This window comes from Anomaloglossus baeobatrachus, chromosome 6 (genome assembly GCF_048569485.1).
Source record: "Anomaloglossus baeobatrachus isolate aAnoBae1 chromosome 6, aAnoBae1.hap1, whole genome shotgun sequence".
Classification (NCBI taxonomy): Eukaryota; Metazoa; Chordata; class Amphibia; order Anura; family Aromobatidae; genus Anomaloglossus; species Anomaloglossus baeobatrachus.
Window position 1 is genome coordinate 18,683,693 of NC_134358.1, and position 72,089 is coordinate 18,755,781.

The following is a 72,089-nucleotide window of genomic DNA, read 5'->3' on the forward strand; positions in this document are numbered from 1 at the left end:
TCCAGGTTATACCAGCTGTACATGTATAATTATATACAGGAGATGCCCAGGTTATACCAGCTATACATATATAATTATATACAGGAGATGCCCGGGTTATACCGGCTGTACATATATAATTATATACAGGAGATGCCCAGGTTATACCGGCTGTACATATATAATTATATACAGGAGATGCCCAGGTTATACCGGCTGCACATATATAATTATATACAGGTGATACCCAGGTTATACCAGCTGTACATATATCATTATATACAGGAGATGCCCGGGTTATACCGGCTGTACATATATAATTATATACAGGAGATACCCAGATTATACCAGCTGTACATATATAATTATATACAGGAGATGCCCAGGTTATACCAGCTGTACATATATAATTATATACAGGAGATGCCCAGGTTATACCGGCTGTACATATATAATTATATACAGGAGATGACCAGGTTATACCGGCTGTACATATATAATTATATACAGGAGATGACCAGGTTATACCAGCTGTACATATATAATTATATACAGGATATGCCAGGTTATACCAGCTGTACATATATAATTATATACAGGAGATGCCCAGGTTATACCAGCTGTACATATATAATTGTATACAGGAGATGACCAGGTTATACCGGCTGTACATATATAATTATATACAGGAGATGCCCAGGTTATACCGGCTGTACATATATAATTATATACAGGAGATGCCCAGGTTATACCGGCTGTACATATATAATTATATACAGGAGATGACCAGGTTATACCAGCTGTACATATATAATTATATACAGGATATGCCAGGTTATACCAGCTGTACATATATAATTATATACAGGAGATGCCCAGGTTATACCAGCTGTACATATATAATTGTATACAGGAGATGACCAGGTTATACCATCTGTACATATATAATTATATACAGGAGATGCCCGGGTTATACCGGCTGTACATATATCATTATATACAGAAGATGCCCAGGTTATACCAGCTGTACATATATAATTATATACAGGAGATTCCCAGGTTATACCGGCTGTACATATATAATTATATACAGGAGATGCCAGGTTATACAAGCTGTACATATATAATTATATACAGGAGATGCCCAGGTTATACCGGCTGTACATATATAATTATATACAGGAGATACCCAGGTTATACCAGCTGTACATATATCATTATATACAGGAGATACCCAGGTTATACCAGTTGTACATATATAATTATATACAGGAGATGCCAGGTTATACCAGCTGTACATATATAATTATATACAGGAGATGCCAGGTTATACCAGCTGTACATATATCATTATATACATGAGATGTCCAGGTTATACCGGCTGTACATATATAATTATATACAGGAGATGACCAGGTTATACCAGCTGTACATATATAATTATATACAGGACTTACCCAGGTTATACCAGCTGTACATATATAATTATATACAGGAGATGCCAGGTTATACAAGCTGTACATATATAATTATATACAGGAGATGCCCAGGTTATACCGGCTGTACATATATAATTATATACAGGAGATACCCAGGTTATACCAGCTGTACATATATCATTATATACAGGAGATGCCCAGGTTATACCGGCTGTACATATATAATTATATACAGGAGATGCCCAGGTTATACCGGCGGTACATATATAATTATATACAGGAGATGCCCAGGTTATACCAGCTGTATATATATAATTATATACAGGAGATACCCAGGTTATACCAGCTGTACATATATAATTATATACAGGAGATGCCCAGGTTATACCGGCTGTACATATATAATTATATACAGGAGATGCCCAGGTTATACCGGCTGTAAATATATAATTATATACAGGAGATGCCCAGGTTATACCAGCTGTATATATAAAATTATATACAGGAGATACCCAGGTTATACCAGCTGAATATATATAATTATATACAGGAGATACCCAGGTTATACCAGCTATACATATATAGTTATATACAGAAGATGTCCAGGTTATACCAGCTGTACATATATAATTATATACAGGAGATGCCAGGTTATACCAGCTGTACACATATAATTATATACAGGAGATGCCAGGTTATACCAGCTGTACATATATAATTATATACATGAGATGTCCAGGTTATACCGGCTGTACATATATAATTATATACAGGAGATGCCCAGGTTATACCAGCTGTACATATATCATTATATACAGGAGATGACCAGGTTATACCAGCTGTACATATATAATTATATACAGGAGATGCCAGGTTATACCAGCTGTACATATATAATTATATACAGGAGATGCCCAGGTTATACGGGCTGTACATATATAATTATATACATGAGATGACCAGGTTATACCGGCTGTACATATATAATTATATACAGGAGATGCCCAGGTTATACCAGCTGTACATATATAATTATATACAGGAGATGCCCAGGTTATACCGGCTGTACATATATAATTATATACAGGAGATGCCCAGGTTATACCAGCTGTACATATATAATTATATACAGGAGATGCCCAGGTTATACCAGCTGTACATATATAATTATATACAGGAGATGCCAGGTTATACCGGCTGTACATGTATAATTATATACAGGAGATGCCCATGTTATACCAGCTGTACATATATAATTATATACAGGAGATGCCCAAGTTATACCAGCTGTACATATATAATTATATACAGGAGATGTCCAAGTTATACCGGCTGTACATATATAATTATATACAGGAGATGCCCAGGTTACACCGGCAGTACATATATAATCATATACAGGAGATGCCCAGGTTAGACCGGCTGTACATATATAATTATATACAGGAGATGCCCAGGTTATAGCAGCTGTACATATATAATTATATACAGGAGATGCCAGGTTATACCAGCTGTACATATATTATTATATACAGGAGATGCCCAGGTTATACCAGCTGTACATATATAATTATATACAGGAGATGCCCAGGTTAGACCGGCTGTACATATATAATTATATACAGGAGATGCCCAGGTTATACCAGCTGTACATATATAATTATATACAGGAGATGCCAGGTTATACCAGCTGTACATATATTATTATATACAGGAGATGCCCAGGTTATACCAGCTTTACATATATAATTATATACAGGAGATGCCAGGTTATACCAGCTGTACATATATAATTATATACAGGAGATGTCCAGGTTATACTGGCTGTACATATATAATTATATACAGGAGATGCCCAGGTTACACCGGCTGTACATATATAATTATATACAGGAGATGCCCAGGTTAGACCGGCTGTACATATATAATTATATACAGGAGATGCCCAGGTTATACCAGCTGTACATATATAATTATATACAGGAGATGCCAGGTTATACCAGCTGTACATATATAATTATATACAGGAGATGCAAGGTTATACCAGCTGTACATATATAATTATATACAGGAGATGACCAGGTTATACCAGCTGTACATATATAATTTTATACAGGAGATGCCAGGTTATACCAGCTGTACATATATAATTATATACAGGGGATGCCCAGGTTATACCAGCTGTACATATATAAGTATATACAGGAGATGCCAGGTTATACCAGTGTACATATATAATTATATACAGGAGATGCCCAGGTTATACCAGCTGTACATATATAATTATATACAGGAGATGCAAGGTTATACCAGCTGTACATATATAATTATATACAGGAGATGCCCAGGTTATACCAGCTGTACATATATTATTATATACAGGAGATGCCCAGGTTATACCAGCTATACATATATAGTTATATACAGAAGATGTCCAGGTTATACCAGCTGTACATATATAATTATATACAGGAGATGCCAGGTTATACCAGCTGTACACATATAATTATATACAGGAGATGCCAGGTTATACCGGCTGTACATATATAATTATATACAGGAGATGCCCAGGTTATATCAGCTGTACATATATAATTATATACATGAGATGTCCAGGTTATACCGGCTGTACATATATAATTATATACAGGAGATGCCCAGGTTATACCAGCTGTACATATATCATTATATACAGGAGATGACCAGGTTATACCAGCTGTACATATATAATTATATACAGGAGATGCCAGGTTATACCAGCTGTACATATATAATTATATACAGGAGATGCCCAGGTTATACCAGCTGTACATATAAAATTATATACATGAGATGACCAGGTTATACCGGCTGTACATATATAATTATATACAGGAGATGCCCAGGTTATACCAGCTGTACATATATAATTATATACAGGAGATGCCCAGGTTATACCGGCTGTACATATATAATTATATACAGGAGATGCCCAGGTTATACCAGCTGTACATATATAATTATATACAGGAGATGCCCAGGTTATACCAGCTGTACATATATAATTATATACAGGAGATTCCAGGTTATACCGGCTGTACATGTATAATTATATACAGGAGATGCCCATGTTATACCAGCTGTACATATATAATTATATACAGGAGATGCCCAAGTTATACCAGCTGTACATATATAATTATATACAGGAGATGTCCAAGTTATACCGGCTGTACATATATAATTATATACAGGAGATGCCCAGGTTACACCGGCAGTACATATATAATCATATACAGGAGATGCCCAGGTTAGACCGGCTGTACATATATAATTATATACAGGAGATGCCCAGGTTATACCAGCTGTACATATATAATTATATACAGGAGATGCCAGGTTATACCAGCTGTACATATATTATTATATACAGGAGATGCCCAGGTTATACCAGCTGTACATATATAATTATATACAGGAGATGCCCAGGTTAGACCGGCTGTACATATATAATTATATACAGGAGATGCCCAGGTTATACCAGCTGTACATATATAATTATATACAGGAGATGCCAGGTTATACCAGCTGTACATATATTATTATATACAGGAGATGCCCAGGTTATACCAGCTTTACATATATAATTATATACAGGAGATGCCAGGTTATACCAGCTGTACATATATAATTATATACAGGAGATGTCCAGGTTATACTGGCTGTACATATATAATTATATACAGGAGATGCCCAGGTTACACCGGCTGTACATATATAATTATATACAGGAGATGCCCAGGTTAGACCGGCTGTACATATATAATTATATACAGGAGATGCCCAGGTTATACCAGCTGTACATATATAATTATATACAGGAGATGCCAGGTTATACCAGCTGTACATATATAATTATATACAGGAGATGCAAGGTTATACCAGCTGTACATATATAATTATATACAGGAGATGACCAGGTTATACCAGCTGTACATATATAATTTTATACAGGAGATGCCAGGTTATACCAGCTGTACATATATAATTATATACAGGGGATGCCCAGGTTATACCAGCTGTACATATATAAGTATATACAGGAGATGCCAGGTTATACCAGTGTACATATATAATTATATACAGGAGATGCCCAGGTTATACCAGCTGTACATATATAATTATATACAGGAGATGCCAGGTTATACCAGCTGTACATATATAATTATATACAGGAGATGCCCAGGTTATACCAGCTGTACATATATTATTATATACAGGAGATGCCCAGGTTATACCAGCTGTACATATATAATTCTATACAGGAGATGCCCAGGTTATACCAGCTGTACATATATAATTATATACAGGAGATGATCAGGTTATACCAGCTGTACATATATAATTATATACAGGAGATACCCAGGATATACCAGCTGTACATATATAATTATATACAGGAGATGCCCAGGTTATACCGGCTGTACATATATAATTATATACAGGAGATGCCCAGGTTATACCAGCTGTACATATATAATTATATACAGGAGATGCTCAGGTTATAGCAGCTGTACATATATAATTATATACAGGAGATGTCCAGGTTATACCAGCTGTACATAAATAATTATATACAGGAGATGCCCAGGTTATACCAGGTGTACATATATAAATATATACAGGATATGCCCAGGTTATACCAGCTGTACATATATAATTATATACAGGAGATGCTCAGGTTATACCAGCTGTACATATATAATTATATACAGGAGATACGCAGGTTATACTAGCTGTACATATATAATTATATACAGGAGATGCCCAGGTTATACCCGCTGTACATATATAATTATATACAGGAGATGCCCAGGTTATACCAGCTGTACATATATAATTATATACAGGAGATGCCCAGGTTATACCAGCTGTACATATATAATTATATACAGGAGATGCCCAGGTTACACCGGCTGTACATATATAATTATATACAAGAGATGACCAGGTTATACCAGCTGTACATATATAATTATATACAGGAGATGACCAGGTTATACCAGCTATACATATATAATTATATACAGGAGATGCCCAGGTTATATCGGCTGTACATATATAATTATATACAGGAGATACCCAGGTTATACCAGCTGTACATATATAATTATATACAGGAGATGCCCAGGTTATACCGGCTGTACATATATAATTATATACAGGAGATGCCCAGGTTATACCAGCTGTACATATATAATTATATACAGGAGATGCCCAGGTTATACCAGCTGTACATATATAATTATATACAGGAGATGCCCAGGTTATACCAGCTGTACATATATAATTATATTCAGGAGATGCCCAGGTTATACCGGCTGTACATATATAATTGTACACAGGAGATGCCCAGGTTATATCGGCTGTACATATATAATTATATACAGGAGATACCCAGGTTATACCGGCTGTACATATATAATTATATACAGGAGATGCCCAGGTTATACCAGCTGTACATATATAATTATATACAGGAGATGCCCAGGTTATAGCGGCTGTACATATATAATTATATACAGGAGATGTCCAGGTTATACCAGCTGTACATATATAATTATATACAGGAGATGCCCAGGTTATACCGGCTGTACATATATAATTATATAGAGGAGATGCCCAGGTTATACCGGCTATACATATATAATTATATACAGGAGATGTCAAGGTTATACCAGCTATACATATATAATTATATACAGGAGATGCTCAGGTTATACCAGCTGTACATATATAATTATATACAGGAGATGCTCAGGTTATAGCAGCTGTACATATATAATTATATACAGGAGATGTCCAGGTTATACCAGCTGTACATATATAATTATATACAGGAGATGCCCAGGTTATACCAGCTGTACATATATAATTATATACAGGAGATGCTCAGGTTATAGCAGCTGTACATATATAATTATATACAAGAGATGTCCAGGTTATACCAGCTGTACATATATAATTATATACAGGAGATGCCCAGGTTATACCAGCTGTACATATATAATTATATAAATGAGATGTCCAGGTTATACCAGCTTTACATATATAATTATATACAGGAGATGCCCAGGTTATACCAGCTGTACATATATAATTATATACAGGAGATGCCCAGGTTATACCAGCTGTACATATATAATTATATACAGGAGATGCCCAGGTTATACCAGCTGTACATATATAATTATATACAGGAGATGCCCAGGTTATACCGGCTGTACATATATAATTGTACACAGGAGATGCCCAGGTTATACCAGCTATACATATATAATTATATACAGGAGATGCCCAGGTTATACCAGCTGTACATATATAATTATATACAGGAGATGCCCAGGTTATATCGGCTGTACATATATAATTATATACAGGAGATACCCAGGTTATACCGGCTGTACATATATAATTATATACAGGAGATGCCCAGGTTATACCAGCTGTACATATATAATTATATACAGGAGATACCCAGGTTATACCAGCTGTACATATATAATTATATACAGGAGATGCCCAGGTTATACCAGCTGTACATATATAATTATATACAGGAGATGCCCAGGTTATATCGGCTGTACATATATAATTATATACAGGAGATACCCAGGTTATACCGTCTGTACATATATAATTATATACAGGAGATGCCCAGGTTATACCAGCTGTACATATATAATTATATACAGGAGATACCCAGGTTATACCAGCTGTACATATATAATTATATACAGGAGATGCCCAGGTTATACCAGCTGTACATATATAATTATATACAGGAGATGCCCAGGTTATACCGGCTGTACATATATAATTATATACAGGAGATGTCAAGGTTATACCAGCTATACATATATAATTATATACAGGAGATGCCCAGGTTATATCGGCTGTACATATATAATTATATACAGGAGATACCCAGGTTATACCAGCTGTACATATATAATTATATACAGGAGATGCCCAGGTTATACCGGCTGTACATATATAATTATATACAGGAGATGCCCAGGTTATACCAGCTGTACATATATAATTATATACAGGAGATGCCCAGGTTATACCAGCTGTACATATATAATTATATACAGGAGATGCCCAGGTTATACCAGCTGTACATATATAATTATATTCAGGAGATGCCCAGGTTATACCGGCTGTACATATATAATTGTACACAGGAGATGCCCAGGTTATATCGGCTGTACATATATAATTATATACAGGAGATACCCAGGTTATACCGGCTGTACATATATAATTATATACAGGAGATGCCCAGGTTATACCAGCTGTACATATATAATTATATACAGGAGATGCCCAGGTTATAGCGGCTGTACATATATAATTATATACAGGAGATGTCCAGGTTATACCAGCTGTACATATATAATTATATACAGGAGATGCCCAGGTTATACCGGCTGTACATATATAATTATATATAGGAGATGCCCAGGTTATACCGGCTATACATATATAATTATATACAGGAGATGTCAAGGTTATACCAGCTATACATATATAATTATATACAGGAGATGCCCAGGTTATACCAGCTGTACATATATAATTATATACAGGAGATGCTCAGGTTATAGCAGCTGTACATATATAATTATATACAGGAGATGTCCAGGTTATACCAGCTGTACATATATAATTATATACAGGAGATGCCCAGGTTATACCAGCTGTACATATATAATTATATACAGGAGATGCTCAGGTTATAGCAGCTGTACATATATAATTATATACAAGAGATGTCCAGGTTATACCAGCTGTACATATATAATTATATACAGGAGATGCCCAGGTTATACCAGCTGTACATATATAATTATATAAATGAGATGTCCAGGTTATACCAGCTTTACATATATAATTATATACAGGAGATGCCCAGGTTATACCAGCTGTACATATATAATTATATACAGGAGATGCCCAGGTTATACCAGCTGTACATATATAATTATATACAGGAGATGCCCAGGTTATACCAGCTGTACATATATAATTATATACAGGAGATGCCCAGGTTATACCGGCTGTACATATATAATTGTACACAGGAGATGCCCAGGTTATACCAGCTATACATATATAATTATATACAGGAGATGCCCAGGTTATACCAGCTGTACATATATAATTATATACAGGAGATGCCCAGGTTATATCGGCTGTACATATATAATTATATACAGGAGATACCCAGGTTATACCGGCTGTACATATATAATTATATACAGGAGATGCCCAGGTTATACCAGCTGTACATATATAATTATATACAGGAGATACCCAGGTTATACCAGCTGTACATATATAATTATATACAGGAGATGCCCAGGTTATACCAGCTGTACATATATAATTATATACAGGAGATGCCCAGGTTATATCGGCTGTACATATATAATTATATACAGGAGATACCCAGGTTATACCGGCTGTACATATATAATTATATACAGGAGATGCCCAGGTTATACCAGCTGTGCATATATAATTATATACAGGAGATACCCAGGTTATACCAGCTGTACATATATAATTATATACAGGAGATGCCCAGGTTATACCAGCTGTACATATATAATTATATACAGGAGATGCCCAGGTTATACCGGCTGTACATATATAATTATATACAGGAGATGTCAAGGTTATACCAGCTATACATATATAATTATATACAGGAGATGCCCAGGTTATACCAGCTGTACATATATAATTATATACAGGAGATGCTCAGGTTATAGCAGCTGTACATATATAATTATATACAGGAGATGTCCAGGTTATACCAGCTGTACATATATAATTATGTACAGGAGATGCCCAGGTTATACCAGCTGTACATATATAATTGTACACAGGAGATGCCCAGGTTATATCGGCTGTACATATATAATTATATACAGGAGATGTCCAGGTTATACCAGCTGTACATATATAATTATATACAGGAGATGCCCAGGTTATACCAGCTGTACATATATAATTATATACAGGAGATGCTCAGGTTATAGCAGCTGTACATATATAATTATATACAAGAGATGTCCAGGTTATACCAGCTGTACATATATAATTATATACAGGAGATGCCCAGGTTATACCAGCTGTACATATATAATTATATAAATGAGATGTCCAGGTTATACCAGCTTTACATATATAATTATATACAGGAGATGCCCAGGTTATACCAGCTGTACATATATAATTATATACAGGAGATGCCCAGGTTATACCAGCTGTACATATATAATTATATACAGGAGATGCCCAGGTTATACCAGCTGTACATATATAATTATATACAGGAGATGCCCAGGTTATACCGGCTGTACATATATAATTGTACACAGGAGATGCCCAGGTTATACCAGCTATACATATATAATTATATACAGGAGATGCCCAGGTTATACCAGCTGTACATATATAATTATATACAGGAGATGCCCAGGTTATATCGGCTGTACATATATAATTATATACAGGAGATACCCAGGTTATACCGGCTGTACATATATAATTATATACAGGAGATGCCCAGGTTATACCAGCTGTACATATATAATTATATACAGGAGATACCCAGGTTATACCAGCTGTACATATATAATTATATACAGGAGATGCCCAGGTTATACCAGCTGTACATATATAATTATATACAGGAGATGCCCAGGTTATATCGGCTGTACATATATAATTATATACAGGAGATACCCAGGTTATACCGGCTGTACATATATAATTATATACAGGAGATGCCCAGGTTATACCAGCTGTACATATATAATTATATACAGGAGATACCCAGGTTATACCAGCTGTACATATATAATTATATACAGGAGATGCCCAGGTTATACCAGCTGTACATATATAATTATATACAGGAGATGCCCAGGTTATACCGGCTGTACATATATAATTATATACAGGAGATGTCAAGGTTATACCAGCTATACATATATAATTATATACAGGAGATGCCCAGGTTATACCAGCTGTACATATATAATTATATACAGGAGATGCTCAGGTTATAGCAGCTGTACATATATAGTTATATACAGGAGATGTCCAGGTTATACCAGCTGTACATATATAATTATGTACAGGAGATGCCCAGGTTATACCAGCTGTACATATATAATTGTACACAGGAGATGCCCAGGTTATATCGGCTGTACATATATAATTATATACAGGAGATACCCAGGTTATACCGGCTGTACATATATAATTATATACAGGAGATGCCCAGGTTATACCAGCTGTACATATATAATTATATACAGGAGATGCCCAGGTTATAGCGGCTGTACATATATAATTATATACAGGAGATGTACAGGTTATACCAGCTGTACATATATAATTATATACAGGAGATGCCCAGGTTATACCGGCTGTACATATATAATTATATAGAGGAGATGCCCAGGTTATACCGGCTATACATATATAATTATATACAGGAGATGTCAAGGTTATACCAGCTATACATATATAATTATATACAGGAGATGCCCAGGTTATACCAGCTGTACATATATAATTATATACAGGAGATGCTCAGGTTATAGCAGCTGTACATATATAATTATATACAGGAGATGTCCAGGTTATACCAGCTGTACATATATAATTATATACAGGAGATGCCCAGGTTATACCAGCTGTACATATATAATTATATACAGGAGATGCTCAGGTTATAGCAGCTGTACATATATAATTATATACAAGAGATGTCCAGGTTATACCAGCTGTACATATATAATTATATACAGGAGATGCCCAGGTTATACCAGCTGTACATATATAATTATATAAATGAGATGTCCAGGTTATACCAGCTTTACATATATAATTATATACAGGAGATGCCCAGGTTATACCAGCTGTACATATATAATTATATACAGGAGATGCCCAGGTTATACCAGCTGTACATATATAATTATATACAGGAGATGCCCAGGTTATACCAGCTGTACATATATAATTATATACAGGAGATGCCCAGGTTATACCGGCTGTACATATATAATTGTACACAGGAGATTCCCAGGTTATACCAGCTATACATATATAATTATATACAGGAGATGCCCAGGTTATACCAGCTGTACATATATAATTATATACAGGAGATGCCCAGGTTATATCGGCTGTACATATATAATTATATACAGGAGATACCCAGGTTATACCGGCTGTACATATATAATTATATACAGGAGATGCCCAGGTTATACCAGCTGTACATATATAATTATATACAGGAGATACCCAGGTTATACCAGCTGTACATATATAATTATATACAGGAGATGCCCAGCTTATACCAGCTGTACATATATAATTATATACAGGAGATGCCCAGGTTATATCGGCTGTACATATATAATTATATACAGGAGATACCCAGGTTATACCGGCTGTACATATATAATTATATACAGGAGATGCCCAGGTTATACCAGCTGTACATATATAATTATATACAGGAGATACCCAGGTTATACCAGCTGTACATATATAATTATATACAGGAGATGCCCAGGTTATACCAGCTATACATATATAATTATATACAGGAGATGCCCAGGTTATACCAGCTGTACATATATAATTATATACAGGAGATGCCCAGGTTATACCAGCTGTACATATATAATTATATACAGGAGATGCCCAGGTTATATCGGCTGTACATATATAATTATATACAGGAGATACCCAGGTTATACCGGCTGTACATATATAATTATATACAGGAGATGTCCAGGTTATACCAGCTGTACATATATAATTATATACAGGAGATGCCCAGGTTATACCAGCTGTACATATATAATTATATAAATGAGATGTCCAGGTTATACCAGCTTTACATATATAATTATATACAGGAGATGCCCAGGTTATACCAGCTGTACATATATAATTATATACAGGAGATGCCCAGGTTATACCAGCTGTACATATATAATTATATACAGGAGATGCCCAGGTTATACCAGCTGTACATATATAATTATATACAGGAGATGCCCAGGTTATACCGGCTGTACATATATAATTGTACACAGGAGATGCCCAGGTTATACCAGCTATACATATATAATTATATACAGGAGATGCCCAGGTTATACCAGCTGTACATATATAATTATATACAGGAGATGCCCAGGTTATATCAGCTGTACATATATAATTATATACAGGAGATACCCAGGTTATACCGGCTGTACATATATAATTATATACAGGAGATGCCCAGGTTATACCAGCTGTACATATATAATTATATACAGGAGATACCCAGGTTATACCAGCTGTACATATATAATTATATACAGGAGATGCCCAGGTTATACCAGCTGTACATATATAATTATATACAGGAGATGCCCAGGTTATATCGGCTGTACATATATAATTATATACAGGAGATACCCAGGTTATACCGGCTGTACATATATAATTATATACAGGAGATGCCCAGGTTATACCAGCTGTACATATATAATTATATACAGGAGATACCCAGGTTATACCAGCTGTACATATATAATTATATACAGGAGATGCCCAGGTTATACCAGCTGTACATATATAATTATATACAGGAGATGCCCAGGTTATACCGGCTGTACATATATAATTATATACAGGAGATGTCAAGGTTATACCAGCTATACATATATAATTATATACAGGAGATGCCCAGGTTATACCAGCTGTACATATATAATTATATACAGGAGATGCTCAGGTTATAGCAGCTGTACATATATAATTATATACAGGAGATGTCCAGGTTATACCAGCTGTACATATATAATTATGTACAGGAGATGCCCAGGTTATACCAGCTGTACATATATAATTGTACACAGGAGATGCCCAGGTTATATCGGCTGTACATATATAATTATATACAGGAGATACCCAGGTTATACCGGCTGTACATATATAATTATATACAGGAGATGCCCAGGTTATACCAGCTGTACATATATAATTATATACAGGAGATGCCCAGGTTATAGCGGCTGTACATATATAATTATATACAGGAGATGTCCAGGTTATACCAGCTGTACATATATAATTATATACAGGAGATGCCCAGGTTATACCGGCTGTACATATATAATTATATAGAGGAGATGCCCAGGTTATACCGGCTATACATATATAATTATATACAGGAGATGTCAAGGTTATACCAGCTATACATATATAATTATATACAGGAGATGCCCAGGTTATACCAGCTGTACATATATAATTATATACAGGAGATGCTCAGGTTATAGCAGCTGTACATATATAATTATATACAGGAGATGTCCAGGTTATACCAGCTGTACATATATAATTATATACAGGAGATGCCCAGGTTATACCAGCTGTACATATATAATTATATACAGGAGATGCTCAGGTTATAGCAGCTGTACATATATAATTATATACAAGAGATGTCCAGGTTATACCAGCTGTACATATATAATTATATACAGGAGATGCCCAGGTTATACCAGCTGTACATATATAATTATATAAATGAGATGTCCAGGTTATACCAGCTTTACATATATAATTATATACAGGAGATGCCCAGGTTATACCAGCTGTTCATATATAATTATATACAGGAGATGCCCAGGTTATACCAGCTGTACATATATAATTATATACAGGAGATGCCCAGGTTATACCAGCTGTACATATATAATTATATACAGGAGATGCCCAGGTTATACCGGCTGTACATATATAATTGTACACAGGAGATGCCCAGGTTATACCAGCTATACATATATAATTATATACAGGAGATGCCCAGGTTATACCAGCTGTACATATATAATTATATACAGGAGATGCCCAGGTTATATCGGCTGTACATATATAATTATATACAGGAGATACCCAGGTTATACCGGCTGTACATATATAATTATATACAGGAGATGCCCAGGTTATACCAGCTGTACATATATAATTATATACAGGAGATACCCAGGTTATACCAGCTGTACATATATAATTATATACAGGAGATGCCCAGCTTATACCAGCTGTACATATATAATTATATACAGGAGATGCCCAGGTTATATCGGCTGTACATATATAATTATATACAGGAGATACCCAGGTTATACCGGCTGTACATATATAATTATATACAGGAGATGCCCAGGTTATACCAGCTGTACATATATAATTATATACAGGAGATACCCAGGTTATACCAGCTGTACATATATAATTATATACAGGAGATGCCCAGGTTATACCAGCTGTACATATATAATTATATACAGGAGATGCCCAGGTTATACCGGCTGTACATATATAATTATATACAGGAGATATCAAGGTTATACCAGCTATACATATATAATTATATACAGGAGATGCCCAGGTTATACCAGCTGTACATATATAATTATATACAGGAGATGCTCAGGTTATAGCAGCTGTACATATATAATTATATACAGGAGATGTCCAGGTTATACCAGCTGTACATATATAATTATGTACAGGAGATGCCCAGGTTATACCAGCTGTACATATATAATTATATACAGGAGATGCTCAGGTTATAGCAGCTGTACATATATAATTATATACAAGAGATGTCCAGGTTATACCAGCTGTACATATATAATTATATACAGGAGATGCCCAGGTTATACCAGCTGTACATATATAATTATATAAATGAGATGTCCAGGTTATACCAGCTTTACATATATAATTATATACAGGAGATGCCCAGGTTACACCGGCTGTACATATATAATTATATACAGGAGATGTCCAGGTTATACCAGCTGTACATATATAATTATATACAGGAGATGCCCAGGTTATACCGGCTGTACATATATAATTATATAGAGGAGATGCCCAGGTTATACCAGCTGTACATATATATTTATATACAGGAGATGCCAGGTTATATCGGCTGTACATACATAATTGTATACAGGAGATGCCCAGGTTATACCAGCTGTACATATATAATTATATACAGGAGATGCCCAGGTTATATCGGCTGTACATATATAATTATATACAGGAGATGCCCAGGTTATACCGGCTGTACATATATAATTATATACAGGAGATGCCAGGTTATAGCAGCTGTACATATATAATTATATACAGGAGATACCCAGGTTATACCGGCTGTACATATATAATTGTATACAGGAGATGCCCAGGTTATACCAGCTATACATATATAATTATATACAGGAGATGCCCAGGTTATACCAGCTGTACATATATAATTATATACAGGAGATGCCCAGGTTATATCGGCTGTACATATATAATTATATACAGGAGATACCCAGGTTATACCGGCTGTACATATATAATTATATACAGGAGATGCCCAGGTTATACCAGCTGTACATATATAATTATATACAGGAGATACCCAGGTTATACCAGCTGTACATATATAATTATATACAGGAGATGCCCAGCTTATACCAGCTGTACATATATAATTATATACAGGAGATGCCCAGGTTATATCGGCTGTACATATATAATTATATACAGGAGATACCCAGGTTATACCGGCTGTACATATATAATTATATACAGGAGATGCCCAGGTTATACCAGCTGTACATATATAATTATATACAGGAGATACCCAGGTTATACCAGCTGTACATATATAATTATATACAGGAGATGCCCAGGTTATACCAGCTGTACATATATAATTATATACAGGAGATGCCCAGGTTATACCGGCTGTACATATATAATTATATACAGGAGATATCAAGGTTATACCAGCTATACATATATAATTATATACAGGAGATGCCCAGGTTATACCAGCTGTACATATATAATTATATACAGGAGATGCTCAGGTTATAGCAGCTGTACATATATAATTATATACAGGAGATGTCCAGGTTATACCAGCTGTACATATATAATTATGTACAGGAGATGCCCAGGTTATACCAGCTGTACATATATAATTATATACAGGAGATGCTCAGGTTATAGCAGCTGTACATATATAATTATATACAAGAGATGTCCAGGTTATACCAGCTGTACATATATAATTATATACAGGAGATGCCCAGGTTATACCAGCTGTACATATATAATTATATAAATGAGATGTCCAGGTTATACCAGCTTTACATATATAATTATATACAGGAGATGCCCAGGTTACACCGGCTGTACATATATAATTATATACAGGAGATGTCCAGGTTATACCAGCTGTACATATATAATTATATACAGGAGATGCCCAGGTTATACCGGCTGTACATATATAATTATATAGAGGAGATGCCCAGGTTATACCAGCTGTACATATATATTTATATACAGGAGATGCCAGGTTATATCGGCTGTACATACATAATTGTATACAGGAGATGCCCAGGTTATACCAGCTGTACATATATAATTATATACAGGAGATGCCCAGGTTATATCGGCTGTACATATATAATTATATACAGGAGATGCCCAGGTTATACCGGCTGTACATATATAATTATATACAGGAGATGCCAGGTTATAGCAGCTGTACATATATAATTATATACAGGAGATACCCAGGTTATACCGGCTGTACATATATAATTATATACAGGAGATGTCCAGGTTATACCAGCTGTACATAAATAATTATATACAGGAGATACCCAGGTTATACCAGCTGTACATATATAATTATATACAGGAGATGCACAGGCTATACCAGCTGTACATATATAATTATATACAGGGGATGCCCAGGCTATATCAGCTGTACATATATAATTATATACAGGAGACGCCCAAGTTATACTAGCTATACATATATAATTATATACAGGAGATGCCCAGGTTATACCAGCTATACATATATAATTATATACAGGAGATGCCCAGGTTATACCGGCTGTAGATATATAATTATATACAGTAGATGCCCAGGTTATACCAGCTGTACATATATAATTATATACATGAGATACCCAGGTTATACCGGCTGTACATCTATAATTATGTACAGGAGATGCCCAGGTTATACCAGCTGTACATATATAATTATATACAGGAGATGCCCAGGTTATACCAGCTATACATATATAATTATATACAGGAGATGCCCAGGTTATATCGGCTGTACATATATAATTATATACAGGAGATACCCAGGTTATACCAGCTGTACATATATAATTATATACAGGAGATGCCCAGGTTATACCAGTTATACATATATAATTGTATACAGGAGATGCCCAGGTTATACCAGCTGTATATATAATTATATACAGGAGATGCCCAGGTTATACCAGCTGTACATATATAATTATATACAGGAGATTCCCAGGTTATATCGGCTGTACATATATAATTATATACAGGAGATACCCAGGTTATACCGGCTGTACATATATAATTATATACAGGAGATGCCCAGGTTATACCAGCTGTACATATATAATTATATAGAGGAGATGCCCAGGTTACACCGGCTGTACATATATAATTATATACAGGAGATGCCCAGGTTATACCGGCTGTACATATATAATTATATACAGGAAATGCCCAGGTTATACCAGCTGTACATATATAATTATATACAGGAGATGCCCAGGTTATAGCAGCTGTACATATATAATTATATACAGGAGATGCCCAGGTTATACCAGCTGTACATACATAATTATATACAGGAGATGCCCAGGTTATACCGGCTGTACATATATAATTATATACAGGAGATGTCCAGGTTATACCAGCTATACATATATAATTATATACAGGAGATGCCCAGGTTATATCGGCTGTACATATATAATTATATACAGGAGATGCCCAGGTTATACCGGCTGTACATATATAATTATATACAGGAGATGCAAAGGTTATACTAGCTGTACATATATAATTATATACAGGAGATGCCCAGGTTATCCCGGCTGTACATATATAATTATATACAGGAGATGTCCAGGTTATACCAGTGTACATATATAATTATTTACAGGAGATGCCCAGGTTATACCGGCTGTACATATATAATTATATACAGGAGATGCCAGGTTATACCAGCTGCCTATATATAATGATATACAGGAGATGCCCAGGTTATACCAGCTGTACATATATAATTATATACAGGAGATGCCCAGGTTATACCGGCTGTACATATATAATTATATACAGGAGATACCCAGGTTATACCAGCTGTACATATATGTTTATATACAGGAGATGCCCAGGTTATACCGTCTGTACATATATAATTATATACAGGAGATGTCCAGGTTATACCAGCTGTACATATATAATTATATACAGGAGATGCCCAGGTTATACCGGCTGTACATATATAATTATATAGAGGAGATGCCCAGGTTATACCAGCTGTACATATATATTTATATACAGGAGATGCCAGGATATATCGGCTGTACATATATAATTGTATACAGGAGATGCCCAGGTTATACCAGCTGTACATATATAATTATATACAGGAGATGCCCAGGTTATATCGGCTGTACATATATAATTATATACAGGAGATGCCCAGGTTATACCGGCTGTACATATATAATTATATACAGGAGATGCCAGGTTATAGCAGCTGTACATATATAATTATATACAGGAGATACCTAGGTTATACCGGCTGTACATATATAATTATATACAGGAGATGTCCAGGTTATACCAGCTGTACATAAATAATTATATACAGGAGATACCCAGGTTATACCAGCTGTACATATATAATTATATACAGGAGATGCCCAGGCTATACCAGCTGTACATATATAATTATATACAGGGGATGCCCAGGCTATATCAGCTGTACATATATAATTATATACAGGAGACGCCCAAGTTATACTAGCTATACATATATAATTATATACAGGAGATGCCCAGGTTATACCAGCTATACATATATAATTATATACAGGAGATGCCCAGGTTATACCGGCTGTAGATATATAATTATATACAGTAGATGCCCAGGTTATACCAGCTGTACATATATAATTATATACATGAGATACCCAGGTTATACCGGCTGTACATCTATAATTATGTACAGGAGATGCCCAGGTTATACCAGTTATACATATATAATTGTATACAGGAGATGCCCAGGTTATACCAGCTGTATATATAATTATATACAGGAGATGCCCAGGTTATACCAGCTGTACATATATAATTATATACAGGAGATTCCCAGGTTATATCGGCTGTACATATATAATTATATACAGGAGATACCCAGGTTATACCGGCTGTACATATATAATTATATACAGGAGATGCCCAGGTTATACCAGCTGTACATATATAATTATATAGAGGAGATGCCCAGGTTACACCGGCTGTACATATATAATTATATACAGGAGATGCCCAGGTTATACCGGCTGTACATATATAATTATATACAGGAAATGCCCAGGTTATTCCAGCTGTACATATATAATTATATACAGGAGATGCCCAGGTTATAGCAGCTGTACATATATAATTATATACAGGAGATGCCCAGGTTATACCAGCTGTACATACATAATTATATACAGGAGATGCCCAGGTTATACCGGCTGTACATATATAATTATATACAGGAGATGTCCAGGTTATACCAGCTATACATATATAATTATATACAGGAGATGCCCAGGTTATATCGGCTGTACATATATAATTATATACAGGAGATGCCCAGGTTATACCGGCTGTACATATATAATTATATACAGGAGATGCAAAGGTTATACTAGCTGTACATATATAATTATATACAGGAGATGCCCAGGTTATCCCGGCTGTACATATATAATTATATACAGGAGATGTCCAGGTTATACCAGTGTACATATATAATTATTTACAGGAGATGCCCAGGTTATACCGGCTGTACATATATAATTATATACAGGAGATGCCAGGTTATACCAGCTGCCTATATATAATGATATACAGGAGATGCCCAGGTTATACCAGCTGTACATATATAATTATATACAGGAGATGCCCAGGTTATACCGGCTGTACATATATAATTATATACAGGAGATACCCAGGTTATACCAGCTGTACATATATGTTTATATACAGGAGATGCCCAGGTTATACCGGCTGTACATATATAATTATATACAGGAGATGTCCAGGTTATACCAGCTGTACATATATAATTATATACAGGAGATGCCCAGGTTATACCGGCTGTACATATATAATTATATAGAGGAGATGCCCAGGTTATACCAGCTGTACATATATATTTATATACAGGAGATGCCAGGTTATATCGGCTGTACATATATAATTGTATACAGGAGATGCCCAGGTTATACCAGCTGTACATATATAATTATATACAGGAGATGCCCAGGTTATATCGGCTGTACATATATAATTATATACAGGAGATGCCCAGGTTATACCGGCTGTACATATATAATTATATACAGGAGATGCCAGGTTATAGCAGCTGTACATATATAATTATATACAGGAGATACCCAGGTTATACCGGCTGTACATATATAATTATATACAGGAGATGTCCAGGTTATACCAGCTGTACATAAATAATTATATACAGGAGATACCCAGGTTATACCAGCTGTACATATATAATTATATACAGGAGATGCCCAGGCTATACCAGCTGTACATATATAATTATATACAGGGGATGCCCAGGCTATATCAGCTGTACATATATAATTATATACAGGAGACGCCCAAGTTATACTAGCTATACATATATAATTATATACAGGAGATGCCAGGTTATACCAGCTGTACATATATAATTATATACAGGGGATGCCCAGGCTATATCAGCTGTACATATATAATTATATACAGGAAATGCCCAGGTTATACCAGCTGTACATATATAATTATATACAGGAGATGCCCAGGTTATAGCAGCTGTACATATATAATTATATACAGGAGATGCCCAGGTTATACCAGCTGTACATACATAATTATATACAGGAGATGCCCAGGTTATACCGGCTGTACATATATAATTATATACAGGAGATGTCCAGGTTATACCAGCTATACATATATAATTATATACAGGAGATGCCCAGGTTATATCGGCTGTACATATATAATTATATACAGGAGATGCCCAGGTTATACCGGCTGTACATATATAATTATATACAGGAGATGCAAAGGTTATACTAGCTGTACATATATAATTATATACAGGAGATGCTCAGGTTATCCCGGCTGTACATATATAATTATATACAGGAGATGTCCAGGTTATACCAGTGTACATATATAATTATTTACAGGAGATGCCCAGGTTATACCGGCTGTACATATATAATTATATACAGGAGATGCCAGGTTATACCAGCTGCCTATATATAATGATATACAGGAGATGCCCAGGTTATACCAGCTGTACATATATAATTATATACAGGAGATGCCCAGGTTATACCGGCTGTACATATATAATTATATACAGGAGATACCCAGGTTATACCAGCTGTACATATATGTTTATATACAGGAGATGCCCAGGTTATACCGGCTGTACATATATAATTATATGCAGGAGATGTCCAGGTTATACCGGCTGTACATATATAATTATATACAGGAGATGCCCAGGTTATACCGGCTGTACATATATAATTATATACAGGAGATGTCCAGGTTATACCATTTGTACATATATAATTATATACAGGAGATGCCCAGGTTATACCAGCTGTACATATATAATCATATACAGGAGATGCCCGTGTTATACCAGCTGTACATATATAATTATATACAGGAGATGTCCAGGTTATACCAGCTGTACATATATAATTATATACAGGAGATGCCCAGGTTATACCGGCTGTACATATATAATTATATACAGGAGATATCCAGGTTATACCGGCTGTACATATATAATTATATACAGGAGATGCCCAGGTTATACCAGCTGTACATATATAATTATATACAGGAGATATCCAGGTTATACCGGCTGTACATATATAATTATATACAGGAGATATCCAGGTTATACCGGCTGTACATATATAATTATATACAGGAGATGCCCAGGTTATACCGGCTGTACATATATAATTATATACAGGAGATGCCCAGGTTATACCGGCTGTACATATATAATTATATACAGGAGATGCCCAGGTTATACCGGCTGTACATATATAATTATATACAGGAGATGCCCAGGTTATACCAGCTATACATATATAATTATATACAGGAGATGCCCAGGTTATACCAGCTATACATATATAATTATATACAGGAGATGCCCAGGTTATACCAGCTATACATATATAATTATAATATAATTGCCTTATTCTGTCTGTCTATCTGTCTGTCTGTCTGTCATGCTCCGAAATTGTGTCCTTACGGTGACACAAAGCTGATTGGCTGCTGGGCTCGCCATGGCCCCGCCCCCCCACACGGATTGGCCTCTCGCCCCGGCTCTCTGCAGGCCCCGCCCCCCTCACGCAATGCACGCTCGCTGTGGCCCAACTGACACGGAGCCCCGATTCCCAGGTGAGTACACACACACATCAGATCACACTCACACTCACCTCACACATCACATCCACACACTCACAACATCCTGGGATATCGCTTGCTTCTACAACGGCTCCGTCAGGATCCCGGCAGCGCCAGACATAACCTTGCGATGCTGGGATCTTAACGGAGGCCGTGAAAGCTGGTAACCATTATACACATCGGGTAACTAAGGTCCCTTAGTTACCCGATGTGTATCATAGTTACCAGTGTACACCGGCTCACACTCACTCACACATCACATCGCATCCACACATCAAGGTCCTGCAGCTGCAGAACATACATAACATAACAGCACACACATAACAGCACACACACATAACAGCACACACATACACACACACAAATCAGATCACACTCACTCACATACACACATCACATCGCATCCACATACTCACAACATCCTGGGATATCGCTTGCTTCTCGGCGGCGATATTGTGCTGTGAGCTTCCAGGACCTGCCGGAGGATCACATGGCCAGAAGCATGTGATATCCCCGGATGTTGTGAGTATCAGCGCGTATGTGCGATATCGTCAGTGTCTGTGTGTGTGAGTGTATGCGATCGGGTGTGTGTGAGTGTATGCGATCGGGTGTGTGTGTGAGTGTATGCGATCGGGTGTGTGTGTGAGTGTATGCGATCGGGTGTGTGTGTGAGTGTATGCGATCGGGTGTGTGTGTGAGTGGATGCGATCGGGTGTGTGTGTGAGTGGATGCGATCGGTTGTGTGTGTGAGTGGATGCAATCGGTTGTGTGTGTGAGTGGATGCGATCGGTTGTGTGGGTGAGTGGATGCGATCGGTTGTGTGGGTGAGTGGATGCGATCGGGTGTGGGTGAGTGTCGGCAGAGGAGCACGGCGTGCTGGAGGAGGCTGGGAGCAGAGAGGCTGATCTTGGGGAAGGCTGGGAGGGGGGGGCTGATGCTGAGGGAGGCTGGAAGGAGAGAGGCTGAGCAAACGTGCTCCATCCGCCATACTGCGCACTCCCCATCGTGCTGCATCCCCCATGCTGCGCACTCCCAAACGTGGTCCATCCGCCATGCTGCGCACTCCCAAACGTGCTCCATCCGCCATACTGCGCACTCCCCATCGTGCACCATCCGGCATGCTGCGCACTCCTAAGCGGATGGAGCATGATGGGGGGTGCGCAGCATGGCGGATGGAGCACGTTTGGGAGTGCGCAGCATGGCGGATGGAGCACGTTTGGGAGTGCGCAGCATGACGGATGGAGCACGTTTGGGAGTGCGCAGCATGACGGATGGAGCATGTTTGGGAGTGCGCAGCATGCCGGATGGTGCACGATGGGGAGTGCGCAGTATGGCGGATGGAGCACGTTTGGGAGTGCACAGTATGGCGGATGGAGCACGTTTCGGAGTGCGCAGCATGGCGGATGGAGCACGTTTGGGAGTGCGCAGCATGGCGGATGGACCACGTTTGGGAGCGCGCAGCATGGCGGATGGAGCACGTTTGGGAGTGCGCAGCATGGCGGATGGAGCACGTTTGGAAGTGCGCAGCATGGCGGATGGAGCACGTTTGGGAGTGCACAGCATGGCGGATGGAGCACGTTTGGGAGTGCGCAGCATGCCGGATGGTGCACGATGGGGAGTGCGCAGTATGGCGGATGGAGCACGTTTGGGAGTGCGCAGCATGGCGGATGGAGCACGTTTGGGAGTGCGCAGCATGGCGGATGGACCACGTTTGGGAGTGCGCAGCATGGCGGATGGAGCACGTTTGGGAGTGCGCAGCATGGCGGATGGAGCACGTTTGGGAGTGCGCAGCATGGCGGGTGGAGCACGTTTGGGAGTGCGCAGCATGGCGGATGGAGCATGATAGGGGGTGCGCAGCATGGCGGATGGAGCACGTTTGGGAGTGCGCAGCATGGCGGATGGAGCACGTTTGGGAGTGTGCAGCATGGCGGATAGAGCACGATGGGGAGTGCGCAGTATGGCGGATGGAGCACGTTTGGGAGTGCGCAGTATGGCGGATGGAGCACGTTTCGGAGTGCGCAGCATGGCGGATGGAGCACGTTTGGGAGTGCGCAGCATGGCGGATGGACCACGTTTGGGAGCGCGCAGCATGGCGGATGGAGCACGTTTGGGAGTGCGCAGCATGGCGGATGGAGCACGTTTGGAAGTGCGCAGCATGGCGGATGGAGCACGTTTGGGAGTGCGCAGCATGGCGGATGGAGCACGTTTGGGAGTGCGCAGCATGCCGGATGGTGCACGATGGGGAGTGCGCAGTATGGCGGATGGAGCACGTTTGGGAGTGCGCAGCATGGCGGATGGAGCACGTTTGGGAGTGCGCAGCATGGCGGATGGACCACGTTTGGGAGTGCGCAGCATGGCGGATGGAGCACGTTTGGGAGTGCGCAGCATGGCGGATGGAGCACGTTTGGGAGTGCGCAGCATGGCGGGTGGAGCACGTTTGGGAGTGCGCAGCATGGCGGATGGAGCATGATAAGGGGTGCGCAGCATGGCGGATGGAGCACGTTTGGGAGTGCGCAGCATGGCGGATGGAGCACGTTTGGGAGTGTGCAGCATGGCGGATAGAGCACGATGGGGAGTGCGCAGCATGGCGGATGGAGCACGTTTGGGAGTGCGCAGCATGGGGGATGCAGCACGATGGGGAGTGCGCAGTATGGCGGATGGAGCACGTTTGGGAGTGCGCAGCATGGCGGATGGACCACGTTTGGGAGTGCGCAGCATGGCGGATGGAGCACGTTTGGGAGTGCGCAGCATGGGGGATGCAGCACGATGGGGGGTGCGCAGCATGGGGGATGGAGCACGATGGGAGGTGCACACCTCCCCCCAACACACACACACACGCGCACTGCACAACACACACACACTAGGAATCACAAACAACGCCCTACACAGACACCCACACACACAGACAACGCTGCACACACAAATATACGCACATACTGCACAACACACACATTGCTCAAAACATACCTCCCCCCAAAACACACCACACCCACACAAACCGCACAACACACACACACACACAACGCTACAGACACACAGCGCTCCACAAACAACACAATACACGCAACTCACATACAACACCGCTCTCACCCCCCGCGACACTCAGAACATGTACAGCGCCCTACACAAACACTTGGTAACTACACACAACAACATCTATATATATAACAAAAATCATACATGAACTACACAATACGTAAATTCTAGAATACCCGATGCGTAGAATCGGGCCACCTTCTAGTATAATTATATACAGGAGATGCCCAGGTTATATAGGCTGTACATATATAATTATATACAGGAGATGCCCAGGTTATACCAGCTATACATATATAATTATATACAGGAGATGCCCAGGTTACATCGGCTGTACATATATATAATTATATACAGGAGATGCCCAGGTTATACCAGCTATACATATATAATTATATACAGGAGATGCCCAGGTTACATCGGCTGTACATATATATAATTATATACTGGAGATGCTCAGGTTATACCAGCTGTACATATATAATTATATACAGGAGATGCCCAGGTTACACCAGCTGTAAATATATAATTATATACAGGAGATGCCCAGGTTATACCAGCTGTATATATAATTATATACAGGAGATTCCCGGGTTATACCGGCTGTACATAGATAATTATATACAGGAGATGCCCAGGTTATACCGGCTGTACATATATAATTATATACAGGAGATGCCCAGGTTATACCGGCTGTACATATATAATTATATACAGGAGATGTCCAGGTTATACCAGCTGTACAGATATAATTATATACAGGAGATGCCCGGGTTATACCAGCTGTACATATATAATTATATACAGGATATGCCCAGGTTATTCCGGCTGTATATATATAATTATATACAGGAGATGCCCAGGATATACCGGCTGTACATATATAATTATATACAGGAGATGCCCAGGTTATACCGGCTGTACATATATAATTATATACAGGAGATGCCCAGGATATACCAGCTGTACATATATAATTATATACAGGAGATGCCCAGGTTATACCAGATGTACATATATAATAATATACAGGAGATGCCCAGGTTATACCGGCTGTACATATATAATTATATACAGGAGATGCCCAGGATATACCAGCTGTACATATATAATTATATACAGGAGATGCCCGGGTTATACCGGCTGTACATATATAATTATATACAGGAGATGCCCGGGTTATACCGGCTGTATATATATATAATTATATACAGGAGATTCCCGGGTTATACCGGCTGTGCATATATAATTATATACAGGAGATGCCCGGGTTATACCGGCTGTACACATATAATTATATACAGGAGATGTCCAGGTTATACCGGCTGTACATATATAATTATATACAGGAGATGCCCAGGATATACCGGCTGTACATATATAATTATATACAGGAGATGCCCAGGTTATACCGGCTGTACATATATAATTATATACAGGAGATGCCCAGGATATACCAGATGTACATATATAATAATATACAGGAGATGCCCAGGTTATAGCGTCTGTACATATATAATTATATACAGGAGATGCCCAGGTTATACCAGATGTACATATATAATAATATACAGGAGATGCCCAGGTTATACCGGCTGTACATATATAATTATATACAGGAGATGCCCAGGATATACCAGCTGTACATATATAATTATATACAGGAGATGCCCGGGTTATACCGGCTGTACATATATAATTATATACAAGAGATGTCCGGGTTATACCGGCTGTATATATATAATTATATACAGGAGATTCCCGGGTTATACCGGCTGTGCATATATAATTATATACAGGAGATGCCCGGGTTATACCGGCTGTACATATATAATTATATACAGGAGATGTCCAGGTTATACCGGCTGTACATATATAATTATATACAGGAGATGCCCAGGTTATACCAGCTGTACATATATAATTATATACAGGAGATGCCCGGGTTATACCGGCTGTACATATATAATTATATACAGGAGATGCCCGGGTTATACCAGCTGTACATATATAATTATATACAGGAGATGCCCGGGTTATACCGGCTGTACATATATAATTATATACAGGAGATGCCCAGGTTATACCAGCTGTACATATATAATTATATACAGGAGATTCCCGGGTTATACCGGCTGTGCATATATAATTATATACAGGAGATGCCCGGGTTATACCAGCTGTACATATATAATTATATACAGGAGATGCCCAGGTTATACCGGCTGTGCATATATAATTATATACAGGAGATTCCCGGGTTATACCGGCTGTGCATATATAATTATATACAGGGGATGCCCAGGTTATACCAGCTATACATATATAATTATATACAGGAGATGCCCAGGTTACATCGGCTGTACATATATATAATTATATACTGGAGATGCTCAGGTTATACCAGCTGTACATATATAATTATATACAGGAGATGCCCAGGTTACACCAGCTGTAAATATATAATTATATACAGGAGATGCCCAGGTTATACCAGCTGTATATATAATTATATACAGGAGATTCCCGGGTTATACCGGCTGTACATAGATAATTATATACAGGAGATGCCCAGGTTATACCGGCTGTACATATATAATTATATACAGGAGATGCCCAGGTTATACCGGCTGTACATATATAATTATATACAGGAGATGTCCAGGTTATACCAGCTGTACAGATATAATTATATACAGGAGATGCCCGGGTTATACCAGCTGTACATATATAATTATATACAGGATATGCCCAGGTTATTCCGGCTGTATATATATAATTATATACAGGAGATGCCCAGGATATACCGGCTGTACATATATAATTATATACAGGAGATGCCCAGGTTATACCGGCTGTACATATATAATTATATACAGGAGATGCCCAGGATATACCAGCTGTACATATATAATTATATACAGGAGATGCCCAGGTTATACCAGATGTACATATATAATAATATACAGGAGATGCCCAGGTTATACCGGCTGTACATATATAATTATATACAGGAGATGCCCAGGATATACCAGCTGTACATATATAATTATATACAGGAGATGCCCGGGTTATACCGGCTGTACATATATAATTATATACAGGAGATGCCCGGGTTATACCGGCTGTATATATATATAATTATATACAGGAGATTCCCGGGTTATACCGGCTGTGCATATATAATTATATACAGGAGATGCCCGGGTTATACCGGCTGTACACATATAATTATATACAGGAGATGTCCAGGTTATACCGGCTGTACATATATAATTATATACAGGAGATGCCCAGGATATACCGGCTGTACATATATAATTATATACAGGAGATGCCCAGGTTATACCGGCTGTACATATATAATTATATACAGGAGATGCCCAGGATATACCAGATGTACATATATAATAATATACAGGAGATGCCCAGGTTATAGCGTCTGTACATATATAATTATATACAGGAGATGCCCAGGTTATACCAGATGTACATATATAATAATATACAGGAGATGCCCAGGTTATACCGGCTGTACATATATAATTATATACAGGAGATGCCCAGGATATACCAGCTGTACATATATAATTATATACAGGAGATGCCCGGGTTATACCGGCTGTACATATATAATTATATACAAGAGATGTCCGGGTTATACCGGCTGTATATATATAATTATATACAGGAGATTCCCGGGTTATAATGGCTGTGCATATATAATTATATACAGGAGATGCCCGGGTTATACCGGCTGTACATATATAATTATATACAGGAGATGTCCAGGTTATACCGGCTGTACATATATAATTATATACAGGAGATGCCCAGGTTATACCAGCTGTACATATATAATTATATACAGGAGATGCCCGGGTTATACCGGCTGTACATATATAATTATATACAGGAGATGCCCGGGTTATACCAGCTGTACATATATAATTATATACAGGAGATGCCCGGGTTATACCGGCTGTACATATATAATTATATACAGGAGATGCCCAGGTTATACCAGCTGTACATATATAATTATATACAGGAGATTCCCGGGTTATACCGGCTGTGCATATATAATTATATACAGGAGATGCCCGGGTTATACCAGCTGTACATATATAATTATATACAGGAGATGCCCAGGTTATACCGGCTGTGCATATATAATTATATACAGGAGATTCCCGGGTTATACCGGCTGTGCATATATAATTATATACAGGGGATGCCCAGGTTATACCAGCTGTACATATATAATTATATACAGGAGATGCCCAGGTTATACCGGCTGTACATATATAATTATATACAGGAGATGCCCGGGTTATACCAGCTGTACATATATAATTATATACAGGAGATGCCCAGGTTATACCAGCTGTACATATATAATTATATACAGGAGATGCCCAGGTTATACCAGCTGTACATATATAATTATATACAGGAGATGCCCAGGTTATACCAGCTGTACATATATAATTATATACAGGAGATGCCCAGGTTATAACGGCTGTGCATATATAATTATATACAGGAGATGTCCAGGTTATACCAGCTGTACATATATAATTATATACAGGAGATGCCCAGGTTATACCAGCTGTACATATATAATTATATACAGGAGATGCCCGGGTTATACCAGCTGTACATATATAATTATATACAGGAGATGCCCAGGTTATACCAGCTGTACATATATAATTATATACAGGAGATGCCCAGGTTATACCAGCTGTACATATATAATTATATACAGGAGATGCCCAGGTTATACCAGCTGTACATATATAATTATATACAGGAGATACCCAGGTTATAGCAGCTGTACATATATAATTATATACAGGAGATACCCAGGTTATAGCAGCTGTACATATATAATTATATACAGGAGATGCCCGGGTTATAGCAGCTCTACATATATAATTATATACAGGAGATGCCCGGGTTATACCGGCTGTACATATATAATTATATACAGGAGATGCCCAGGTTATACCAGCTGTACATATATAATTATATACAGGAGATGCCCAGGTTATACCGGCTGTAGATATATAATTATATACAGGAGATGCCCAGGTTATACCAGCTGTACATATGTAATTATATACAGGAGATGCCCAGGTTATACCAGCTGTACATATATAATTATATACAGGAGATACCCAGGTTATAGCAGCTGTACATATATTATTATATACAGGAGATGCCCGGGTTATAGCAGCTGTACATATATAATTATATACAGGAGATGCCCAGGTTATACCAGCTGTACATATATAATTATATACAGGAGATGCCCGGGTTATACCGGCTGTACATATATAATTATATACAGGAGATACCCAGGTTATATCAGCTGTACATATATAATTATATACAGGAGATGCCCAGGTTATACCGGCTGTACATATATAATTATATACAGGAGATGCCCAGGTTATACCAGCTGTGCATATATAATTATATACAGGAGATGCCCAGGTTATACCGGCTGTACATATATAATTATATACATGAGATGCCCAGGTTATACCGGCTGTACATATATAATTATATACAGGAGATGCCCAGGTTATACCAGCTGTACATATATAATTATATACAGGAGATGCCCAGGTTATACCAGCTGTACATATATAATTATATACAGGAGATGCCCAGGTTATACCGGCTGTGCATATATAATTATATACAGGAGATGTCCAGGTTATACCAGCTGTACATATATAATTATATACAGGAGATGCCCAGGTTATAGCAGCTGTACATATATAATTATATACAGGAGATGTTCAGGTTATACCGGCTGTGCATATATAATTATATACAGGAGATGTCCAGGTTATACCAGCTGTACATATATAATTATATACAGGAGATGCCCAGGTTATACCAGCTGTACATATATAATTATATACAGGAGATACCCAGGTTATAGCAGCTGTACATATATAATTATATACAGGAGATACCCAGGTTATAGCAGCTGTACATATATAATTATATACAGGAGATGCCCGGGTTATAGCAGCTGTACATATATAATTATATACAGGAGATGCCCGGGTTATACCGGCTGTACATATATAATTATATACAGGAGTTGCCCAGGTTATACCAGCTGTACATATATAATTATATACAGGAGATGCCCAGGTTATACCGGCTGTAGATATATAATTATATACAGGAGATGCCCAGGTTATACCAGCTGTACATATGTAATTATATACAGGAGATGCCCAGGTTATACCAGCTGTACATATATAATTATATACAGGAGATGCCCGGGTTATACCAGCTGTACATATATAATTATATACAGGAGATGCCCGGGTTATACCGGCTGTACATATATAATTATATACAGGAGATGCCCAGGTTATACCAGCTGTACATATATAATTATATACAGGAGATTCCCGGGTTATACCGGCTGTGCATATATAATTATATACAATAGATGCCCGGGTTATACCAGCTGTACATATATAATTATATACAGGAGATTCCCGGGTTATACCGGCTGTGCATATATAATTATATACAGGGGATGCCCAGGTTATACCAGCTGTACATATATAATTATATACAGGAGATGCCCAGGTTATACCGGCTGTACATATATAATTATATACAGGAGATGCCCGGGTTATACCAGCTGTACATATATAATTATATACAGGAGATGCCCAGGTTATACCAGCTGTACATATATAATTATATACAGGAGATGCCCAGGTTATACCAGCTGTACATATATAATTATATACAGGAGATGCCCAGGTTATACCAGCTGTACATATATAATTATATACAGGAGATGCCCAGGTTATAACGGCTGTGCATATATAATTATATACAGGAGATGTCCAGGTTATACCAGCTGTACATATATAATTATATACAGGAGATGCCCAGGTTATACCAGCTGTACATATATAATTATATACAGGAGATGCCCGGGTTATACCAGCTGTACATATATAATTATATACAGGAGATGCCCAGGTTATACCAGCTGTACATATATAATTATATACAGGAGATGCCCAGGTTATACCAGCTGTACATATATAATTATATACAGGAGATGCCCAGGTTATACCAGCTGTACATATATAATTATATACAGGAGATACCCAGGTTATAGCAGCTGTACATATATAATTATATACAGGAGATACCCAGGTTATAGCAGCTGTACATATATAATTATATACAGGAGATGCCCGGGTTATAGCAGCTCTACATATATAATTATATACAGGAGATGCCCGGGTTATACCGGCTGTACATATATAATTATATACAGGAGATGCCCAGGTTATACCAGCTGTACATATATAATTATATACAGGAGATGCCCAGGTTATACCGGCTGTAGATATATAATTATATACAGGAGATGCCCAGGTTATACCAGCTGTACATATGTAATTATATACAGGAGATGCCCAGGTTATACCAGCTGTACATATATAATTATATACAGGAGATACCCAGGTTATAGCAGCTGTACATATATTATTATATACAGGAGATGCCCGGGTTATAGCAGCTGTACATATATAATTATATACAGGAGATGCCCAGGTTATACCAGCTGTACATATATAATTATATACAGGAGATGCCCGGGTTATACCGGCTGTACATATATAATTATATACAGGAGATACCCAGGTTATATCAGCTGTACATATATAATTATATACAGGAGATGCCCAGGTTATACCGGCTGTACATATATAATTATATACAGGAGATGCCCAGGTTATACCAGCTGTGCATATATAATTATATACAGGAGATGCCCAGGTTATACCGGCTGTACATATATAATTATATACATGAGATGCCCAGGTTATACCGGCTGTACATATATAATTATATACAGGAGATGCCCAGGTTATACCAGCTGTACATATATAATTATATACAGGAGATGCCCAGGTTATACCAGCTGTACATATATAATTATATACAGGAGATGCCCAGGTTATACCGGCTGTGCATATATAATTATATACAGGAGATGTCCAGGTTATACCAGCTGTACATATATAATTATATACAGGAGATGCCCAGGTTATAGCAGCTGTACATATATAATTATATACAGGAGATGTTCAGGTTATACCGGCTGTGCATATATAATTATATACAGGAGATGTCCAGGTTATACCAGCTGTACATATATAATTATATACAGGAGATGCCCAGGTTATACCAGCTGTACATATATAATTATATACAGGAGATACCCAGGTTATAGCAGCTGTACATATATAATTATATACAGGAGATACCCAGGTTATAGCAGCTGTACATATATAATTATATACAGGAGATGCCCGGGTTATAGCAGCTGTACATATATAATTATATACAGGAGATGCCCGGGTTATACCGGCTGTACATATATAATTATATACAGGAGTTGCCCAGGTTATACCAGCTGTACATATATAATTATATACAGGAGATGCCCAGGTTATACCGGCTGTAGATATATAATTATATACAGGAGATGCCCAGGTTATACCAGCTGTACATATGTAATTATATACAGGAGATGCCCAGGTTATACCAGCTGTACATATATAATTATATACAGGAGATACCCAGGTTATAGCAGCTGTACATATATAATTATATACAGGAGATGCCCGGGTTATAGCAGCTGTACATATATAATTATATACAGGAGATACCCAGGTTATATCAGCTGTACATATATAATTATATACAGGAGATGCCCAGGTTATACCGGCTGTACATAAATAATTATATACAGGAGATGCCCAGGTTATACCAGCTATATATATATAATTATATACAGGAGATACCCAGGTTATATCAGCTGTACATATATAATTATATACAGGAGATGCCCAGGTTATACCGGCTGTACATATATAATTATATACAGGAGATACCCAGGTTATATCAGCTGTACATATATAATTATATACAGGAGATGCCCAGGTTATACCGGCTGTACATATATAATTATATACAGGAGATGCCCAGGTTATACCAGCTATATATATATAATTATATACAGGAGATACCCAGGTTATATCAGCTGTACATATATAATTATATACAGGAGATGCCCAGGTTATACCAGCTATATATATATAATTATATACAGGAGATGCCCGGGTTATACCAGCTATATATATATAATTATATACAGGAGATGCCCAGGTTATACCAGCTATATATATATAATTATATACAGGAGATGCCCAGGTTATACCAGCTATATATATATAATTATGTACAGGAGATGCCCAGGTTATACCAGCTGTATATATATAATTATATACAGGAGATGCCCAGGTTATACCAGCTATATATATATATAATTATATACAGGAGATGCCCAGGTTATACCAGCTATATATATATAATTATGTACAGGAGATGCCCAGGTTATACCATCTGTATATATATAATTATATACAGGAGATGTCCAGGTTATACCGGCTGTATATATATAATTATATACAGGAGATGCCCAGGTTATACCAGCTGTACATATATAATTATATACAGGAGATTCCCGGGCTATACCGGCTGTACATATATAATTATATACAGGAGATTCCCGGGCTATACCGGCTGTACATATATAATTATATACAGGAGATGTCCAGGTTATATCAGCTGTACATATATAATTATATACAGGAGATTCCCGGGTTATACCAGCTGTACATATATAATTATATACAGGAGATGCCCAGGTTATACCAGCTGTACATATATAATTATATACAGGAGATGCCCAGGTTTTACCAGCTGTACATATATAATTATATACAGGAGAAGCCCAGGTTTTACCAGCTGTACATATATAATTATATACAGGAGATGTCCAGGTTATACCAGCTGTACATATATAATTATATACAGGAGATACCCAGGTTATACCAGCTGTACATATATAATTATATACAGGAGATGCCCAGGTTATACCGGCTGTACATATAATTATATACAGGAGATGCCCAGGTTATACCAGCTGTACATATATAATTATATACAGGAGATACCCAGGTTATACCAGCTGTACATATATAATTATATACAGGAGATGCCCAGGTTATACCAGCTGTACATATATAATTATATACAGGAGAAGCCCAGGTTATACCAGCTGTACATATATAATTATATACAGGAGATGTCCAGGATATACCGGCTGTACATATAATTATATACAGGAGATGCCCAGGTTATACCAGCTGTACATATATAATTATATACAGGATATGCCCAGCTTATTGCGGCTGTACATATATAATTATATACAGGAGATGCCCAGGTTATACCGGCTGTACATATATAATTATATACAGGAGATGCCCAGGTTATAGCGGCTATACATATATAATTATATACAGGAGATACCCAGGTTATAGCGGCTGTACATATATAATTATATACAGGAGATGCCCAGGTTATACCAGCTGTACATATATAATTATATACAGGAGATGTCCAGGTTATACCAGCTGTACATATATAATTATATACAGGAGATGCCCAGGTTATAGCGGCTGTACATATATAATTATATACAGAAGATGCCCGGGTTATAGCAGCTGTACATATATAATTATATACAGGAGATGCCCAGGTTATACCAGCTGTACATATATAATTATATACAGGAGATGCCCAGGTTATACCGGCTGTAGATATATAATTATATACAGGAGATGCCCAGGTTATACCAGCTGTACATATGTAATTATATACAGGAGATGCCCAGGTTATACCAGCTGTACATATATAATTATATACAGGAGATACCCAGGTTCTAGCAGCTGTACATATATAATTATATACAGGAGATGCCCGGGTTATAGCAGCTGTACATATATAATTATATACAGGAGATGCCCAGGTTATACCAGCTGTACATATATAATTATATACAGGAGATGCCCGGGTTATACCGGCTGTACATATATAATTATATACAGGAGATACCCAGGTTATATCAGCTGTACATATATAATTATATACAGGAGATGCCCAGGTTATACCAGCTATATATATATAATTATATACAGGAGATACCCAGGTTATATCAGCTGTACATATATAATTATATACAGGAGATGCCCAGGTTATACCAGCTATATATATATAATTATATACAGGAGATGCCCGGGTTATACCAGCTATATATATATAATTATATACAGGAGATGCCCAGGTTATACCAGCTATATATATATAATTATATACAGGAGATGCCCAGGTTATACCAGCTATATATATATAATTATGTACAGGAGATGCCCAGGTTATACCAGCTGTATATATATAATTATATACAGGAGATGCCCAGGTTATACCAGCTATATATATATATATAATTATATACAGGAGATGCCCAGGTTATACCAGCTATATATATATAATTATGTACAGGAGATGCCCAGGTTATACCAGCTGTATATATATAATTATATACAGGAGATGTCCAGGTTATACCGGCTGTATATATATAATTATATACAGGAGATGCCCAGGTTATACCAGCTGTACATATATAATTATATACAGGAGATTCCCGGGCTATACCGGCTGTACATATATAATTATATACAGGAGATGTCCAGGTTATATCAGCTGTACATATATAATTATATACAGGAGATTCCCGGGTTATACCAGCTGTACATATATAATTATATACAGGAGATGCCCAGGTTATACCAGCTGTACATATATAATTATATACAGGAGATGCCCAGGTTTTACCAGCTGTACATATATAATTATATACAGGAGAAGCCCAGGTTTTACCAGCTGTACATATATAATTATATACAGGAGATGTCCAGGTTATACCAGCTGTACATATATAATTATATACAGGAGATACCCAGGTTATACCAGCTGTACATATATAATTATATACAGGAGATGCCCAGGTTATACCGGCTGTACATATAATTATATACAGGAGATGCCCAGGTTATACCAGCTGTACATATATAATTATATACAGGAGATACCCAGGTTATACCAGCTGTACATATATAATTATATACAGGAGATGCCCAGGTTATACCAGCTGTACATATATAATTATATACAGGAGAAGCCCAGGTTATACCAGCTGTACATATATAATTATATACAGGAGATGTCCAGGATATACCGGCTGTACATATAATTATATACAGGAGATGCCCAGGTTATACCAGCTGTACATATATAATTATATACAGGATATGCCCAGCTTATTGCGGCTGTACATATATAATTATATACAGGAGATGCCCAGGTTATACCGGCTGTACATATATAATTATATACAGGAGATGCCCAGGTTATAGCGGCTATACATATATAATTATATACAGGAGATACCCAGGTTATAGTGGCTGTACATATATAATTATATACAGGAGATGCCCAGGTTATACCAGCTGTACATATATAATTATATACAGGAGATGTCCAGGTTATACCAGCTGTACATATATAATTATATACAGGAGATGCCCAGGTTATAGCGGCTGTACATATATAATTATATACAGAAGATGCCCAGGTTATACCAGTTGTACATATATAATTATATACAGGAGATGCCCAGGTTATACCAGCTGTACATATATAATTATATACAGGAGATGCCCAGGTTATACCGGTTGTACATATATAATTATATACAGGAGATGCCCAGGTTATACCAGCTGTACATATATAATTATATACAGGAGATGCCCAGGTTATACCATTTGTACATATATAATTATATACAGGAGTTACCCAGGTTATACCAGCTGTACATATATAATTATATACAGGAGATGCTCAGGTTATACCAGCTGTACATATATAATTATATACAGGAGATGCCCAGGTTATACCAGCTGTACATATATAATTATATACCAGAGATGCTCAGGTTATACCAGCTGTACATATATAATTATATACAGGAGATGCCCAGGTTATACCAGCTGTACATATATAATTATATACAGGAGATGCCCAGGTTATACCAGCTGTACATATATAATTATATACAGGAGATGCCCAGGTTATACCAGCTGTACATATAGAATTATATACAGGAGATACCCATATTATACCGGCTGTACATATATAATTATATACAGGAGATACCCAGGTTATATCAGCTGTACATATATTATTATATACAGGAGATGCCCGGGTTATACCGGCGGTACATATATAATTATATACAGGAGATGCCCGGGTTATACCAGCTGTACATATATAATTATATACAGGAGATGCCCAGGTTATATCAGCTGTACATATATTATTATATACAGGAGATACGCAGGTTATATCAGCTGTACATATATTATTATATACAGGAGATGCCCGGGTTATACCGGCTGTACATATATAATTATATACAGGAGATGCCCGGGTTATACCGGCTGTACATAGATATATACCTGTTATTGTCTCTGGTTTTCGCTTCTTTGCGTGCTATCGGCTTTCTCTGTATACACGGAGATATAAATGCACCTTATTTTCCAGCCACAAGGGAAACATTCATTCCTTCACTGCCCCAGATTACATGTGATGTAGGCAGTGACCCCTTCATTGCTCTAGGCCACCAGGGATGTAGATATTGACCCTTTATTGCCTTACAGCACCAGGGATGTGGTCATTAACCCTTTAATTGCCCTATAGGCCATCGATGATGCAGTCATTGATCAGGTCATTGATCTAATTGCTCATTGTCTTGTACAACTATGTATGCAGGCATTGATCCCTTAATTGCTCTAGACAACCAGGTATATAGATGTAGACTTGGACCCTTCTTTGCTCTAGCCAAGGAGGTTTGTAAACATTGACCCCTTCGTTGCCTGAAATATTAGGGGTGCAGATATTTCTTCTTTTACCACCAGGAAATTGAGGAATTCACTCCATTTCTGAACAGTGTCATTAAAATAAGGGTCCATAAACTGACACCTCTCTGCTCTGGACCACCAGGGATAAAGATATTTACTCCTTTACGTTCCTAGATCACCAGTAATGCAGAATTTATCCATAATAGTGGCCAATGCCATCAGGGATACAGGCATGTATGTCATAATTTCTCTAGACCACCAGGGATGTAGAGATGCACTTCTTCACTTTCTTAGACCCCCAGGGATGCAGACATTGATATTTGCCTCTAGGGATACCGGCATTGACTCCTTCACTAACACCATTCACCATGGATGGAGATATTGATCCCTCCAGAGCCCTAAACCTCCCTTCTATTGACCACCAGGATGCAGGATTCATTGCAAAGTTTAAAATTCAACCAAAAATATTTTTTGCAAATCTACCCACTTTTGTTTTTGGTTCTTCTAAGAACTCCCAATTATCCCAACAAACATGAACAACCGCTATTTAACCCCTTTAAGCTCTGTTGATGAGGATGATGATGATGATGATGATGATGAATGATGAATGATGGATGATGATGATGATGGATGATGATGATGATGATGATGATGATGATGGATGGATGATGATGGATGATGACGACTGATGGATGATGATGATGATGATAATGATGATGATGGGTGATGGATGGATAATGGATGATGATGATGATGACGACTGATGGATGATGATGATGATGGGTGATGATGATGATTATGGATGATTCTGATGGATGATGATGATGATGATAATGATGATGATGGGTGATGGATGGATAATGGATGATGATGATGATGACGACTGATGGATGATGATGATGATGGGTAATGATGATGATTATGGATGATTGTGATGGATGGATGATGATGATGATGGGTGATGATGATGATGATGAGGCTTCCTATCGCCCTCCGTCTGTCGTCTCGTTATGTCTTCGCACTCATCATGAGAGCGTTCTATGGAATGGATACAATGTAACACTGCGCTTCCTGCGTGACCATATAAGGCAGAGTCACCTCCGGAGCCGCGGATATAAGAGCGCAGATTCCGGGGAATCCGCCATTCATGGTCTACACTCTCCAGACGTCATTGTTCTGATAGAAGCCATTAGAGCAGTGTAATCCCCTCTATAGCCCCTCTCTGCTCAGATCTCATATAATGCAGCTATAATACCTGGCTGTAGACCAGAGTGCTGTATACAAAGAATGAGAAATAACCTCATCTAGTCTATACCAAAAGAGATTTACACATTAACCTCTTCACTGCCCAAGACCACAAGAGAACCGTTAATGTGAAAACTCATCTCCCAGTTGTATAATGCTGTCATCCTTGTACATATAAACAAAAAAGTGAGCCGGAGTATGAGATGGTATACATGGAACTTGTGGGACCATGTTCACACTGGCCATGAGACTAAGAGAAACCAAGGAAAAAATTGTGAAAACATACCCTGCTGTAACTAAATAAAAGCATAGTGCATATAAACATAGGGTACTTAGTAAACACTGTTTTTGATCAAAAAAAGCATAAAGCTATCCCACCAACGCCAAGGTGTACCCAGTTGGGATAGTACCTACACTCTCTAATATTAAAACCTTACCATGGGTCTAAAATAGGCCTCAATGTGGCTAAGGGCTGAGAGCGACCGGGTCCCAACAGGACACACACAGTCAGGGGGATTCACAGAATGAAATGTCCAGCTCGCTGAGAAGGGGGCCACTCCCTGTTTGTACTGAATACAAAAAAAAAACTACATATAAACAAAAAAGTGAGCCGGAGTATGAGATGGTATACATGGAGCTTGTGAGACCATGTTCACACCGGCCATGAGACAAAGAGAAACCAAGGAAAAAATTGTGAAAAAATACCCTGCTGTAACTAAATAAAAGCATAGTGCATATAAACATAGGGTACTTAGTAAACACTGTTTTTGATCAAAAAAAGCTAATGATGTATAATGCTGTCATCCTTGTAATGTATAATGCTGTCATCCTTGTACATATGGTGCACCACCCTCCTGCTCCAATGCATATGTCGCGGGCGGAGGAGGGGACGCTGCGCTCTCCCACTGCTCGGGTCCGGCCGCTGCTGCTGCGGCTACTGCTGCTCGGTGGTGGCTCGAGCGGTGGGCCGGATCCCGGGGACTCAAGCGGCGTTCCTCGCCCGTGAGTGAAAAGGGGAGTTGATTGTGGGGATTTATTGTCCGTGACGCCACCCACGGTTGTGGTGAGATTGGTGACACCACCGCTGCTCTGGACGGGGATCCCGGGAGCGGTGACAGGGAGAAGCTTTGTTGTTAGTTCTCCCCTCCATGGGTAGGGGGTTGGTTGTCCCGGTGATGGCGTAGGGATGGATGGCAGGCGGGTTACAGGGCCTGGTGAGGTGCAGGGTCGCGGGGGCAGTGCTGTGCCGCACGGCACGGTGGTACTCACTCAGCCAATGATGAGGACACAGTTCTCGGTAAAACACACGGCTGGATGGACGGGTCCCACAGACGGCTGCGGTTGTTCTCTCCCGGCAGGTTGATGGTGACTGCCTTTCCCTGCACCTATGTGCTGTAGACGGTTCCAATGGGTTCCCACCGGTAACCCGCTCCCCAGCTTGGATATGTGCTGGAGGAGCCCCTTTTGCCCGCAGGCTCTGGCCCTGGGAACTTTAGCCTTGGCGGTGACTGTGTTTCCCTCTCTCGGTTGGACTGTTGCCTTCTGTCGGGACTTGGCTGCTGGGAAACCCAGGAGGTTCCCTTCGCTGACGGATTTGGCAAATTCACGGCGACTACTAGCCTTGCCGGGGTCCGTAAGCCCCTGCCAGATGGTGCTGGCTTCTCTTTGCGTACCGGTCCGGTACCGCCGGGCCACCGCCCGTCCACGGTCCTTACGGTAAACTCCGATAGGCCACTCCTGCAGACGGTCACCACCGTCTGCCAACCTTGCTGTTCCGTCCGGGCCACACACCCGGACCAACTTCAGTCTGCTCAACTACTTCCCTTCCTTCCACTTCCACTTCCAAACTCTTCTGCCCACTCAACTCACTGCTTTTCCCGCCTCCCGGACTGTGAACTCCTCGGTGGGCGGGGCCAACCGCCTGGCCCACCCCCTGGTGTGATCATCAGCCCCTGGAGGAAGGCAACAAGGGTTTTGTGTCTGACCTTGGTGTGCCTGACCGGGAGTGTGGGGTGTGTTGGTGTTGTTCTCTGTGGTCCCTGGCTTGTCCAGGGCGCCACACATATAGTGCACCACTACCCACATCAGTACATATAGTGCACCACCATGCACACCAGTACATATAATACACCATCTCCCACACCAGTACATAGAGTGCACCACCAGTACATATAATACACCAAGCTCCACACCAGTACATGTAATGCACCACCACTTACACCAGTACATATAGTGCACCACCACTCACATTAGTACATATAATGCACCACTACTCACACCAGTACATATAATGCACCACCACCCACAACAGTACATATAATACACCAAGCTCCACACCACTACATATAATGCACCATCACTTACACCAGTACATAGAGTACACCACCACCCATATCAGTACATATACTGCACCACCACCCACACCAGTAAATATACTGCACCACCAAACACACCAGTACATATAGTGCACCACCACCCACACCAGTACATATACTGCACCACCACCCACACCAGTACATATACTGCACCACCATCCACACCAGTACATATAGTGCACCACCACCCACACCAGTACATATAATGCACCACCATCCACACCAGTACATATAGTGCACCACCACCCACACCAGTACATATAATGCACCACCACCCACACCAGTACATATAATACACCAAGCTCCACACCAGTACATATAATGCACCACCACACGCAACAGTACATATAATACACCAAGCTCCACACCAGTACATATAATGCACCACCATTTACACCAGTACATATAGTGCACCACCACTCACACCAGTAAATATACTGCACCACCACCCACACCAGTAAATATACTGCACCACCAAACGCAACAGTACATATAATACACCAAGCTCCACACCAGTACATATAATGCACCACCATTTACACCAGTACATATAGTGCACCATCACCCACACCAGTACATATAATGCACCATGCTCCACACCAGTACATATAGTACACCACCACTTACACCAGTACATAAAGTGTACCACCATTCACATCAGTACATATAGTGCACCACTACCCACACCAGTAAATATACTGTACCACTCCAGTAAATATACTGCACCACCAAACACACCAGTACATATAGTGCACCACCACTCACACCAGTAAATATACTGCACCACTACCCACACAAGTACATATAATGCACCACCACCCACACCAGTACATATACTGCACCACCATCCACACCAGTACATATAGTGCACCACCATCCACACCAGTACATATAGTGCACCACCACCCACACCAGTACATATACTGCACCACCACCCACACCAGCACATATACTGCACCACCATCCTCACCAGTACATATAATACACCAAGCTCCACACCAGTACATATACTGCACCACCATCCACACCAGTACATATACTGCACCACCACCCACACCAGTACATATACTGCACCACCACCCACACCAGTACATATACTGCACCACCACCCACACCAGTACATATAGTGCACCACCACCCACACCAGTACATATACTGCACCACCATCCACACCAGTACATATAGTGCACCACCACCCACACCAGTACATATACTGCACCACCACCCACACCAGTACATATACTGCACCACCATCCACACCAGTACATATACTGCACCACCTCCCACACCAGTACATATACTGCACCACCATCCACACCAGTACATATACTGCACCACCACCCACACCAGTACATATACTGCACCACCACCCACACCAGTACATATACTGCACCACCATCCACACCAGTACATATACTGCACCACCATCCACACCAGTACATATACTGCACCACCATCCACACCAGTACATATACTGCACCACCACCCACACCAGTACATATACTGCACCACCATCCACACCAGTACATATACTGCACCACCATCCACACCAGTACATATACTGCACCACCATCCACACCAGTACATATACTGCACCACCACCCACACCAGTACATATACTGCACCACCATCCACACCAGTACATATACTGCACCACCACCCACACCAGTACATATACTGCACCACCATCCACACCAGTACATATACTGCACCACCATCCACACCAGTACATATACTGCACCACCATCCACACCAGTACATATACTGCACCACCACCCACACCAGTACATATACTGCACCACCATCCACACCAGTACATATACTGCACCACCATCCACACCAGTACATATACTGCACCACCATCCACACCAGTACATATACTGCACCACCATCCACACCAGTACATATACTGCACCACCATCCACACCAGTACATATACTGCACCACCATCCACACCAGTACATATACTGCACCACCATCCACACCAGTACATATACTGCACCACCATCCACACCAGTACATATACTGCACCACCATCCACACCAGTACATATACTGCACCACCACCCACACCAGTACATATACTGCACCACCACCCACACCAGTACATATACTGCACCACCATCCACACCAGACGTCATGTGGTGTTCTTCTTTAACTCACCAGGTGGCTTGGCGTCTTCAGACTCCGTTCACACTGCAGAGTCTGACACGTTACCTGGTGCATTTATCTTGTATTGTTTATGATTATTGTACTTGTCCCTATTATGTATACCCCCTTTCACATGTAAAGCGTCATGGAATTGATGGCGTTATAATAATAATAATAATAATAATAATAATAATAATAATAATTTAAGTTTCTTAGTCAGGGCGGGGCATCAACCGATTTTTTCTCTCTGGTGTCCGGTCTAGTGGGAGTTAATTCCTGCTGGTCTGTAACTTGCTGCTGTGAGCACAGGTTATTGAAGACCAATCACAGCTGCCTCTGTGCTTTAAAAGGTGGTGGAACCTGTGGTCTATGCCGATTATAGCTCTAGTTTTGCTCCAGCAACACCGGTGAGTGCAGCTCTGCAGTATAATACAGGCTATAACTCAGGATCATCGAACAGAAGAGACGAAAGGCACTCACCGGGTTGCTCAAAGAAGGAAGCCGTTTATTCGACCTTTAGGTCAGGGGGGGATGGAGTGAGGGAAGGGGGACACACAGTCCATTGGACGATGACCGTTTCGCGTCTTAACAATGATGCTTTCAAGAGTCCTCTTGGATCAGTAATGTAATGTATGTACACAGTGACTGCACCAGCAGAATAGTGAGTGCAGCTCTGGAGTATAATACAGGAGGTAACTCAGGATCAGTAATGTATATACACTGTGACTGCCGCAGCAGAATAGTGAGTGCAGCTCTGGAGTATAATACAGGAGGTAACTCAGGATCAGTAATATAATGTACGTACACAGTGATTGCACCAGCAGAATAGTGAGTGCTGCTCTGGAGTATAATGTGACGGGGTGTACAGCAGAGCAAGGAGGGACAACAGGCCAAGGAACAATCCAAAGGGCTTTATTGGAACCACAAAGATAAAGCACCAAACATAAATATAGATCCTTAAAGCTGGGTTTACACACTGAAACTTTCTAGCGATCCCACCAGCGATCCCAACCTGGCCGGGATTGCTACAAAGTCTCTGGTGAGCTGTCAAACAGGCAGACCTGGCCAACGACGCAACAGCGATCCGGACCTGCAGAGCGACTAGCTGGTTGTTGGGGACGTTGCAAAGCAGCTATTTGAAAGGGAAGTCGCTGTAAAGTCCCCTTTACACACTGAGACTTTCTAGCGATCATGCTGCACAGCGGGAAACAAAGGACCTAAGAATGGTCCTGAACGATTTGTAGCGATCAGCAACTTCACAGCAGGGGCCAGGTCGCTGATAGGTTTCACACACTGCAATGTCGCTGGGGAGGTCGCTATTACGTCACAAAACCGGTGACGTTACAGCGATGTCGTTTGCGATGTTGCAGTGTAAAGCCACCTTAAAGTCTGCAAGGAGTCCACAACAAAACAAAAGATCCAGGGGCACCGCCTGGTATTCCGATGCCAGGGAAAATGGGGCAATGGTCCTTATATGAGTTCCTTGAGTCCAACAGGTAAACAACAAAACGCAATCCCAAGTGGCCACCGATCTCCAGTCTGTAACTGTCCATACACAGGCCCTAGGATCCAGCCTCAGCTATTCCCTCCCAGAGGATCAATCTTCTTTCTTCAACTTTCACACAGACTGACTGAATCTCCCAGGTAAGCAGAGAGTTTACACTAGTTGGACTCTAGGCCCACCTCCCCCTACTCCCAGGGATGGAAGTGCCTCAACAGGCTACAACCTTGCACTCTAGGGGTGATTACCTACAACAATAGAAATGTACACAGAAGTAGTTCAAATAAGACAATGAACCAAGCTTGAAATAGGAATCTGTACAGCAAGATACACCTCCCCCATATCCCACCATCACATATAATACAGGAGGTAACTCAGGATCAGTAATGTAATGTATGTACACAGTGACTGCACCAGCAGAATAGTGAGTGCAGCTCTGGAGTATAATACAGGAGGTAACTCAGGATCAGTACAGGATAAGCAATGTAATTTATGTGCACAGTGACTGCATGTCACGGTTGTGTAATGGGTGACAGATAGTCCTGTGGTGTCCCGCTGTAGAAGGTCACAGCATGTGGCTGCGCAAACTGCTCCCTGACCTTCTATTATTTCTGCTTGATTTTCATCCCTTTCCCTTTAGGACCCTGCGGAGTTCCTCAGCTGCTTTTCATCAGCAATTCTTTTGATGTCTTTATATTTACTTCCCATTACTCAGTGCTGGTGATAGTTCTTATACCCTCAACATGTGTTCAGTGCAAGCTGCCGGCTTGTATACATCTGGAAAATCTTTGAGGCTGTTGCAATTCCTCTCCCTGTGTCATCTGGAGATAAGTTGTTTGTTCACATTCCCCTGATTGTTTTCCCTGTGTCTTCTTTATTTCTTAGTGGGGTTGACTAAGCGCTCTTCCCATCCGCTCAGAACCTAGGGCCTACTTCAGGGGTCAGGTATCTGGTTTGGCGCATATGAGCGGAACCTGTCTAGCCTGGTAAGGTAAGCCAGGGCCTAGAGGTAGATTTTGGTCAGGGGTCACCATCTCCCCCTTCCCTAGACACAGGGTTTCCCATCCCTTTTGCCATTTGCTTGGTACTTCCATGTACCTAGCATGACATTATCACCGACCGCACAAAAAAACCCTGCCGCGTGGATTTTTTTTTTTTGGTTGTTTTTTTTCCCCATGGATCCCATCAGTATTTTGGCTCAGCGGCTTCAGGGCGCTTCAGTTGTGCAGCAGCAGTAGCAGCGGTCGCGGACTCCTAATGTTGAGGATTTTGCGGGTAGACAGGCCCACCCAGAGCCCAAGATTGCTCTCCCAGATAGGTTTGCAGGGAACAGAGACAAATTCTTGGTGTTCGAGGAGGCCTGTAAATTGCACTTTAGGCTTCAGCCTTACTCCTCTGGGGATGAGGAGCAGCGAGTGGGGATTGTGATCTCGCTGTTACAGAGGGATCCACAATCCTGGGACACTTTGATGGTCCATCCGCACACCATTAAGGGTCAGTCAAGCACCAAATGGTCAATATACAAGAATTGCTGATGAAAAGGACCATTTGGTGCTTGACTGACCCTTAATGGTGTGCGGATGGACCATCAAAGTGTGCTGGTCTTCTAGATGTAATTCTTGGTTTGTCCTGACAGAAGAGGTGGCGTTAGAGAGCAAGACAGAGAATATTTCCATGTTTGTGGCAGTGGAGCAGGAGTCAGGATGGTGGATGGTCTGTAAGAACTCATGGGCTCACCTGCAGTATGATCTAAACCAGGGGTCTCAAACTCGGCTGTGTGCATGGGCCGCACCGAGGAAACAAATAATTTGGGGGGCCGCATTCTTTGCAGGAGAAAGTGACATTTTTATTGGTACCATATATATTTTTTTTACACACCTTTGGATCACTGATTGTCAACATTTTTCACTTGTTTATTATAACAAATGTGCACATTCTTTGGTTAAATCTAAATAAAAAAAATTGATGTTAAAAAAAAGTCATGCCTTATTTTGTTGTTTTTTTTTACATTTTATCCCTTTCTTGTAACTAATAGTGTTACAATTATCACTATATAGAAATTGTGGCCAACATCTTTTAGTAATGTTCCCCATCTTGTCCCAATCCTATAATAATGTGCCCACCTTGTCCCCCATCCTAGTCATGTGCCCACCTTGTCCCCATCCTATAGTCATGTGCCCACCTTGTCCCCATCCTAGTCATGTGCCCACCTTGTCCCCATCCTATAGACATGTGCCCACCTTGTCCCCATCCTATAGATATGTGCCCACCTTGTCCCCATCCTAGTCATGTGCCCACCTTGTCCCCATCCTATAGACATGTGCCCATCTTGTCCCCATCCTATAGACATGTGCCCACCTTGTCCCCATCCTAGTCATGTGCCCACCTTGTCCCCATCCTATAGACATGTGCCCACCTTGTCCCCATCCTATAGACATGTGCCCATCTTGTCCCCATCCTATAGACATGTGCCCACCTTGTCCCCATCCTAGTCATGTGCCCACCTTGTCCCCATCCTATAGACATGTGCCCACCTTGTCCCCATCCTATAGACATGTGCCCACCTTGTCCCCATTCTATAGACATGTGCCCACCTTGTCCCCATCCTATAGACATGTGTCCACCTTGTCCCCATCCTATAGATATGTGCCCACCTTGTCCCCATCCTATAGACATGTGCCCACCTTGTCCCCATCCTATAGACATGTGCCCACCTTGTCCCCATCCTATAGACATGTGCCCACCTTGTCCCCATCCTATAGTCATGTGCCCACCTTGTCCCCATCCTATAGTCATGTGCCCACCTTGTCCCCATCCTATAGACATGTGCCCACCTTGTCCCCATCCTATAGATATGTGCCCACCTTGTCCCCCATCCTAGTCATGTGCCCACCTTGTCCCCATCCTATAGTCATGTGCCCACCTTGTCCCCATCCTATAGACATGTGCCCACCTTGTCCCCATCCTATAGTCATGTGCCCACCTTGTCCCCATCCTATAGTCATGTGCCTACCTTGTCCCCATCCTATAGTCATGTGCCCACCTTGTCCCCATCCTATAGACATGTGCCCACCTTGTCCCCATCCTATAGACATGTGCCCACCTTGTCCCCATCCTAGTCATGTGCCCACCTTGTCCCCATCCTATAGACATGTGCCCACCTTGTCCCCATCCTATAGACATGTGCCCACCTTGTCCCCCATCCTAGTCATGTGCCCACCTTGTCCCCATCCTATAGACATGTGCCCACCTTGTCCCCATCCTATAGATATGTGCCCACCTTGTCCCCCATCCTAGTCATGTGCCCACCTTGTCCCCCATCCTAGTCATGTGCCCACCTTGTCCCCATCCTATAGACATGTGCCTACCTTGTCCCCATCCTATAGTCATGTGCCTACCTTGTCCCCATCCTATAGTCATGTGCCCACCTTGTCCCCATCCTATAGTCATGTGCCCACCTTGTCCCCATCCTATAGTCATGTGCCCACCTTGTCCCCATCCTATAGACATGTGCCCACCTTGTCCCCATCCTATAGACATGTGCCCACCTTGTCCCCATCCTATAGACATGTGCCCACCTTGTCCCCATCCTATAGTCATGTGCCCACCTTGTCCCCATCCTATAGTCATGTGCCCACCTTGTCCCCATCCTATAGACATGTGCCCACCTTGTCCCCATCCTATAGACATGTGCCCACCTTGTCCCCATCCTATAGACATGTGCCCACCTTGTCCCCATCCTATAGACATGTGCCCACCTTGTCACTATCCTATAGTCATGTGCCCACCTTGTCCCCCATCCTAGTCACGTGCCTACCTTGTCCCCCATCCTAGTCATGTGCCTACCATGTCCCCATCCTATAGACATGTGCCCACCTTGTCACTATTCTATAGACATGTGCCCACCTTGTCCCCATCCTATAGTCATGTGCCCACCTTGTCCCTATTCTATAGTCATGTGCCCACCTTGTCCCCATGCTATAGTCATGTGCCCACCTTGTCCCTATTCTATAGTCATGTGCCCACCTTGTTCCCATCCTATAGTCATGTGCCCACCTTGTCCCCATCCTATAGTCATGTGCCCAACTTGTCCCCATCCTATAGTCATGTGCCCACCTTGTCCCTATTCTATAGTCATGTGCCCACCTTGTTCCCATCCTATAGTCATGTGCCCACCTTGTCCCCATCCTATAGTCTTGTGGCCACCTTGTCCCCATCCTATAGTCATGTGTCCACCTTGTCCCCATCCTATAGTCATGTGCCCACCATGTCCCCATCCTATAGACATGTGCCCACCTTGTCCCCATCCTATAGTCATGTGCCCACCTTGTCCCCATCCTATAGTCATGTGCCCACCTTGTCCCCATCCTATAGACATGTGCCCACCTTGTCCCCATCCTATAGTCATGTGCCCACCTTGTCCCCATCCTATAGACATGTGCCCACCTTGTCCCCATCCTATAGACATGTGCCCACCTTGTCCCTATCCTATAGTCATGTGCCTACCTTGTCCCCCATCCTAGTCATGTGCCCACCTTGTCCCCATCCTATAGTCATGTGCCCACCTTGTCCCCATGCTATAGTCATGTGCCCACCTTGTCCCCATGCTATAGTCATGTGCCCACCTTGTCCCTATTCTATAGTCATGTGCCCACCTTGTTCCCATCCTATAGTCATGTGCCCACCTTGTCCCCATCCTATAGTCATGTGCCCAACTTGTCCCCATCCTATAGTCATGTGCCCACCTTGTCCCTATTCTATAGTCATGTGCCCAACTTGTTCCCATCCTATAGTCATGTGCCTACCTTGTCCCTTTTCTATAGTAATGTGCCCACCTTGTCCCCATCCTATAGACAGGTGCCCAACTTGTCCCCATCCTATAGTCATGTGCCCACCTTGTCCCTATTCTATAGTCATGTGCCCAACTTGTTCCCATCCTATAGTAATGTGCCCACCTTGTCCCTATTCTATAGTAATGTGCCCACCTTGTCCCCATCCTATAGTCATGTGCCCACCTTGTCCCCATCCTATAGTCATGTGCCCACCTTGTCCCCATCCTATAGTAATGTGCCCACCTTGTCCCCATCCTATAGTAATGTGCCCACCTTGTCCCCATCCTATAGTAATGTGCCCACCTTGTCCCCATCCTATAGTCATGTGCCCACCTTGTCCCCATCCTATAGTCATGTGCCCACCTTGTCCCCATCCTATAGTAATGTGCCCACCTTGTCCCCATCCTATAGTAATGTGCCCACCTTGTCCCCATCCTATAGTAATGTGCCCACCTTGTCCCCATCCTATAGTAATATGCCCATCCTATAGACATGTGCCCACCTTGTCCCCATCCTATAGACATGTGTCCACCTTGTCCCCATCCTATAGTAATGTGCCCACCGTGTCCCCATCCTATAGTAATGTGTCCACCTTGTCCCTATTCTATAGTCATGTGCCCACCTTGTCCCTATTCTATAGTCATGTGCCCACCTTGTCCCTATTCTATAGTCATGTGCCCACCTTGTCCCCATCCTATAGTCATGTGCCCACCTTGTCCCTATTCTATAGTCATGTGCCCACCTTGTCCCCATCCTATAGTTATGTGCCCACCTTGTCCCCATCCTATAGTAATGTGCCCACCTTGTCCCCATCCTATAGTCATGTGCCCACCTTGTCCCTATCCTATAGTAATGTGCCCACCTTGTCCCCATCCTATAGTAATGTGCCCACCTTGTCCCCATCCTATAGTCATGTGCCCACCTTGTCCCCATCCTATAGACATGTGCCCACCTTGTCCCCATCCTATAGACATGTGCCCACCTTGTCCCCATCCTATAGTCATGTGCCCACCTTGTCCCCATCCTATAGTAATGTGCCCACCTTGTCCCCATCCTATAGTAATGTGCCCACCTTGTCCCCATCCTATAGTAATGTGCCCACCTTGTCCCCATCCTATAGTAATATGCCCACCTTGTCCCCATCCTATAGTCATGTGCCCACCTTGTCCCCATGCTATAGTCATGTGCCCACCTTGTCCCCATCCTATAGACATGTGCCCACCTTGTCCCCATCCTATAGTAATGTGCCCACCTTGTCCCCATCCTATAGTCATGTGCCCACCTTGTCCCCATCCTATAGTCATGTGTCCACCTTGTCCCTATCCTATAGTAATGTGCCCACCTTGTCCCCATCCTATAGTCATGTGCCCACCTTGTCCCCATCCTATAGACATGTGCCCACCTTGTCCCTATCCTATAGACATGTGCCCACCTTGTCCCCATCCTATAGACATGTGCCCACCTTGTCCCCATCCTATAGTAATGTGCCCACCTTGTCCCTATTCTATAGTAATGTGCCCACCTTGTCCCCATCCTATAGTCATGTGCCCACCTTGTCCCCATCCTATAGTCATGTGCCCACCTTGTCCCCATCCTATAGTCATGTGCCCACCTTGTCCCCATCCTATAGTAATGTGTCCACCTTGTCCCCATCCTATAGTAATGTGCCCACCTTGTCCCCATCCTATAGACATGTGCCCACCTTGTCCCCATCCTATAGTAATGTGCCCACCTTGTCCCCATCCTATAGTCATGTGCCCACCTTGTCCCCATCCTATAGACATGTGCCCACCTTGTCCCTATTCTATAGTAATGTGCCCACCTTGTCCCCATCCTATAGTCATGTGCCCACCTTGTCCCCATCCTATAGTAATATGCCCATCCTATAGACATGTGCCCACCTTGTCCCCATCCTATAGACATGTGTCCACCTTGTCCCCATCCTATAGTAATGTGCCCACCTTGTCCCCATCCTATAGTCATGTGCCTACCTTGTGCCCATCCTATAGTAATGTGCCCACCTTGTCCCCATCCTATAGTCATGTGCCCACCTTGTCCCCATCCTATAGTCATGTGCCCACCTTGCCCCCATCCTATAGTCATGTGCCCACCTTGTCCCTATTCTATAGTCATGTGCCCACCTTGTCCCTATTCTATAGTCATGTGCCCACCTTGTCCCTATTCTATAGTCATGTGCCCACCTTGTCCCTATTCTATAGTCATGTGCCCACCTTGTCCCCATCCTATAGTCATGTGCCCACCTTGTCCCTATTCTATAGTCATGTGCCCACCTTGTCCCTATTCTATAGTCATGTGCCCACCTTGTCCCCATCCTATAGTTATGTGCCCACCTTGTCCCCATCCTATAGTAATGTGCCCACCTTGTCCCCATCCTATAGTAATGTGCCCACCTTGTCCCCATCCTATAGTCATGTGCCCACCTTGTCCCCATCCTATAGACATGTGCCCACCTTGTCCCCATCCTATAGACATGTGCCCACCTTGTCCCCATCCTATAGTCATGTGCCCACCTTGTCCCCATCCTATAGTAATGTGCCCACCTTGTCCCCATCCTATAGTAATGTGCCCACCTTGTCCCCATCCTATAGTAATGTGCCCACCTTGTCCCCATCCTATAGTCCTGTGCCCACCTTGTCCCCATCCTATAGTCATGTGCCCACCTTGTCCCCATCCTATAGACATGTGCCCACCTTGTCCCCATCCTATAGTCATGTGCCCACCTTGTCCCCATCCTATAGACATGTGCCCACCTTGTCCCCATCCTATAGTCATGTGCCCACCTTGTCCCCATCCTATAGTCATGTGTCCACCTTGTCCCCATCCTATAGTAATGTGCCCACCTTGTCCCCATCCTATAGTCATGTGCCCACCTTTTCCCCATCCTATAGTCATGTGCCCACCTTTTCCCCATCCTATAGACATGTGCCCACCTTGTCCCCATCCTATAGTCATGTGCCCACCTTGTCCCCATCCTATAGTCATGTGCCCACCTTGTCCCCATCCTATAGTAATGTGCCCACCTTGTCCCCATTCTATAGTCATGTGCCCACCTTGTCCCCATCCTATAGACATGTGCCCACCTTGTCCCCATCCTATAGTAATGTGCCCACCTTGTCCCCATCCTATAGTCATGTGCCCACCTTGTCCCCATCCTATAGTCATGTGCCCACCTTGTCCCCATCCTATAGACATGTGCCCACCTTGTCCCCATCCTATAGTAATGTGCCCACCTTGTCCTCATCCTATAGTAATGTGCCCACCTTGTCCCCATCCTATAGTAATGTGCCCACCTTGTCCCCATCCTATAGTAATGTGCCCACCTTGTCCCCATCCTATAAACATGTGCCCACCTTGTCCCCATCCTATAGTAATGTGCCCACCTTGTCCCCATCCTATAGTAATGTGCCCACCTTGTCCCCATCCTATAGTAATGTGCCCACCTTGTCCCCATCCTATAGTCATGTGCCCACCTTGTCCCCATCCTATAGTAATGTGCCCACCTTGTCCCCATCCTATAGTAATGTGCCCACCTTGTCCCCATCCTATAGTAATGTGCCCACCTTGTCCCCATCCTATAGTCATGTGCCCACCTTGTCCCCATCCTATAGTAATGTGCCCACCTTGTCCCCATCCTATAGTATTGTGCCCACCTTGTCCCCATCCTATAGTAATGTGCCCACCTTGTCCCCATCCTATAGTAATGTGCCCACCTTGTCCCCATCCTATAGTCATGTGCCCACCTTGTCCCCATCCTATAGTCATGTGCCCACCTTGTCCCCATCCTATAGTCATGTGCCCACCTTGTCCCCATCCTATAGTAATGTGCCCACCTTGTCCTCATCCTATAGTAATGTGCCCACCTTGTCCCCATCCTATAGTAATGTGCCCACCTTGTCCCCATCCTATAGTAATGTGCCCACCTTGTCCCCATCCTATAAACATGTGCCCACCTTGTCCCCATCCTATAGTAATGTGCCCACCTTGTCCCCATCCTATAGTAATGTGCCCACCTTGTCCCCATCCTATAGTCATGTGCCCACCTTGTCCCCATCCTATAGTAATGTGCCCACCTTGTCCCCATCCTATAGTAATGTGCCCACCTTGTCCCCATCCTATAGTAATGTGCCCACCTTGTCCCCATCCTATAGTAATGTGCCCACCTTGTCCCCATCCTATAGTCATGTGCCCACCTTGTCCCCATCCTATAGTCATGTGCCCACCTTGTCCCCATCCTATAGTCATGTGCCCACCTTGTCCCCATCCTATAGTAATGTGCCCACCTTGTCCTCATCCTATAGTCATGTGCCCACCTTGTCCCTATTCTGTAGTCATGTTCCCACCTTGTCCCTATTCTGTAGTCATGTGCCCACCTTGTCCCTATTCTATAGTCATGTGCCCACCTTGTCCCCATCTTATAGTCATGTGCCCACCTTGTCCCTATTCTGTAGTCATGTGCCCACCTTGTCCCCATGCTATAGTCATGTGCCCACCTTGTCCCCATCCTATAGACATGTGCCCACCTTGTCCCCATCCTATAGTCATGTGCCCACCTTGTCCCCATCCTATAGACATGTGCCCACCTTGTCCCCATCCTATAGTCATGTGCCCACCTTGTCCCCATCCTATAGTCATGTGCCCACCTTGTCCCCATGCTATAGTCATGTGCCCACCTTGTCCCCATCCTATAGACATGTGCCCACCTTGTCCCCATCCTATAGTCATGTGCCCACCTTGTCCCCATCCTATAGTCATGTGCCCACCTTGTCCCCATCCTATAGTCATGTGCCCACCTTGTCCCCATCCTATAGACATGTGCCCACCTTGTCCCTATTCTGTAGTCATGTTCCCACCTTGTCCCTATTCTATAGTCATGTGCCCACCTTGTCCCCATCCTATAGTAATGTGCCCACCTTGTCCCTATTCTATAGTCATGTGACCACCTTGTCCCCATCCTATAGTCATGTGCCCACCTTGTCCCCATCCTATAGTCATGTGCCCACCTTGTCCCTATTCTATAGTCATGTGCCCACCTTGTCCCCATCCTATAGTCATGTGCCCACCTTGTCCCCATCCTATAGTCATGTGCCCACCTTGTCCCCATCCTATAGACATGTGCCCACCTTGTCCCCATCCTATAGTCATGTGCCCACCTTGTCCCCATCCTATAGTCATGTGCCCACCTTGTCCCCATCCTATAGTCATGTGCCCACCTTGTCCCCATCCTATAGTCATGTGCCCACCTTGTCCCCATCCTATAGTAATGTGATCACCTTGTCTCCATCCTATAGTCATGTGCCCACCTTGTCCCCATCCTATAGTAATGTGCCCACCTTGTCCCCATCCTATAGTCATGTGCCCACCTTGTCCCCATCCTATAGACATGTGTCCACCTTGTCCCCATCCTATAGTCATGTGCCCACCTTGTCCCCATCCTATAGTCATGTGTCCACCTTGTCCCCATCCTATAGTCATGTGCCCACCTTGTCCCCATCCTATAGTCATGTGTCCACCTTGTCCCCATCCTATAGTCATGTGTCCACCTTGTCCCCCATCCTATAGTCATGTGCCCACCTTGTCCCCATCCTATAGTCATGTGCCCACCTTGTCCCCATCCTATAGTCATGTGCCCACCTTGTCCCCATCCTATAGTCATGTGCCCACCTTGTCCCCATCCTATAGACATGTGCCCACCTTGTCCCCATCCTATAGTCATGTGCCCACCTTGTCCCCATCCTATAGTCATGTGCCCACCTTGTCCCCATCCTATAGTCATGTGCCCACCTTGTCCCCATCCTATAGTCATGTGCCCACCTTGTCCCCATCCTATAGTCATGTGCCCACCTTGTCCCCATCCTATAGACATGTGCCCACCTTGTCCCCATCCTATAGTCATGTGCCCACCTTGTCCCCATCCTATAGTCATGTGCCCACCTTGTCCCCATCCTATAGTAATGTGCCCACCTTGTCCCCATCCTATAGTCATGTGTCCACCTTGTCCCCATCCTATAGTCATGTGTCCACCTTGTCCCTATTCTATAGTCATGTGCCCACCTTGTCCCCATCCTATAGACATGTGCCCACCTTGTCCCCATCCTATAGTCATGTGCCCACCTTGTCCCCATCCTATAGTCATGTGTCCACCTTGTCCCCATCCTATAGACATGTGCCCACCTTGTCCCCATCCTATAGTAATGTGCCCACCTTGTCCCCATCCTATAGTCATGTGCCCACCTTGTCCCTATTCTATAGTCATGTGCCCACCTTGTCCCCATCCTATAGACATGTGCCCACCTTGTCCCCATCCTATAGTCATGTGCCCACCTTGTCCCCATCCTATAGTCATGTGTCCACCTTGTCCCCATCCTATAGACATGTGCCCACCTTGTCCCCATCCTATAGTAATGTGCCCACCTTGTCCCCATCCTATAGACATGTGCCCACCTTGTCCCCATCCTATAGTAATGTGCCCACCTTGTCCCCATCCTATAGTCATGTGCCCACCTTGCCCCTATTCTATAGTAATGTGTCCACCTTGTCCCCATCCTATAGACAGGTGCCCACCTTGTCCCTATTCTGTAGTCATGTGCCCACCTTGTCCCCATCCTATAGTAATGTGCCCACCTTGTCCCCATCCTATAGACATGTGCCCACCTTGTCCCCATCCTATAGTCATGTGCCCACCTTGTCCCCATCCTATAGTAATGTGTCCACCTTGTCCCCATCCTATAGTCATGTGCCCACCTTGTCCCCATCCTATAGTCATGTGCCCACCTTGTCCCCATCCTATAGTCATGTGCCCACCTTGTCCCCCATCCTATAGTCATGTGCCCACCTTGTCCCCATCCTATAGTCATGTGCCCACCTTGTCCCCATCCTATAGTCATGTGCCCACCTTGTCCCCATCCTATAGTCATGTGCCCACCTTGTCCCCATCCTATAGTAATGTGCCCACCTTGTCCCCATGCTATAGACAGGTGCCCACCTTGTCCCTATTCTATAGTCATGTGCCCACCTTGTCCCCATCCTATAGTAATGTGCCCACCTTGTCCCCATCCTATAGACATGTGCCCACCTTGTCTCCATCCTATAGACATGTACCCACCTTGTCCCCATCCTATAGTCATGTGCCCACCTTGTCCCCATCCTATAGTCATGTGCCCACCTTGTCCCCATCCTATAGTCATGTGCCCACCTTGTCCCCATCCTATAGTCATGTGCCCACCTTGTCCCCATCCTATAGTCATGTGCCCACCTTGTCCCCATCCTATAGTCATGTGCCCACCTTGTCCCCATCCTATAGTCATGTGCCCACCTTGTCCCCATCCTATAGTCATGTACCCACCTTGTCCCCATCCTATAGTCATGTGCCCACCTTGTCCCCATCCTATAGTCATGTGCCCACCTTGTCCCCATCCTATAGTCATGTGCCCACCTTGTCCCCATCCTATAGTCATGTGCCCACCTTGTCCCCATCCTATAGTCATGTACCCACCTTGTCCCCATCCTATAGTAATGTGCCCACCTTGTCCTCATCCTATAGTAATGTGCCCACCTTGTCCCCATCCTATAGTAATGTGCCCACCTTGTCCCCATCCTATAGTAATGTGCCCACCTTGTCCCCATCCTATAAACATGTGCCCACCTTGTCCCCATCCTATAGTAATGTGCCCACCTTGTCCCCATCCTATAGTAATGTGCCCACCTTGTCCCCATCCTATAGTCATGTGCCCACCTTGTCCCCATCCTATAGTAATGTGCCCACCTTGTCCCCATCCTATAGTAATGTGCCCACCTTGTCCCCATCCTATAGTAATGTGCCCACCTTGTCCCCATCCTATAGTAATGTGCCCACCTTGTCCCCATCCTATAGTCATGTGCCCACCTTGTCCCCATCCTATAGTCATGTGCCCACCTTGTCCCCATCCTATAGTCATGTGCCCACCTTGTCCTCATCCTATAGTCATGTGCCCACCTTGTCCCTATTCTGTAGTCATGTTCCCACCTTGTCCCTATTCTGTAGTCATGTGCCCACCTTGTCCCTATTCTATAGTCATGTGCCCACCTTGTCCCCATCTTATAGTCATGTGCCCACCTTGTCCCTATTCTGTAGTCATGTGCCCACCTTGTCCCCATGCTATAGTCATGTGCCCACCTTGTCCCCATCCTATAGACATGTGCCCACCTTGTCCCCATCCTATAGTCATGTGCCCACCTTGTCCCCATCCTATAGACATGTGCCCACCTTGTCCCCATCCTATAGTCATGTGCCCACCTTGTCCCCATCCTATAGTCATGTGCCCACCTTGTCCCCATGCTATAGTCATGTGCCCACCTTGTCCCCATCCTATAGACATGTGCCCACCTTGTCCCCATCCTATAGTCATGTGCCCACCTTGTCCCCATCCTATAGTCATGTGCCCACCTTGTCCCCATCCTATAGTCATGTGCCCACCTTGTCCCCATCCTATAGACATGTGCCCACCTTGTCCCTATTCTGTAGTCATGTTCCCACCTTGTCCCTATTCTATAGTCATGTGCCCACCTTGTCCCCATCCTATAGTCATGTGCCCACCTTGTCCCCATCCTATAGTCATGTGCCCACCTTGTCCCTATTCTATAGTCATGTGACCACCTTGTCCCCATCCTATAGTCATGTGCCCACCTTGTCCCCATCCTATAGACATGTGCCCACCTTGTCCCTATTCTATAGTCATGTGACCACCTTGTCCCCATCCTATAGTCATGTGCCCACCTTGTCCCCATCCTATAGTCATGTGCCCACCTTGTCCCCATCCTATAGTCATGTGCCCACCTTGTCCCTATTCTATAGTCATGTGACCACCTTGTCCCCATCCTATAGTCATGTGCCCACCTTGTCCCCATCCTATAGTCATGTGCCCACCTTGTCCCCATCCTATAGACATGTGCCCACCTTGTCCCTATTCTATAGTCATGTGACCACCTTGTCCCCATCCTATAGTCATGTGCCCACCTTGTCCCCATCCTATAGTCATGTGCCCACCTTGTCCCTATTCTATAGTCATGTGCCCACCTTGTCCCCATCCTATAGTCATGTGCCCACCTTGTCCCCATCCTATAGTCATGTGCCCACCTTGTCCCCATCCTATAGACATGTGCCCACCTTGTCCCCATCCTATAGTCATGTGCCCACCTTGTCCCCATCCTATAGTCATGTGCCCACCTTGTCCCCATCCTATAGTCATGTGCCCACCTTGTCCCCATCCTATAGTCATGTGCCCACCTTGTCCCCATCCTATAGTAATGTGATCACCTTGTCTCCATCCTATAGACATGTGCCCACCTTGTCCCCATCCTATAGTAATGTGCCCACCTTGTCCCCATCCTATAGTCATGTGCCCACCTTGTCCCCATCCTATAGTCATGTGCCCACCTTGTCCCCATCCTATAGTAATGTGCCCACCTTGTCCCCATGCTATAGACAGGTGCCCACCTTGTCCCTATTCTATAGTCATGTGCCCACCTTGTCCCCATCCTATAGTAATGTGCCCACCTTGTCCCCATCCTATAGACATGTGCCCACCTTGTCTCCATCCTATAGACATGTACCCACCTTGTCCCCATCCTATAGTCATGTGCCCACCTTGTCCCCATCCTATAGTCATGTGCCCACCTTGTCCCCATCCTATAGTCATGTGCCCACCTTGTCCCCATCCTATAGTCATGTGCCCACCTTGTCCCCATCCTATAGTCATGTGCCCACCTTGTCCCCATCCTATAGTCATGTGCCCACCTTGTCCCCATCCTATAGTCATGTGCCCACCTTGTCCCCATCCTATAGTCATGTACCCACCTTGTCCCCATCCTATAGTCATGTGCCCACCTTGTCCCCATCCTATAGTCATGTGCCCACCTTGTCCCCATCCTATAGTCATGTGCCCACCTTGTCCCCATCCTATAGTCATGTGCCCACCTTGTCCCCATCCTATAGTCATGTACCCACCTTGTCCCCATCCTATAGTAATGTGCCCACCTTGTCCTCATCCTATAGTAATGTGCCCACCTTGTCCCCATCCTATAGTAATGTGCCCACCTTGTCCCCATCCTATAGTAATGTGCCCACCTTGTCCCCATCCTATAAACATGTGCCCACCTTGTCCCCATCCTATAGTAATGTGCCCACCTTGTCCCCATCCTATAGTAATGTGCCCACCTTGTCCCCATCCTATAGTCATGTGCCCACCTTGTCCCCATCCTATAGTAATGTGCCCACCTTGTCCCCATCCTATAGTAATGTGCCCACCTTGTCCCCATCCTATAGTAATGTGCCCACCTTGTCCCCATCCTATAGTCATGTGCCCACCTTGTCCCCATCCTATAGTCATGTGCCCACCTTGTCCCCATCCTATAGTCATGTGCCCACCTTGTCCCCATCCTATAGTAATGTGCCCACCTTGTCCTCATCCTATAGTCATGTGCCCACCTTGTCCCTATTCTGTAGTCATGTTCCCACCTTGTCCCTATTCTGTAGTCATGTGCCCACCTTGTCCCTATTCTATAGTCATGTGCCCACCTTGTCCCCATCTTATAGTCATGTGCCCACCTTGTCCCTATTCTGTAGTCATGTGCCCACCTTGTCCCCATGCTATAGTCATGTGCCCACCTTGTCCCCATCCTATAGACATGTGCCCACCTTGTCCCCATCCTATAGTCATGTGCCCACCTTGTCCCCATCCTATAGTCATGTGCCCACCTTGTCCCCATCCTATAGACATGTGCCCACCTTGTCCCCATCCTATAGTCATGTGCCCACCTTGTCCCCATCCTATAGTCATGTGCCCACCTTGTCCCCATCCTATAGTCATGTGCCCACCTTGTCCCCATCCTATAGTCATGTGCCCACCTTGTCCCCATCCTATAGTCATGTGCCCACCTTGTCCCCATCCTATAGACATGTGCCCACCTTGTCCCCATCCTATAGTCATGTGCCCACCTTGTCCCCATCCTATAGTCATGTGCCCACCTTGTCCCCATCCTATAGTAATGTGCCCACCTTGTCCCCATCCTATAGTCATGTGTCCACCTTGTCCCCATCCTATAGTCATGTGTCCACCTTGTCCCTATTCTATAGTCATGTGCCCACCTTGTCCCCATCCTATAGACATGTGCCCACCTTGTCCCCATCCTATAGTCATGTGCCCACCTTGTCCCCATCCTATAGTCATGTGTCCACCTTGTCCCCATCCTATAGACATGTGCCCACCTTGTCCCCATCCTATAGTAATGTGCCCACCTTGTCCCCATCCTATAGTCATGTGCCCACCTTGTCCCTATTCTATAGTCATGTGCCCACCTTGTCCCCATCCTATAGACATGTGCCCACCTTGTCCCCATCCTATAGTCATGTGCCCACCTTGTCCCCATCCTATAGTCATGTGTCCACCTTGTCCCCATCCTATAGACATGTGCCCACCTTGTCCCCATCCTATAGTAATGTGCCCACCTTGTCCCCATCCTATAGACATGTGCCCACCTTGTCCCCATCCTATAGTAATGTGCCCACCTTGTCCCCATCCTATAGTCATGTGCCCACCTTGCCCCTATTCTATAGTAATGTGTCCACCTTGTCCCCATCCTATAGACAGGTGCCCACCTTGTCCCTATTCTGTAGTCATGTGCCCACCTTGTCCCCATCCTATAGTAATGTGCCCACCTTGTCCCCATCCTATAGACATGTGCCCACCTTGTCCCCATCCTATAGTCATGTGCCCACCTTGTCCCCATCCTATAGTAATGTGTCCACCTTGTCCCCATCCTATAGTCATGTGCCCACCTTGTCCCCATCCTATAGTCATGTGCCCACCTTGTCCCCATCCTATAGTCATGTGCCCACCTTGTCCCCCATCCTATAGTCATGTGCCCACCTTGTCCCCATCCTATAGTCATGTGCCCACCTTGTCCCCATCCTATAGTCATGTGCCCACCTTGTCCCCATCCTATAGTCATGTGCCCACCTTGTCCCCATCCTATAGTAATGTGCCCACCTTGTCCCCATGCTATAGACAGGTGCCCACCTTGTCCCTATTCTATAGTCATGTGCCCACCTTGTCCCCATCCTATAGTAATGTGCCCACCTTGTCCCCATCCTATAGACATGTGCCCACCTTGTCTCCATCCTATAGACATGTACCCACCTTGTCCCCATCCTATAGTCATGTGCCCACCTTGTCCCCATCCTATAGTCATGTGCCCACCTTGTCCCCATCCTATAGTCATGTGCCCACCTTGTCCCCATCCTATAGTCATGTGCCCACCTTGTCCCCATCCTATAGTCATGTGCCCACCTTGTCCCCATCCTATAGTCATGTGCCCACCTTGTCCCCATCCTATAGTCATGTGCCCACCTTGTCCCCATCCTATAGTCATGTACCCACCTTGTCCCCATCCTATAGTCATGTGCCCACCTTGTCCCCATCCTATAGTCATGTGCCCACCTTGTCCCCATCCTATAGTCATGTGCCCACCTTGTCCCCATCCTATAGTCATGTGCCCACCTTGTCCCCATCCTATAGTCATGTACCCACCTTGTCCCCATCCTATAGTAATGTGCCCACCTTGTCCTCATCCTATAGTAATGTGCCCACCTTGTCCCCATCCTATAGTAATGTGCCCACCTTGTCCCCATCCTATAGTAATGTGCCCACCTTGTCCCCATCCTATAAACATGTGCCCACCTTGTCCCCATCCTATAGTAATGTGCCCACCTTGTCCCCATCCTATAGTAATGTGCCCACCTTGTCCCCATCCTATAGTCATGTGCCCACCTTGTCCCCATCCTATAGTAATGTGCCCACCTTGTCCCCATCCTATAGTAATGTGCCCACCTTGTCCCCATCCTATAGTAATGTGCCCACCTTGTCCCCATCCTATAGTAATGTGCCCACCTTGTCCCCATCCTATAGTCATGTGCCCACCTTGTCCCCATCCTATAGTCATGTGCCCACCTTGTCCCCATCCTATAGTCATGTGCCCACCTTGTCCTCATCCTATAGTCATGTGCCCACCTTGTCCCTATTCTGTAGTCATGTTCCCACCTTGTCCCTATTCTGTAGTCATGTGCCCACCTTGTCCCTATTCTATAGTCATGTGCCCACCTTGTCCCCATCTTATAGTCATGTGCCCACCTTGTCCCTATTCTGTAGTCATGTGCCCACCTTGTCCCCATGCTATAGTCATGTGCCCACCTTGTCCCCATCCTATAGACATGTGCCCACCTTGTCCCCATCCTATAGTCATGTGCCCACCTTGTCCCCATCCTATAGACATGTGCCCACCTTGTCCCCATCCTATAGTCATGTGCCCACCTTGTCCCCATCCTATAGTCATGTGCCCACCTTGTCCCCATGCTATAGTCATGTGCCCACCTTGTCCCCATCCTATAGACATGTGCCCACCTTGTCCCCATCCTATAGTCATGTGCCCACCTTGTCCCCATCCTATAGTCATGTGCCCACCTTGTCCCCATCCTATAGTCATGTGCCCACCTTGTCCCCATCCTATAGACATGTGCCCACCTTGTCCCTATTCTGTAGTCATGTTCCCACCTTGTCCCTATTCTATAGTCATGTGCCCACCTTGTCCCCATCCTATAGTCATGTGCCCACCTTGTCCCCATCCTATAGTCATGTGCCCACCTTGTCCCTATTCTATAGTCATGTGACCACCTTGTCCCCATCCTATAGTCATGTGCCCACCTTGTCCCCATCCTATAGACATGTGCCCACCTTGTCCCTATTCTATAGTCATGTGACCACCTTGTCCCCATCCTATAGTCATGTGCCCACCTTGTCCCCATCCTATAGTCATGTGCCCACCTTGTCCCCATCCTATAGTCATGTGCCCACCTTGTCCCTATTCTATAGTCATGTGACCACCTTGTCCCCATCCTATAGTCATGTGCCCACCTTGTCCCCATCCTATAGTCATGTGCCCACCTTGTCCCCATCCTATAGACATGTGCCCACCTTGTCCCTATTCTATAGTCATGTGACCACCTTGTCCCCATCCTATAGTCATGTGCCCACCTTGTCCCCATCCTATAGTCATGTGCCCACCTTGTCCCTATTCTATAGTCATGTGCCCACCTTGTCCCCATCCTATAGTCATGTGCCCACCTTGTCCCCATCCTATAGTCATGTGCCCACCTTGTCCCCATCCTATAGACATGTGCCCACCTTGTCCCCATCCTATAGTCATGTGCCCACCTTGTCCCCATCCTATAGTCATGTGCCCACCTTGTCCCCATCCTATAGTCATGTGCCCACCTTGTCCCCATCCTATAGTCATGTGCCCACCTTGTCCCCATCCTATAGTAATGTGATCACCTTGTCTCCATCCTATAGACATGTGCCCACCTTGTCCCCATCCTATAGTAATGTGCCCACCTTGTCCCCATCCTATAGTCATGTGCCCACCTTGTCCCCATCCTATAGTCATGTGCCCACCTTGTCCCCATCCTATAGTAATGTGCCCACCTTGTCCCCATGCTATAGACAGGTGCCCACCTTGTCCCTATTCTATAGTCATGTGCCCACCTTGTCCCCATCCTATAGTAATGTGCCCACCTTGTCCCCATCCTATAGACATGTGCCCACCTTGTCTCCATCCTATAGACATGTACCCACCTTGTCCCCATCCTATAGTCATGTGCCCACCTTGTCCCCATCCTATAGTCATGTGCCCACCTTGTCCCCATCCTATAGTCATGTGCCCACCTTGTCCCCATCCTATAGTCATGTGCCCACCTTGTCCCCATCCTATAGTCATGTGCCCACCTTGTCCCCATCCTATAGTCATGTGCCCACCTTGTCCCCATCCTATAGTCATGTGCCCACCTTGTCCCCATCCTATAGTCATGTACCCACCTTGTCCCCATCCTATAGTCATGTGCCCACCTTGTCCCCATCCTATAGTCATGTGCCCACCTTGTCCCCATCCTATAGTCATGTGCCCACCTTGTCCCCATCCTATAGTCATGTGCCCACCTTGTCCCCATCCTATAGTCATGTACCCACCTTGTCCCCATCCTATAGTAATGTGCCCACCTTGTCCTCATCCTATAGTAATGTGCCCACCTTGTCCCCATCCTATAGTAATGTGCCCACCTTGTCCCCATCCTATAGTAATGTGCCCACCTTGTCCCCATCCTATAAACATGTGCCCACCTTGTCCCCATCCTATAGTAATGTGCCCACCTTGTCCCCATCCTATAGTAATGTGCCCACCTTGTCCCCATCCTATAGTCATGTGCCCACCTTGTCCCCATCCTATAGTAATGTGCCCACCTTGTCCCCATCCTATAGTAATGTGCCCACCTTGTCCCCATCCTATAGTAATGTGCCCACCTTGTCCCCATCCTATAGTCATGTGCCCACCTTGTCCCCATCCTATAGTCATGTGCCCACCTTGTCCCCATCCTATAGTCATGTGCCCACCTTGTCCCCATCCTATAGTAATGTGCCCACCTTGTCCTCATCCTATAGTCATGTGCCCACCTTGTCCCTATTCTGTAGTCATGTTCCCACCTTGTCCCTATTCTGTAGTCATGTGCCCACCTTGTCCCTATTCTATAGTCATGTGCCCACCTTGTCCCCATCTTATAGTCATGTGCCCACCTTGTCCCTATTCTGTAGTCATGTGCCCACCTTGTCCCCATGCTATAGTCATGTGCCCACCTTGTCCCCATCCTATAGACATGTGCCCACCTTGTCCCCATCCTATAGTCATGTGCCCACCTTGTCCCCATCCTATAGACATGTGCCCACCTTGTCCCCATCCTATAGTCATGTGCCCACCTTGTCCCCATCCTATAGTCATGTGCCCACCTTGTCCCCATGCTATAGTCATGTGCCCACCTTGTCCCCATCCTATAGACATGTGCCCACCTTGTCCCCATCCTATAGTCATGTGCCCACCTTGTCCCCATCCTATAGTCATGTGCCCACCTTGTCCCCATCCTATAGTCATGTGCCCACCTTGTCCCCATCCTATAGACATGTGCCCACCTTGTCCCTATTCTGTAGTCATGTTCCCACCTTGTCCCTATTCTATAGTCATGTGCCCACCTTGTCCCCATCCTATAGTAATGTGCCCACCTTGTCCCTATTCTATAGTCATGTGACCACCTTGTCCCCATCCTATAGTCATGTGCCCACCTTGTCCCCATCCTATAGTCATGTGCCCACCTTGTCCCTATTCTATAGTCATGTGCCCACCTTGTCCCCATCCTATAGTCATGTGCCCACCTTGTCCCCATCCTATAGTCATGTGCCCACCTTGTCCCCATCCTATAGACATGTGCCCACCTTGTCCCCATCCTATAGTCATGTGCCCACCTTGTCCCCATCCTATAGTCATGTGCCCACCTTGTCCCCATCCTATAGTCATGTGCCCACCTTGTCCCCATCCTATAGTCATGTGCCCACCTTGTCCCCATCCTATAGTAATGTGATCACCTTGTCTCCATCCTATAGACATGTGTCCACCTTGTCCCCATCCTATAGTCATGTGTCCACCTTGTCCCCATCCTATAGTCATGTGTCCACCTTGTCCCCCATCCTATAGTCATGTGCCCACCTTGTCCCCATCCTATAGTCATGTGCCCACCTTGTCCCCATCCTATAGTCATGTGCCCACCTTGTCCCCATCCTATAGTCATGTGCCCACCTTGTCCCCATCCTATAGACATGTGCCCACCTTGTCCCCATCCTATAGTCATGTGCCCACCTTGTCCCCATCCTATAGTCATGTGCCCACCTTGTCCCCATCCTATAGTCATGTGCCCACCTTGTCCCCATCCTATAGTCATGTGCCCACCTTGTCCCCATCCTATAGTCATGTGCCCACCTTGTCCCCATCCTATAGACATGTGCCCACCTTGTCCCCATCCTATAGTCATGTGCCCACCTTGTCCCCATCCTATAGTCATGTGCCCACCTTGTCCCCATCCTATAGTAATGTGCCCACCTTGTCCCCATCCTATAGTCATGTGTCCACCTTGTCCCCATCCTATAGTCATGTGCCCACCTTGTCCCTATTCTATAGTCATGTGCCCACCTTGTCCCCATCCTATAGACATGTGCCCACCTTGTCCCCATCCTATAGTCATGTGCCCACCTTGTCCCCATCCTATAGTCATGTGTCCACCTTGTCCCCATCCTATAGACATGTGCCCACCTTGTCCCCATCCTATAGTAATGTGCCCACCTTGTCCCCATCCTATAGTCATGTGCCCACCTTGTCCCTATTCTATAGTCATGTGCCCACCTTGTCCCCATCCTATAGACATGTGCCCACCTTGTCCCCATCCTATAGTCATGTGCCCACCTTGTCCCCATCCTATAGTCATGTGTCCACCTTGTCCCCATCCTATAGACATGTGCCCACCTTGTCCCCATCCTATAGTAATGTGCCCACCTTGTCCCCATCCTATAGACATGTGCCCACCTTGTCCCCATCCTATAGTAATGTGCCCACCTTGTCCCCATCCTATAGTCATGTGCCCACCTTGCCCCTATTCTATAGTAATGTGTCCACCTTGTCCCCATCCTATAGACAGGTGCCCACCTTGTCCCTATTCTGTAGTCATGTGCCCACCTTGTCCCCATCCTATAGTAATGTGCCCACCTTGTCCCCATCCTATAGACATGTGCCCACCTTGTCCCCATCCTATAGTCATGTGCCCACCTTGTCCCCATCCTATAGTAATGTGTCCACCTTGTCCCCATCCTATAGTCATGTGCCCACCTTGTCCCCATCCTATAGTCATGTGCCCACCTTGTCCCCATCCTATAGTCATGTGCCCACCTTGTCCCCCATCCTATAGTCATGTGCCCACCTTGTCCCCATCCTATAGTCATGTGCCCACCTTGTCCCCATCCTATAGTCATGTGCCCACCTTGTCCCCATCCTATAGTCATGTGCCCACCTTGTCCCCATCCTATAGTAATGTGCCCACCTTGTCCCCATGCTATAGACAGGTGCCCACCTTGTCCCTATTCTATAGTCATGTGCCCACCTTGTCCCCATCCTATAGTAATGTGCCCACCTTGTCCCCATCCTATAGACATGTGCCCACCTTGTCTCCATCCTATAGACATGTACCCACCTTGTCCCCATCCTATAGTCATGTGCCCACCTTGTCCCCATCCTATAGTCATGTGCCCACCTTGTCCCCATCCTATAGTCATGTGCCCACCTTGTCCCCATCCTATAGTCATGTGCCCACCTTGTCCCCATCCTATAGTCATGTGCCCACCTTGTCCCCATCCTATAGTCATGTGCCCACCTTGTCCCCATCCTATAGTCATGTGCCCACCTTGTCCCCATCCTATAGTCATGTACCCACCTTGTCCCCATCCTATAGTCATGTGCCCACCTTGTCCCCATCCTATAGTCATGTGCCCACCTTGTCCCCATCCTATAGTCATGTGCCCACCTTGTCCCCATCCTATAGTCATGTGCCCACCTTGTCCCCATCCTATAGTCATGTGCCCACCTTGTCCCATCCTATAGTCATGTGCCCACCTTGTCCCCATCCTATAGTAATGTGCCCACCTTGTCCCCATCCTATAGACATGTGCCCACCTTGTCCCCATCCTATAGTCATGTGCCCACCTTGTCCCCATCCTATAGACATGTGCCCACCTTGTCCCTATTCTATAGTAATGTGCCCACCTTGTCCCCATCCTATAGACATGTGCCCACCTTGTCCCCATCCTATAGTAATGTGCCCACCTTGTCCCCATCCTGTAGACATGTGCCCACCTTGTCCCCATCCTATAGTCATGTGCCCACCTTGTCCCCATCCTATAGTAATGTGCCCACCTTGTCCCCATCCTGTAGACATGT